The sequence below is a fragment of the Schistocerca americana genome, chromosome 7 (genome assembly GCF_021461395.2).
Source record: "Schistocerca americana isolate TAMUIC-IGC-003095 chromosome 7, iqSchAmer2.1, whole genome shotgun sequence".
Lineage (NCBI taxonomy): Eukaryota > Metazoa > Arthropoda > Insecta > Orthoptera > Acrididae > Schistocerca > Schistocerca americana.
Genome location: NC_060125.1, coordinates 276,856,879 through 276,928,967, shown reverse-complemented (window position 1 = coordinate 276,928,967; position 72,089 = coordinate 276,856,879). Strand labels below are relative to the sequence as shown.

General features: G+C 40.6%; 1 protein-coding gene across 1 annotated transcript; it reads right to left on the bottom strand.

The window, feature by feature from the left end:
* Positions 1-20,018: 20,018 nt before the first annotated feature.
* Positions 20,019-62,388, bottom strand: LOC124622279 (transaldolase). The gene is made up of 6 exons (XM_047147944.1): positions 62,206-62,388; positions 56,245-56,368; positions 35,066-35,173; positions 34,397-34,528; positions 32,145-32,518; positions 20,019-20,491 (listed from the first exon to the last, which is right to left on the bottom strand). Exons 1-6 carry the CDS (start codon positions 62,300-62,302, stop codon positions 20,319-20,321), a joined length of 1,008 nt encoding a protein of 335 aa, XP_047003900.1. The 5' UTR covers positions 62,303-62,388; the 3' UTR covers positions 20,019-20,318.
* Positions 62,389-72,089: the final 9,701 nt, after the last annotated feature.

Below are 72,089 nucleotides of genomic sequence, written 5' to 3'. Positions count from 1 at the left end.
AAGCCGGCACTTGTAAAAGTATAACAGAAGCAAAGATGTTCCATTAAACATGGACCTGCAAAAATGTGATGTGTGACATCACTGCAAAATGTGATTATGGACCACCACTGATTTCAGTATGAAATTTTTTCATAGCTAGTACGATACAGGGTGATCAGTTATTAATGCAATCACTTTTGCTGCATGTGGTCGACAGGCAAGCCTGGTTGTCATGACCACAGTTTGGGTGGCAGGAGGTCCACAGTAAACACATTGTCAGAAAAAAAATACCAACACCAAAAAATAATTAATGTAGAGTAAGGAAATTTCAGGATTACATTTGTCTAGGTAACATGTAAGTGATTAACATTGCAACATCACAGGTTAATTTAAGTGCAAGATAAGCCCTTTGAAAATGTGAAATTCTGGTATAGTAATAACATGTACAACCGCCAGAATGTTGAAAGCAATGGTATAAATGTGCATGTATTGTGTTATACAGGTGCTGGATGTCACTTTGTGGAATGGAATTGGATGTCTGTTGCACTTGGTTGGTCAATACAATGACAGTTAATGCTGGAGTTGTCCAATCATATGTAATTGATTGGAAACAGATCTGGTGATAGATGAGGCCAAAGCAACATATTGACACTCTGTAGAGTATGTTGGGTGACAATAGTGGTATGTGTGTGAGCAGTGTCTTGTTGGAAAACACCCCTTGGAATGCTGCTGATGAATGGCAACACAACAGGTCGAAACACCAGACTGACATACAAACTTGCAGTCAGGGTGTGTTGGATACGCATGAGAGTGGTCCTGCTGTCATATGAAATTGCACCCCAGATCAAAACTCCAGGTGTAGGTCCAGTGAGTCTAACACGGACAGGCTGGTTGCAGGCCATCAACTTGCCTCCTTCTAAGGAACACATTGCTGTCACTTGCATCGGGGAGATCCAGATTTCATCAGAAAATACAGCAGACCTCCACCATGCACTCCAATGAGCTATCGCTTGACACCACTGAAGTTTTAAATGGTGGTAGTTTGGGGTCACTGGAATGCATGCTACAGGGTGTCAACTTGCCTCCTTCTAATGAAGACATTGCTGTCACTTGCATTGGGGAGATCCAGATTTCATCAGAAAATACAGCAGACCTCCACCATGCACTCCAATGAGCTATCGCTTGACACCACCGAAGTTTTAAATGGTGGTAGTTTGGGGTCACTGGAATGCATGCTACAGGGTATCTGGCTCAATGGTGTCCTTCAAATACCCGATTTGTAAAAGTTATTTGTGTCATGTAGTGCCTACTGCTGCACATATTGTTTCTGTAGATGCAGTACTATGCGCCATAGCCATATGGCAAAGAGGCTGGTCTTCCCTCTTCACAGTGCCACATGGCCATCCAGAGCCTGGTCTTCTTGCGACCATACATTCTCTCGACCACTACTGCCAGCAGTCATGTACAGTGGCTGCAACCCTGCTGAGTCTTTCTGCAGTATTGCAGAAGGAGCATCCAGCCTCTCGTCACCTTATTACTCAATCTCGTTCAGACTCAGTGAGGTGTTGATAATGGGTCTTTGAAGCCTTAAGAGCATTCTTGATGAAAATCAATTTACCATGTCCAATTTCAAAAGTAACTAAGACCTCTTGGCCGTTACAGCATGTATTTAAAGCACACCTGATTTTCATTCCCATAGTGGCACTGCTAGCGCCATTCTTGTGCTACTGGTGCAAAGTATGAATAGACATCATCTTTTTGATCCAGGAACATGCCTACCAACTTTCATTTATGTCGCATAACTCCTTCCTGGAGTTCTGACATTTTAAGTCTGTTTGCATATAATACGGTTTTTTGTGTAAGTTATTTCTAACACACATAACATAAACAGCTAAAAAGAATAGTAAATTACTCACGTATATTAAACAAGGAGGTGCTGGAACTGCTTGCCATCAGTGTTGAGAAATGACAGCAATTTCTTGACGAACATTAGTTTTAAGTTCAGCTTAGTGTGTGGGTTTAATTTATACACTTTCTTTCTTAATGCTCTCCAGAGATAAAAATTGCAGAGGGTTAAATTGGGGGAATGAGGAGGCCATTATGTTGTTACTGATAACTTGAAACTCATCATGAATTTCTAGTAATGAGAACTTGATTCTATGTGCCATCACAAAGACTTCCGCGAAAGGTTGTGGAAGCACATACTCTCTCAGTTAATTGGTAAAATGTTTTCCATATACCTCTCACTGTTGTTTCCTGAAACAGCACCTAACAATGCACCACATTCCTATAATTTGATCATACAAGGGTGCCTCGTGTATTTTGTTAGGTTTTTCAGAGCTCCAGTAACAGTTATTTTGTGAATTAATGTATTGCCTAAGGTGGAACCATTATACATTCGAAAAAAAAGTAAGGTGAACGTCAATTTCTCCATCATGCATCCTGTTGAAAATCCAATCACAAAGCCACTACTTTTCTGCAGTGTCGCCCGGTTTAAATTCCTATACTATAGTTATTTTACAGCACTGTGACTTCAATACCTTTGTAGCCATCTGAACAGAGCCATAGGAATTTCCCATTTGCTGAGAACAATGTGGAACTGATTTTCTGGGAGACCTTTCCAGAATATGCTCAGTTTTATCCAGAGTTTACTGTACGTGGTTATATATGTTTCCCGTCAAGAACCCTTCCCATTTCTCAAAATTTGTTTATCAATCGATGAACCGTACCCCCATTAGGACATCAGGAAATTCTGGTTGAAATTGTTTCCTTGCTGCATTTGATAATTCTGTAGAATGTATGAATCATACATGGATACTCTTTGGAGAATAAAATAATTGTATTTCGTCATTTCACTTGCAACACTGCAATCAATTCACTGTATTCTGTCGCCTAACAAACCTGTCCTACCTTTCTATAAAACCAAAGGCCTCACAGCGGACAGAAAATGTACTCCCCGGCAGCAGAATATAAAACCTGCCAGGCAGCTGCAGTAACGATTGATCCCCCTGTACTTGAAAGGCAAACTTTTTGATTTAGTCTCCATCCCACTGGTCTCAAATTTCAACCATAATCTACCATACCTTACGCACTGCTTGAGGAATGTGTTACATTTATGGTGGAGCACCGACCAGTACAATTTGCTGCTCGTATAAGACTACATCCAAAGTGCCAGTATGGTTCAGGATGGACAAGTCAAGCACAGCCTGTACTTTGGCCCCCAAGGTCACCTAATATTAATCCCCTATCTGAAACCACCTCAAAAGAAAGCTCTCCCATTGGTACATTTGCTGAACTGGAGCAGTGAATTGTACAGTTTTGTCAAGATTTGTCTGATGCTTAGGGATGCTTGAAAGAATTCGCAACTTACTGCAGAGACAAGTGAAGTATTGGCTCCAAATGTGAGGGCAAACATGTGCAAGAAATCCTTCAACAAGCAGGAGTGTACAGTATACTGTAACATGTAATGTGCCGAGGTACAATTGTATTTTTTGTTAAGGTAGGCCTCAGGTGCAATTTGAACCCAGTTAGATGGGGACCTAATTAGAAAGCCTACATTTCAAATACATATATACTAACTAGAGCAATGGTTTATACTGAAGTCAGTGGTGGCTTGTAACTACACATTTACAGTTATCCCACATACATCTCATTCACAGACCCAAGTGTACTGAAAAATTTCTTGCACTATTACGTATACTTTTACTCATGTCAGTTTTTGCTACTAACTACAGGCACTACATTTTTTTTCTTTTTGCTCCAATCAGTTGCAAAATTAGAACCATAGTGAAAGTTCAATGAAGTTTTGCACAGTATCTTTATTATGCCTGTTGATCACATCAAGTTGTACTTTTCAGTTCTGAGTGCACAATGAGCACATAAAGACACCTAGAGCAACAGAGTTTCTCCCCAAGTACTGTCATTCAATTTTTTCAGGCTGGAAAGTTCCAAGTGATTTCATGCAGCCCACATAATGAAACTGACATGTGTGTCCTTCTTCATTACAATACTCAGCTGCACACTGCAGGTGCAACAAAGACACTCCTGAAGCTTTTCGATGGGAACACCCACCTTACAGCCTGCACTTTGCTACCTCTGATTTTCGTCTATTTGTCCACTTGAACTGCTGCCTATGAGGACAGTGTTTTGGCACAGACAGCGAGCTGCAGGCCAGTGTAGGAAATTTGCATAAAGCACAGCGGCTGCCTTTTATGATGGAAGTACTGAAAACAATTTACATACCCACCGATGGTATGTACATGTACAAAGTTACATTGACATCCACCTACATCTTCTGGGTGCTTCACATTTTTGTCAGGCACTGTAAAAAAATTTTTTAAAAAAACAACACCTGTTTCTGGAGTGAGATTAAAATTCCTGGGAAAAGATATCAATGATAAGATTTGGTGATGACATTGATATTCTCAGTGAAAGTGAAGAAGAATTACAGCACCTTTTAAATGGAATGAACAGTCTACTGAGCAAAGAATATGGATTGTGAGTAAACTAAAGAAAGGCTGAAGTAATAGAAGTAACAACAGTGAGATAACAGCAATCTTAATACTGAAATTGGAGACCATGTAGCAGACAAAGGAAAAGGATTCTCTTATCATCGAAACAAAATAAAGCATGATGGGTAAGCAAGATGTGTATATGACTTAGAGTAGTACAACCAAAGAGAGCATTCCTCACTAAAAAAAGATATGTCTATTAGTATCAAAGATAGCCCTTAACTTGTTTTCTGACAATATATCATATATCTGGAGCATAGCATTGTATAGAAGTGAATCATGGACTGTGAGAAAACTGGAAAAGAAGACAATCTAAGAGTGTGAGATGTGTTTTAAGAATAATGCTAAACATTGTCTGATATAATAGGCAGGGAGCTGTCTTTCCACACAGAATCAGGAAGGAAAGATAACTGATACATGAGGAAATAACTTCCACACTGCTAGAGGGAGCTATAAAGGGCAAAAACTGTACAGGGAGATAGAGATTGGAATATATCCAACAAAGAAATGCAGATGTTGCAAGAATATGCTACTCTGAGATGAAGAAGTTGACGCTGTAGGAAGCCAGGATGGGCCACATCAAAACAGTCAGATGATTGATGCCCAAAAAGGAAAAAACACGATGTGTTTTATGTAGATTACTGAAGTTCACATCAAGCCTTAGTCCATATAAAGCCAACTGACAAGCAACAATATCCACACTGTGACAGCTGCCACCCCTTCTTCATCAAACGTTCTCTTCCTAGAAATTCTTGAAAAACATATCTGCTCCACCATCAAATCCCTCAACATCTCCATCTATAATGACATCTTAGCTGTTTTCCTCCTGCAACTACCCCGCAAACCTTATTCGAAGACAGATCTACTGGGCATTATACCCCTCTCAACCTGATACAGCTCCTACTTGCATAACCTGATATGCATTACCTCTGTCACCCAGTACCACCCAGGCCCTTTACACCTAAAAATGTTATTGTGCCAAGGCTAAGACTTAGTCAAGTCAAGAACCGAAATGCGATTCTCTGTCCATTATATCCTCTTCACACCACCCACTGTCATTTTCTGTCATCCTGCTGATCTTGATAACATCCTTTCAAAACATATGACTTTCCTGGCCATTGTGCCTACCGAGGGGTTCCTACCCCAGTAATCATTCCCGCTGTGAAACCTACCCCTTCCACCCACCCACTGCCTCGTCGCTGGAAAACATTAAAATATAAAAGGCAGAGCAACTTGCAAAATAATAAAACCAACACTAAATTGGATAAGTGCATGAAAGGTCATAGAGCTAGTTGCCTTGGGGCTATACTAGTTTCCCTGAATTCCACAGATGGGAATTCGCCCTCCAACCCATTCTTGGATCCTAGCACCATCCTGGACTTTCCTTTCATTTATGTACACTACCTCTCTCCCTCCACCCTCCAATTTCTTTCCATTATTGTGTATGGACAGTTCAAAGAAAGAAGAAAATTTTTCAGTTGCAATAAATGTACCTCTAGATCCCAAGGAATAAGGAGGTCATGCCAGCTTTAGTGACCCAATATGTGAGATGAAACCCATGTCTATAGCAAATACAAAGCAATAAAAATAGCAAAACCAAGTAAACTTTAGTATATCCAACTCCAGATAAAGGAATTCTGTCCAAAGTGAGTGAAACTAGCTTTTGTCTGCCCGCCAAGCATGATAGTTCTCTGATGAGAGTGCATCATGCACACTATACCACATTTCGTACTGATGTTCATTAACTGGGGATACTCCTGCCACAAATCAAAGAAAGAATATTGCATGATGCCAGTGTGTTGTACCCAAATCACCCTATAAAAGAAATGATTTCCAATCCATTATTCAATTGATAGCTAGAGAAGTTGAAAGGAAGGCTCTGCAGACCTACATCACATTCGAAGGAAGACACTGTAAAAATGAACGGATACTGAACTCCTAATTCAAGATTAAAACTCAAACTATAGACAGACAATAAATGTAAAGTCTCCACCAACCTAGAATATCACTGAAAGGTACAAAACACACACACACACACACACACACACACACACACACACACTCAAATGCAACTCACACATGCTGACTGCAGTCTCAGGCAACTGAAACCACACTGCAAAGAGCAGCACCAGTGCATGACGGGAGTGGTGACTGGGTAGGGGTAAGTAGGAGACTGGAGTGGGGAGGTGGAGGGATAGTATGGTGCGGGTGCTGGACAATGAAATGCTGCAAGTTAGACTGAGGGCAGAGGAGTTGCGTGAGGGGGGAGGGGGGGGGGGGGAGTAGTGGAAAAGGAGAGGAATAAAAAGAGTGGATGTGGTGGTGGAATCACGGCTGTGTACTGCTGGAATGGGAACAGTGAAGAGGCTAGATGGGTGAGGACAGTGACTAATGAAGGTTGAGGCCAGGAGGGTTACGAGGAATGTAGGACGTATTACAGGGAAAGTTCCCATCTGTGGAATTCAGAAAAGCTGGTGTTGATGGGAAGGATCCATATGGCACAGGCATTGAAATGAATGATATCATGTTTGGCAGCAACAGGCTTGTTCCTCCCGTTTCTTGGAAACAGTTTGTCGGTGGACTTTCATGTGAACAGACAGCTTGTTGGTTGTCATGCCTACATTGCAACCGAATGTCATGCCTACATTGCAACCAAATTACATTCTCTGCCAGGGTGTCGATTACCTCTCGTCGTGCCCTCAAATGAGAAATGTCCTGCCCACTATCCTTCCCACCCCTCCCACAAACTGTCCACCAAACCTACACAATATACTCGTCCATCATTACACAACCCCTGCTCCCAATCCCTTACCTCATGGCTCATACCCCTGTAATAGACCTAGATGCAAGACCTGTTCCATACACCCTCCCACCACCACCTATCCCATCAAAGGCAGGACTACCTGTGAAACAAGTCATGTGGTCTACAAGCTAAGCTGCAACCAATGTGCTGCATTCTATATAGGCATGATGACCAACAAGCTGTCCATTCGCATGAATGACCACCGACAAACTGTGGCAAAGAAACATGTGGAACAACCCTGTTGCTGAACGCGCTGCCAAACGTGATATCATTCATTTCAATGACTGCTTCACAGCCTGCCCAATATGGATCCTTCCCACCAACACCAGCTTTTCTGAATTGTGCAGGTGGGAACTTTCCCTGCAATACATCCCAACCTTCATTACTCACTATCCTCACACATTGAGCCCCTTCCCTGTTCCCATTCCAGCAGTACACAGCTGTCATTCCACCACCACACTCATTCTTTTTATTTCTCTCCTTTTCCACCACTGCCCCCCCATCCCCACCTCTCCCCTGCCCTCAGTCTAACCTGCAGCACTTCACTGTCCAGCACCCCCACCATACTATCCCTCCCCCTCCCCACTCCAGCCTCCTCCTTACCTCCACCCAGTCACCACCCCCATCAGGCACTGGTGCTGCTGCTCGCAGTGTGGTTGTGGTTTCCATTGCCTGGGACTGCAGCCAGTGTGTGAGTTGCAATTGCATGTACATGCGCATGTCTGTCTATTATTGACGAAGTCCTTAACGGCTGAAAGCTATAATTGTGAGAGTCTTTTTGTTGTGCCTATCTGCAACTCAGTATCCCCACTATATGGTGAGTAGCAACTTTCCTTCTCATAATATTGTTACATTTCATCATGGATTTTCCACTGTTTGTATGGTTCAAAGTGATTGAAAAGTCATTCACATGAAAATAGAGGAACCTGTATACATAAATTGGAATGTAATTGCACACATTCTACCAGCCACAAGTATTACTGAAAACAAATGAAGAATCCAAAGTAATGGGTACACGTCGCATGATGTTCGTAATGTTCTGCAGTTCATTGCTTAACATGTCGTTTTCCCAAGAGCAGTGAGTTCTTGTTGCTGAGCATCATTTTGCAAGCATCATAAATGCATTTCCATGATAAATATACAGCTGCCACAGTGACAAACAACTTGACAGTAATGGGATTATTGTACGTTTCGAGGAATGTGGATAAGTTGCAGACAAGAAAAGAAGTGAGACCAGTCATTTTGACAAAAGCCAACTGGCTAACATAAGGAATGTGATGCAGTGCTCACATTCAAAAAGTTTGAGGAAATATTTATCCAATCTCAGATTTTTATGTAGTGCTTGCGAAGTGATTCAGAAGTTGAAATTTTGTGTGTACTATGTTTGTAGCATGCAGCAATTGAAGATGCTGGATAAAGACAGGCATCAAGTGTACTGCACATGGTTTCTGTCACTGATTGACACCTGTTGTGGCAGCACCATGATTTCCAGGAAATTTGAGACATAGTGTTCCAGTTACCCTGCTGAAGACATGCAGCTGATGACACAGTCAACAGGCAGAATGTGGCACACATTACGTAAACATGTAGCCGGGCTCTCATAACAAGCCATCGACGCAGCAATGCACCAACCAGTGCTGCATTCCTTCACCACTAGACAGGCAAATAAACAATCACCGAGGCATTATTTAAATGCAGTGTTTGAGTCACAAGGCAGAGGTTTCAACATCTGACTGTAACCAGTAGCTGCCATGCTCCCCAGCATTGTAGGCTTCATCGGCCAGTGCCAACCACTGCTGCAGGAGCCGTGACTCCCAGCTACCAGCTCAACGCTTAATAGCGTCAGCACCACTGATCTGTCACACTGCCACACAGACAATGCACCAAACTGCGGTGTCACTTCATTGTGGACCTGTCCACACTTGTGGAACACTGATGATGTGGGTCATCACCAGACCATAATATCAGCAGATGATGGCACACACCTGTCATTGCTGTAACTTGTCAGAGTCTGTCTTGCTGCAGCCATCTTCTCATACCAGCCTCCTTACCTCTTGCCAACCTATTGAATTCACAATGCCAAGGTGGGAGAGCCATCACCTTCCTGACCACTAGAAGAATGGTCTCTCCATCCCTCCATAGCAGTCACTGGACCCCTGACCTGCTACATTTGGGCACATTGCATAGGGCACATGCAATCATTCTTGCTGCACCACTAAACATCCATGGAATCACAGAAATGGATAATGTTTTCTTCACTGACAAGATGTGGTTTCAACATAACGGATATGTAAGTAGTCAAAACAAGAATATGTTCAACTGAAAATCCACGTTTGTCATGAAAACTCCTTGCACAGTCAGAAAATTGGAGCAGGGGGTGCCATTTCAAATTGTCGAATAGTGAATGGGAAGTATTTTCTTCAAAACTACTATGAACAATGTTGTGCACCCAAACATCCTCAAACAGTTTCTTGTGGTTCTTGACGCAAATGAATGTATTTGTTGGCTGCAGCTGGAGAGTGCCACTTGTCACACACCTAATGAAACAATTCATTTCTTAACCAGATATTTTGGTGACAAAGGATTATGGCCCCCTGATTCTCCCGATTTAACATCTGTAGACTGCTTTCTGTGAGGCCTACCTTAAAGGATGGGTCTCCAAAGAAGCAGTCCGCACACATTGGTGCAACTAAAGATTAGCATAGCAATGGAGATTAACATCAGCAATGTCAACATGTTCCACAAAGTGGCCTCAAACTTGGTAAAATTTGTTCATGCATGTGTTACTGAACAGGCCAACCATTCTGAGCATTTTTATAGACAATATGTGTGAGGTTTTCCAGGCGTACTGAATACTCTACAAGGTTTCAGGATTTCAGCTGGATCATGTTTTCTTGCCACAGTATTTTGGTTGGCAACCATCCAGCCATCTTCAGTTCCCGGTCCAGACCCTCACTTCAAGATGGATGGACTGCTGCCAGACAAAATATTGTGGCAAGAAGTCAACATGATCCAGCTGCAATCCCAAAACTTCATAGATTGTGTGTGAAGTTATGAAATAAAATACATATTATAAAAACATACTTGCTACATTGCTTCAATGTGCACGACTTTTCAGTGACCATGCAGTTAGCATTTTGCAGTAAATCGATGATAAGGACTTTAACTTCCAACCAGTGAGAAAAGCTTGCAGTCAGCCCATGTTTCTAAGAGAGATTCTCCAGTTACAGTTTGACTTAAGATGGCAAAGAAGTAGTTCCACTGAGTTGTCTGAGGATACATAGATATTTGTCATTACTTACCTGCATAAATCTATCACAACCAAGATCTGCAAAAAACAATCTCATTCTGTTGTTTCTTCTAATTACTCTCCCAAATAAGACCCTGCACTCCTGTGGTACTGGAGACTCTTCAACCCCTGCCAGCTCTGAAGACCTTGCTGAATTACACATCAGTCGAACCTAGCTACCTAACTTTACCTCATATTAAGATGCAGCTTAAACTTGGACTACAGTGATTTGTTTTCAAATTTATTCTTATATTTAATTTAGCCATGGGAACCCATTCGGGAGAAGTGAACAGAAGTGTGCCAGCAAGGGTTCCACACCCTTTCTTGTTTAATATTAACAAGAATGCTAAAGCACGTGGCAGCCAGCACTGCACACGGTGTACAGATTCCTCCAATATCATTTTTACTGGCCAGTACACTCTCTAGCTCTCTGTAACGCCCTACCTTCTTCATTGAAGTATTTCCTTCAGTTGGTGTTTGCAACAATAGGCTCTCTTACAAACGATGCTTAGGTGTACATTACAATACTGTATATCAGTTTTCTGTGTAATGCAGTTTATTTCCCCACCATCTGAGCTGTGCTTGCATGAGTGTAAAACGTATTGCTGGTTTTTCTTATATGGGCTGCTCTTAAAGTGTTTGCATTAAGCCCGAACCAGTGTGTCCAGACATACTTCATATTTAAATGGTGCTCAAATGTGAGATTAAAAGCCTGCAGAGATGAAGAAGTTAAAAAGATAATGAAAATACGACCTTGCAGAGATCTGCTAAATGCTCAGTAAAGATATGTACTAAAAGCAGTAACAAAAGTGAAATTGGAGAAAGCTCTGGCTATTTAAAAATTGAAAGTAGCCATTGTGAATTTGAAATGAGGGACCTCCTCCACGGTTCACGGTTAAAACACTGTATTTAAGAGTGGACCATAAGTGAAATCTAACTATAGCTATTCTTCTCATGTATTATAAGCACAAACCGATCCTCCTCCCTCCCCCCCCCCCCCCCCCCCCCCCCCCCCCGCCCCTGTCAATGCTGAATTCTTCCTGCGTCTTGCAGAGCGCTACTCTGTCTATTGAGTCGTAGGCCTTTTTAAAATCTGCAAAGTGACCACTGTGTTTCGGGTGTTTCTCATCTGGAGAATCAGTTTCAGATTTCAGATCTGCTCTATGCATGATCGTCCCTTGCGAAAACCAGCCTGGTATTCTCCTATTTGTGGGTCAGCTTGTTCTTCTAATCTATTCATGAGAACTTTTGATAGGATTTTATGTGACTGGTACGAGTGAGATACCCATGTAATTATTTGATTCAGTTTTGTCCCCTTTTTTGTGGAGTGGATGGATGAGTGCACATTTCCATTCAGAAGGGATCTGTTCTGTTTCCCAAATGTTTAATATGATTTTGTGAATTTTTCCTGTTAATCTTCCATCATTTAGTTTCCATAGTTCTGCAATAATTCCATCTTCTCCTAGGGCTCTATTTTTTTCAGTGTCTTGATAATTTCTACTTTTTTGTTGATGGTTGGCGGTTTAGCGTCAGGATTTGGTGTAGACATCTGGTAGTGAATATCCTCTGTAGGTCTTTCACAGAAGTTTGTTGAAATAGTCTGCTAGGATTTGGCAGTTATTCTTCGTGTTAGTTTCTAGTGAACCATCCGGTTTCTTGAAGCAAAAATTGGGTGGCTGGTATCCTGCAATACGTTCTTTAAACGTCTTATAAAAATCCCTGGTGTTGTTCTTCTTAAAGTCTTGTTCTATCTCATCTAGTCGCCATTTGTCATAATTTCTTTTTTCCCTCTGGATAATTTTCGATGTTTGTTTTCGGATTACTAGAAATTGTTGCCATTTTTCTGATGTTTTGTGACTATTGAAGTTTTTCCAGGTGTTGGCCCTTTCTTCTATTGCTTGGTCACATATTATATTCCAGCACCTGTGTTTTCTCCTTCTCAGGGGTTGACCCAATTTAATCGTGGATTTGAGGACGTCCACAAGTTCTGTCCAGTTTGTGGTGTTTGTCTGACTAAATTCCTGTATGATACTTTCCTTGTTGAGTTTTATGTATTTGGGTTCTGGTCTCAGCACTTTGTTTAGTTTTGGCTTTTTTCTGTTGGGTTGTAATCTGGTCTTTACCTGTAGAAGATGGTGGTCTGAGTCAAAAAATGCTCTTCTCGTTTTCACATTCAGAATTTCTGCTGTGTTACTCTTGGAGATGGCCACATGCTCTATCTGGAATTCACACAACATTGTGTTGGGCAACTTCCAAGTATACAATTATTATTATTATTGCTATTATTATTATTTTCTTTTCTCAGACGTTATCTCTGGTCAGAAATGGAAAGTGACGCGGACCTTGATCAAGTGTGACTTCCTTTTAACTGTACGGTATATGTTACATTGCATTTAGGAACTTTCGGGTAATTGAACATGTATCAATAATTACAGATTTCTGTAGCTGTATATATAAGTTTGGATGTAGTTGTAGTGCGTTGATGTACTGGTGGATATCGTGTGGTATGACTCCTGTAGTTGATAGTATAATTGGTATAATGTCAACTTTATCCTGATGCCACATGTCCTTGACTTCCTCAGCCAGTTGGATGTATTTTTCAATTTTTTCTCCTGTTTTCTTCTGTATATTTGTTGAACTGGGTATGGATATTTCGATTAGCTGTGTTAATTTCTTCTTTTTATTGGTGAGTATGATGTCAGGTTTGTTATGTGGTGTTGTTTTATCTGTTATAATGGTTCTGTTCCAGTATAATTTGTATTCATCATTCTCCAGTACATTCTGTGGTACGTACTTGTATGTGGGAACATGTTGTTTTATTAGTTTATGTTGTAAGGCAAGCTGTTGATGTATTATTTTTGCTACATTGTCATGTCTTCTGGGGTATTCTGTATTTGCTAGTATTGTACATCCGCTTGTGATGTGATCTACTGTTTCTTTTTCTTGTTTGCAAAGTCTGCATTTATCTGTTGTGATATTGGGATCTTTAACAATATGCTTGCTGTAATATCTGGTGTTTATTGTTTGATCCTGTACTGCAATCATGAATCCTTCCATCTCACTTTATATATTGCCTTTTCTTAGCCATGTGTTGGATGCGTCTTGATCGATGTGTGGCTGTGTTAGATGATACGGGTGCTTGCCATGTAGTGTTTTCTTTTTCCAATTTACTTTCTTCGTATCTGTTGATGTTATGTGATCTAAAGGGTTGTAGAAGTGGTTATGAAATTGCAGTGGTGTAGCCGATGTATTTACATGAGTGATTGCTTTGTGTATTTTGCTGGTTTCTGCTCGTTCTATAAAGAATTTTCTTAAATTGTCTACCTGTCCATAATGTAGGTTTTTTATGTCGATAAATCCCCTTCCTCCTTCCTTTCTGCTTAATGCGAATCTTTCTGTTGCTGAATGTATGTGATGTATTCTATATTTGTGGCATTGTGATCGTGTAAGTGTATTGAGTGCTTCTAGGTCTGTGTTACTCCATTTCACTACTCCAAATGAGTAGGTCAATATTGGTATAGCATAAGTATTTATAGCTTTTGTCTTGTTTCTTGCTGTCAATTCTAATTTCAGTATTTTTGTTAGTCTTTGTCTATATTTTTCTTTTAGTTCTTCTTTAATATTTGTATTACCTATTCCTATTTTTTGTCTGTATCCTAGATATTTATAGGCATCTGTTTTTTCCATCGCTTCTATGCAGTCGCTGTGGTTATCCAATATGTAATCTTCCTGTTTAGTGTGTTTTCCCTTGACTATGCTATTTTTCTTACATTTGTCTGTTCCAAAAGCCATATTTATATCATTGCTGAATACTTCTGTTATCTTTAGTAATTGGTTGAGTTGTTGATTTGTTGCTGCCAGTAGTTGTAGATCATCCATGTGTGATTTTGTATGAGTATGTTCCAGTAATATTGTATCCATAATTTGTATGATTTAGCATGTTGGATAGTGGGTTCAGAGCAAGGCAGAACCAGAAACGACTTAAGGGGCTCCGGAAAGGCTCAAAATCATGAAAAGTTCAATTTTTACTTTTTTGCGTTTTCTTAATCTGCAGACTATTACCTTTTAATAGATATATAATTTATTCAATTCCGAAGACTACAACTATTTTTAAATTTTTTTTGAAATATGTTCTACATGGGCGTGGCCCACTGTGGCGCTGTTAAACTGCTGTCAAATGGTGTTATTATTAACGTCCGTGTTCATCAGGTACATTTTAGTGATGTGAGATAAAGTATGTGTTGTGGCTAACCTGTGATGGTTCAATATATATCGATGGTGTGATTGTCGATTGTTTCATGTTTATTTACTCTGTCGTTATCTCGAAAATATTCGTAATTAATTCTGTTTCTTGAGTCTCTGTTTCGTTGAAGTATAATAAAGAGTAAAAGTAAAGTTATTAGAAATCCTCTGAAGGGTTTTAAGAAAAGGAGAAATGTTGGAAAGCCAAAGGTATGTGTTATTACTGTAAACAATAAAGACAATAACCAAGTGAGTGAACCTAACCTCTCAAGTACACCTGCCCATAGCAGTCAAAGTGGGAAAGAAAATACTTCACAGAAGAAGCTTGGTTCAATGAGTGAAAACTATGAATGTTTTATGGGCGAATCGGATGTGAATGAAATATTTGATATGTCGGTTCTCAAAGGAATTTTTTCAAACTGTGGAAGATGTATTCATTGTAGTGAAGTTGGTCTGGAACTCTCCATAATAAAGCACGTAGGACTTGCTAGTGAAATACAACTGAAATGTGATAAGTGTTCATACATGACCACCTTTTGGAACAGTGTTGCAGTAACTGCAACTGAAGAAAATGGTAGCAAAATCTACGAACACAACAACGAGCGATGCTTGCTTTAGACAAGGAACGCCTTCGGTCTGCAGACAGGGCTGTAAAGAGTCTAGAAATACAAGTAAGAGTAAACAGGAGGAGGAACAAGAGGAAGCTGGAGGAGGAGTTTGCAGAGGATGAAGATAATCCATCCTATGGACCTGGAATGCACTAAAAAGGTAATCCAATCTTTGTCGCTCGATTCCCAAAACTTTTATTTTCTCATACTAATTACATGTTTTCTAAGGATCTTCCAAACATATTTGTTTCAAACTTTCAGTAAATGTTACACAGTACCTTCTGCATAATTTAACACATCCTTTTTCCAAAAAACTATATATTTTTGAATATATAAATAAAAAAATTGCAAAAAAATGTTGTGAATTTTCATTACAATTGAAAAAAAATCATCTTTAATAACTGAACTAAAATTTTGTAAAATCCCTGTGTTAAGTTGTAGCCCATATTCCAATAAATAATCTGTAAGAAGTTCAACTTCCTACCTCAAATACTTTGTGAGGAAAGATGTAATTTATAAGCGTTATTTTAACATTGCAAGTATAGTGCGTTCCGGAGTCCCTTAATGAGTCTCCTTGGTATATTCCACGCTTAATCTGTATTGGTTGTGATGTGATATTATTTGAATTTGTTTGGATATTAAGTGTGGTTTTCCAATTTTTCATTACTATGTTTAGGAACTGTATCAATTTAGGATCTACTTTGTATATTTCCAATATTTGTAGTAACCATGAGTGGAGTACACTATCAAAAGCTTTTTGGTAATCAATGTATGCGTAGTGTAGCGACCTTTGTTTAGTTTTAGCTCGATATGTCACCTCTGCATCTATTATCAGTTGTTCTTTACATCCTCGTGCTCCTTTGCAACAGCCTTTTTGTTCTTCATTTATAATTTTGTTCTGTGTTGTATGTGTCATTAATTTCTGTGTAATGACTGAAGTTAATATTTTGTATATTGTTGGTAGGCATGTTATGGGGCGATATTTAGCTGGGTTTGCTGTGTCTGCTTTATCTTTAGGTTTCAGATAAGTTATTCCATGTGTAAGTGTATCAGGGAATGCGTACGGGTCTGCAATGTAACTGTTAAATAATTTATATCTAAAAACACAGATGATGTGACTTACCGAACGAAAGTGCTGGCAGATCGATACACACACAAACAAACACAAACATACACACAAAATTCTAGCTTTCGCAACAAACTGTTGCCTCATCAGGAAAGAGGGAAGGAGAGGGAAAGACGAAAGGATGTGGGTTTTAAGGGAGAGGGTAAGGAGTCATTCCAATCCCGGGAGCGGAAAGACTTACCTTATGGGGAAAAAAGGACAGGTATACACTCGCGCGCACACACACATATCCATCCGCACATACACAGACACAAGCAGACACTTCAAGGCATTTGTGGTATCATCTTGTATGTGTCTGTTTCTGCTTGTATCCACCGTGCATGCCTGTTATGTTGTACCGGGTTTGGCCACATGTTGCTCCAGAAGTGTTCCATGTCTGTTATGCTTGGTGGATTGTCTATTTTAATGTGTGTGTTATCTATTGTCTGGTAAAATTTCTTTTGGTTTGTGTTGAATGTTTGGTTTTGTTTCCTTCTATTTTCACTTTTTTTGTATCTTCTAAGTCGTTTGGCCAATGCTTGTAATTTCTGCTTCTTTTCATCTAATTGCTCTATCACTTCTTGTGAGATTTTACCTAACCTTTTTCGGTTTTTTTTCTGACATTTCATTTCTTATAAATTGTGTTAGCTGTCCGATGTCTTTTCTCAGTTTTTCTATTCTGATCTGTAGCTTGTGTTGCCATGCTGGTTTTGTGGGTTTCTTCTGTGTGTTGGTTGGTTCTCATCTCTGCCTAGTGTGTATATTTAGTGTAGTGAGTGCTCCTATATAAACCAGTAGTTGTAACTCTTCCATAGTTGTGTTTTCATTTATTTTGTTGTGTATGATTGTGTTGATAGTTTTTATTGTTGTTTCGACTTGTGGGTTATTTGGCAGTCTATGCAAGAATGGTCTAATGTCTGTGTTTGTGTCTTTGTATTCTATATATGTCAGCTGAAATTTTTCTTCTATATCTAACATGTGTGTTACTTCGAGTTCTATTTGTGCTTGTTCTGGTGGCTGTCTTAAGATTTCGTTTTCCTCTGATTGTTTAATTGATGTGTGTTGTTCTTTGTTTGTTTGCTCTGGGATGTTTGAGTCCATTACTGTATTTTCTTCTTCTTCTGATTGCACATTATTTTGTTCCAGTATTTGTTGTACTTGTTGTTTGATGTTTTCTAATTCTGACTGGGGTATCCTGTTATTTTTTATTATTACACGGATCTGATCAGCTAGTCGTTGTTCTGTTAAAAATTTTAATTCTGGGCATCTGGTAATAAATGTTGTGTATACTTGTGATCTGTATCCAGTTGTGTTGGTTCCTAGGTTTGTTGCTTGGTAATAACAGAACATGAGGTGCCAATTAACTTCATCTGACCATCTCATCCTCTGTCTTTATTTTCCTTCTAGGGTGGTTGCAGGAAGCATATCCTGCAAAACACCTCTATTTGGATTTGAATCATTTTCCAGTTGGCTAGCAGTGTCGTTACCATTGTGGGCGGGCATAGGGTTCAAGCGTCGTCCCCGACCATGACGGCGCTTGTCCGAGGCTTCTTTAGTTCTGTCCTGAACCAACTAATCACACTAACAGGGGGGTTAGCCCTATTAGTGGTTTGTTCTTTTCGTCGCCTTTTACGACTGGCAGAACATACCGGAGGCCTATTATTATTGGCTAAGTGCAGAGGTCACAGATGGTGCTAAGTCTAGAAGTTGCAAAAACATACGTTTGCAGTCACAAATTGAAGTACAAGTCCCAAATACCAAGAGTAAACATTGTTCAAGAGTAATATTTTCGCCACTGAATGATTCTGTCATGAATATAGCGGAACTGCAGAAGTCTTGGGTGAAAATAAAATGCATTTATGTTTTCTTTAGAGATTCTGCTGTTTGATGGTGACAAATAAATGAAACTGTTGCAATTCAGATGTGCTGCAATGACTCTGCATAAACTGTACCCAATTAGGTCTTCCAGATTTGAGTAATTGTTATCCATCGAACAGAATTTCTACAAATTTTGTAGGGACTATCCAGTCACATTTCAAAAGAGTAAGAAAAAAGAACAAAGGAATGAAGCTTCAAATCTGGTAAAAATATTTCAAAACTTAATTTTGTCTTACTCTAGAATTTCAAAGTAAGATTTTGGAAAATATTAACCTAGTTTCCAAACTACTGCAATCCCCTAACGCTGATGCAGAGAATGCCTTTCAACTTCTTTAAACAGCAAGAAACAACCAAATCACCTTAAGAAACAATTTTGAAGTTGTGGTAGAATAAGCGAAAGTACTAGTGAAAGTTTGGAGCAATGATCAAAAGCTGACCTCAAAACATATTGGTACCCATAAAGTGAACAAATTCTTTGATGAGCTTTCTGCAGATCACAGAATTGTAGGTACACTACGGTCTTTTCAAGTCAGTTTCAGGAGCTTCTGTTGGTATTTTAATCCAAAAATTACATTTTACCAGCATACTGGATGTTAACAGTTATTTTCCTTTCTTACATCCTGTTGATCTTTTTAAGTTAGAAAACAAAGATATTCAGGAAAAGAGCAGAAAGATTGGTCAGAAAGTACAAATCAGATTCTGCCATAAATCTTTCACGTGAATTCATTATCCCAGGTTGTGCTATGTACAAGGTTGCCTTTACCTACTCACTGCACTTAGCCAGAAATCTTTAAATATATTTAAAGTCTTCCATTTCCCTTTCTTACTACTTTGGTCATGTACTCACTCTGTTCAACAGTATATTGCTTCGAAGTATTATGGCTAGATATCTAAAAGAGTGACAGACTCCCGAAGTTTATTGCAATTTGGTGCTATCGGTTTCTTTCTATTTGTTATGGGCATGGTCTTGCACTTAACCTCCTGACATTCAGTATAGAAAACGAAAATATTAACCAAATGATTTAGCATTTCACTGTAAACCTCCAGAGATGGTTCTTTACTGTAAGTAACAGCAATGCTTATGAATACCCAGTGCTGACCTGTTTGAAATTCTTCACACGTATCGAGAGCATTCGTGACAATGTGTCCGATGTATTAAGACGATTACCGAGTTCAGCTGAATCCACTGTTTGCAAGACCGTGAGTGAAGCACGTAGTCATATACACACATTTGTGGTTTGTTTTCCCTCTAGTGGTTATGTCAGTCCTTTCAGAGAAGATCCTTTGTTCTCCTGTAATCTCTGTGAAAGTTCAGCAAGAGAATATGTTATGATTCTACAACAAATGGGTATTTGTCTCTAATTCCATACATCCTTTTGCCATTTTTATTGTATATAGTTGTGTTCTTTGTCTTTTGCAACCCTGTTGAACTACTCACTCCTTACGTAAATAGTTGATAAACTTGAGTAAACATTAACTATAAGCATTTAGTTACTGTCAAATTGTTCCCTGCATGTGTGCATAATTCCACGTATGTGCACATATGTAACAGAAAGAAAGGAAAAGAAATTAAGGAGGGGGAGGGGGAACAAAAAGAATTACGTGAGTGACCAGTGGTCCCGAACTTTGTATATATTTCTCATTAGAATTTGTTTTATAAACATGTAACACTGTAAAACATCACTCACAAAATAAATTTATCTAAAACTGTACTTCGTTATTAGGTTTTGTCAACAGCACCTTACTGGAATTATTTACATCCCCAGTGACAAGGTTCATTAAATGATAAATTACCAATGCCACATATTTAAAATCCTGTTACCCATTTACAATGAATAAGGAAAATTTTCCACCAGCTGTTAAAGTATCAAGGCCACTTAAAACACAAAATTCATTAAACACATCATTTTCCTTTAGCAGCCAAGTATTCAGTAAGCATCTTCTCAAGTTTCCTGGAATCCTCTGCAAATTTTCGGATGCCCTCTGACAGTTTTTCAGTGGCCATCTGGTCTTCATTCAACATCCAACGGAAGGCTGCTTCATTAAGGGTCACTTTATCAATATCCAACTTTCGTGCTGGAAATGAAAAAGATTTACATTTAAAAATAATCAAAATTCACTACAAATTCAGCATCGTTGTATATATTGAAAGGCAGACATCTTTGTATTTTAAGCTTCCTGAGGTCACTGCTAAAATTCTGCTGAGTATAATTTAGTTATCTTTAACACTAAGACTTACAAAAAGTGGATTTACACGTAGATGAGACCTGAGGGCACTAGAAATTTTCAGACTGATTATACTCCAGGGTGTATATGTGGACAAGGAAAAGAAATTCCCAGATTTCCCGGTTAAAAATACACTTTTTCCGTGTTAAGTGACAGTATACTCTTCCTCGGCACTGTAAAAGTCATGAATCCTTTGAATGTTTATGGTTTTATATACCGACGTAGAATTTCCCAGCACTTTAGAAAATGAAACTCAGGGGGAAAAACACGTTTTGGAAGACCTTTGATGTGCAGCAACATGTACGCCGCATATTTTCACATTACGAAGGTACAAATTTGAATTCCACCAAACAACGCATGTCACTTTCCGAAGCATTGAAATTGAGATTTTGATGTACTTTTGTAAGTGTCATAGCTCATTCACGTGATCTCGCCAGCTGATGACAGCAATACGACACGTGATGTAGTCAGCCAATAGCAAGATCATTCTTAAGTAGCGCGAATACACAAATAATAAAAGTTAATGGCTCAAATTAATATACATAGCATTCACATATAATATAGATCACGAAGATTAATAGGCTGGAATAGAAGGTAAGCTTCCACATATAGTGTTGATCTTTTTTGTGCGTGTTACACTTTAAGAGACATCACACAAATGTGCCAGTAAAATTTTTAATAATGACGCAAATGTCTCATCTTCTGTGTTCGAAATTCTTCTAAATGGTCGTCCTCAAAGAGTTGATTTTTACATGAGAGTCAAACGCTTTGCGATTTAAGAAATTCATCTTACATTCTCGCACGTAGTTCATGTTGCGTAAAAGGAAACCTGCGATGAATGTAACGCTTTTCAAATCACCATTCGCAATATTTTCCTCGACCTGTTAGAAATGGGTCCGTTTCAGTAGTTGCAAGAGAGCTCCAGAAAACTGGCATCACTGCACTTGCGCAGCTAGGATGACGAAGGAAGCCCATATGTTCGTACATGTAAAACATTAAAAGATCTTACATCATGTCATAAAAGAAACAAGACATCAAATGATTCTTCAAGAGCGTCGGGATTTCGCTAACCATACTCAAATGCGCAATTCGGCTTAAAATACACATCCGTATGTAAATTTTCTTGGAGTACCAGTACTCATATTTGGTTCTTTATTATAGCATAATGCCAGACGTGCACTTGAAATGCAGCGAACAGTTGAAACTAGCCAATAGTGTGAAATTAAACACTTCGTTTCAAATAAATTGACTGCCTCAGTAGAAAGGATTAATAAAAGCCAAATCTCTTTAGCAAACCGGCAAAAATAACTTAATTTTTCTGTAAGGCAATTAATGCTTGACTATCACAGGTGGAAATAAAATCTGAAACTATTAACACATTTTAGCCTGCCGTAATTATGCGAACGTATTTTAATTCATTTGATAGCTCCCAGCCACAAAAATCCATGTTATCATTTAACGTGAGAGCAATAAATGAAGAGGAAACAACAAAAAATTACTCAACACAGGTCATGTGGAGACGACCCACCTCCCCACCACAACTGACTGCTTTGTGCATCAGCCCAGGATCTACGATATTTCTGAACAGGGGCAATATTTAGTAGTGGCACCCAGCCACACTTGCATAACCAGAAGCGGGAGAAGGTGCTACTCGTACGCGACTCAACTGCGCATGCGCAAGAGCCCGCTCGCAACTGCTCAAACGAATCTAATTTAAACAGGTGTCACGCCACGCTCATTGGAGGCAATTCGTTGTTATAAAGCATTGCATAGTGTTCCTAAAGCCTTTGACACACTTTATTGTTGGCAGACGCTTGTATGAGCACTGTTTTGTCGATGTATACGGCACATTTCCTTTGCAACTTAAGCTTTTTTCAAGGACGCACAAATACCTAGTAACATAAAACATTTGTTCCTTTTTAGTACTGAAAACTCAGAAATAAAAAAACCCTGTCCCGGAATTTTTCTGACAAACGGCATGTAATAGTACAGCAGATTTTGGAATTAGATTCTACATTCCAAGGCAAGGGGCACATGCGGGTTCTGACAACAATTTACTGGTTGTGAACTGCAACTGGTAGAAACTGCAAAAAGATAGGAAATTAAGGTGACATAATCTTGGTTAAAAAAAAAAAAGTTATTTAGAATTTCAAAGGGAGCATTAGGCAAGAATTGGATGAAACAGGGTAGCATTGAGAGACGAAATAATGAAGGCAGCAATCTATCACATAGGAAAGAAGAAAAGGCTCAGTAGATACACCTAATTCAACTGACAAAAGGAGAAAATACAAAAATGCAGCAAATGATGCATACAACATGAAATACAAGCATATTAAAAACGATATTGGCAGGAAGTGCAAAACTGATAAACAAGTGATAGTAACACAAATGGAAGTCCATAGAAGCATGTATTAGAGGAAACATAGATGTTACCTACAGGAAAATGAGAAAGGCAGTTGGAGAAAATAGAAGCAACTGTATGAATTTCAAGAGCTTCAACGGGAAACCAGTACTAAGAGAAGAAGGGAAAGCTGGAAGGTGGAAGGCATACTCACAGACAGAACACAAGGAAAATGAACTTTAAGGAAATATTACAGAAAGAGGCGAAGGAAAACATGACGATGAGATGGGAAATACGAAATTGCAAGAAGAATTTGCCAAAGCCTTGAAATACGATAAGTCCAAAGGTGGCCATAGGAATAGGCGACATTCCATAAGAACAACAAATACCCTTGGGAGAGCCACCCATGACAAGATTCTTCATCTGGTGTTCACGATGTACGAGACAGATGAAATAACCTCAAACTTCATAAAGAATGTAATGATGTCAGTTCTAAAGAAAGCAGGTGCTGAAAGGTGTGAATATTAAATAACTATCATTGTAATAAGTCATGGTTGGAAAATACAGGGATGAATTATTTACAGAAGAATGGGGAAACTGGTGAAACCAACCTTAGGGAAGACAAGTTTGTTTCTGAAAACATTTAGGAAACACGAGAAAATAGATTTCCAACTTAGTGTCTACACACTACATTTGTAGTGCTCCTGTCCACTATACTCATTACTCGCGGCAATCAATCTACCGATTCCTGTACGAGTTTGAGCAATGTGAGTGCATTCGCACTGAAGATCATTGGCCAATAGGCCTTACATATATGCAAATACCATCTTCATATATATCAGTAAGGCATGAAGACGGTGTGTGTGTATGTGTGTGTGTGTGTAATCCCTGCAGTCGCACTATCCTTTGTGTCCTCGATGGCTCAGTTGGACAGAGCGTCTGCCGTGTAAGCAGGAGATCGTGGTTCGAGTCCCAGTGAGGGCACACATTTTCAACTGTCCCCGTTGATATTTATCAATAAGCAGCTAATGGTCTAGATTTCATTGTAATTTATATTTATAGCATTTGCACACATACAGATACCTTTTGAGAATGTTGACTTGAATACACTCTTCAAAATATTAAAAGAGGCAGGCATAAAATGCAGGGAGAAAAAGGTTATTTACAACTTGTACAGGTCTCAGACAGCAAGTATATGAGCTGAAGCCTATGAACGGGAAGCAGTGGTTAAGAAGTGAGTGAGACAATGTTAGTCTGCACACTGAGCAAGCTGTAAAGGAAACCAGACAAAAATTTGGATAAGTTGGTTGGTTGGTTGGTTGTTTGAGGTTAAAGGGACCAAACAGCAAGGTCATCAGTCCCTTGTTTCAAATAGACTCCATTCTGCTAACGGGGCATCTCAGTATAGTCAGAAAAATAAAACGGATAAAGGGGAAACGTAAAAGGGCAGTCACGTTGTCATTAGTAAAAACAAATGAGGGAAGTAGGCAAGATAACGAACCCAACACTATGCTGAAGCAGCATAGGCAAGACCACCTGTGACTTAAAAGGTACAACTGCTATAATGCAGAAAGTACGTATGGGAATAGAAAAACTAACCAAGCCTTAAAAAGAAGGGGTAAAAACAGTAAAAGGGAAAGAAAAGAGGATTCCGGTCAGGGAGGTGAATCGGGAATCTCTGAACACTGCCTACAGTGGGAGACACCCAAACACTCACCGCCCTGCCCCAACACCAGAGGGAGATTAAAAACTTTAAAACTGAGAATAAAAACCACTCTCCCGGAGGAAACCTAGAACCAGAGAGACCATCCGGGAATCGTCAGCCAACATCAAAGGTAAAGTGTGGGGGAGTCTGTACTTAGCACGCAGAGCCAAAAGAAGGGGGCATTCAACCAAAATGTGGGCCACTGACTGGAAGGCTCCACAACCACATAGCGGGGGTGGCTCATCACGCAAAAGGAAGCCATGGGTCAGCCTGGTATGGCCAATGCGGAGACGACACAGTGTGGTCGAGTCCTTGCGGGAGAGGCTAAAGGAAGAACGCCATGGGCCTGGATTCACCTTAATGGCACGAAGTTTATTAGACAGTGGAGTAGCCTCCCAAGAATTGGCCCATGACTGTGCAAAGTAAGATTTGATGTGAAGCCGTAAATCCGCTGCAGGAGGGGTTACAGAAAACGGGGGGTAAGTAACTGCTCCCCCAGCCAAACGATCAGCGAGCTCATTACCCGGGATACCCACATGGCCCGGGACCCATAGGAAGTCAATGGAACAAGCAGCACGGTGAAGATCAGCGAGATGGTCATGGATGGCAGAGACCAAGGGATGGTGCGAAAAACACCGGTCAATAGCAAGAAGGCCACTCATCGAGTCCGTACATAACAAAACGCGGTTGTGTTGGGATTGTTTAATAAAGGTAAGGGCCCGGGAAATTGCCATCAATTCCGCAGTAAACACCCCACATGAGGGTGGCAGTAGATGATTTTCCGTTCCAACAAAGGACGTGAAGGCATACCCAACATGATCAGCAGATTTAGAGCCATCAGTGTAAAAAACAACAGCATCCCGAAACTCCCATAAAATTTGGCGGAAAAAGGAACGGAACACCACCGGGGGGATGGAATCTTTCGGACCGCGGCGGAGATCCATCCGAATTCGAGGCCGAGGAACTAACCAAGGAGGGGTGGAGGGGAGGGAGCGAGGAAGACAGGACAAAGAAGGAAGCCGAAAATCACGGTTAAGAGACGCAAGGCGCAGCCCAACCGGTAAACCCGCCCGAGGGCGGGAGTCAGGCGGGCGACGTCCATGGTCTGGGAATAGGATAGAATAGGAAGGATGAGCGGGAGAAGAACGGATAGTAAGGGCATAAGACACCAGAAGCTGGGACCGCCGAACAGAAAGGGGGGGGATCCCAGCTTCAACCAGGAGACTATCAACAGGGCTAGTAGGGAAGGCACCGGTGGCCAAACGGATACCACGATGGTGGACTGGATCCAGCACGTGCAGCGTGGAAGGAGCAGCTGAACCATAAACTTGACAACCATAGTCCAAACGTGACAGAACTAGAGCACGATAAAGACGGAGGAGGAGGGAACGGTCCGCACCCCAGGAGGAGTGGGCAAGGAAGCGAAGGACATTGAGTTTACGGAAACAACCTACCTTCAGGAGTCTGATATGGGGCAGCCAAGTGAGCTTGTTGTCGAAAAGAAGACCTAGGAAACGAAACTGTGGAACCACAGGCAATCTTTGTGCAGCGAGATAGAGCTCTGGATCAGGGTGGACCGTAGTACGGCGACAGAAGTGGACCACCCGCGATTTTAAAGGAGAGAATTGAAACCCGTGTGAGAGGGTCCATGCAGAGGCACGCCGTATAGCCACCTGGAGCTGCCGTTCTGCAGATGGCATCGAGGAGGAACTAACCCAAATGCAGAAATCATCCACATACAGGGCAGGGGCAACCAAGGGACCGACAGAGGCCACAAGTCCATCGATAGCAATGAGGAAAAGAAGGACACTCAAGACAGAACCCTGTGGGATGCCCGTCTCCTGGGTCCGTGGAGAACTAAAAGCAGTACCAACTCGAACTCTGAATGACCGATGGATCAGGAACTGGCGGATAAAAATCGGGAGTGGGCCCCGAAGACCCCACTGATTAAGGGTTAGTAAGATGTGATGGCGCCAGGCCGTGTCATAGGCCTTGCGAAGGTCAAAAAACACTGCAACCAAATGGCGGCGCTGGGAAAAAGCCTGCCGAACTGCGGATTCCAAGCGAAGCAAATGATCGATTGAAGATCGTCCCTCTCGAAAGCCACACTGGTAAGGGGACAATAGATCCCGAGATTCGAGGACCCAAGTGAGCCGACGGGCTACCAGCCGTTCAAGTAACTTACAACCAACATTGGTCAAACTAATTGGCCGATAGCTGTCAACAGATAGGGGGTTCTGACCAGGCTTAAGGACAGGAACCACAATGCTATCCCTCCACTGAGAAGGGAAGTCACCCTGGAGCCAGATACGGTTAAACACCCGAAGAAGATGGTGCCGTTGTGGAGCACTGAGATGTTGAAGCAGCTGGTTATGAATGGAATCTGGGCCAGGGGCCGTATCATGAGAAGAAGATAGAGCAGAAAGAAATTCCCATTCAGTGAAAGGTTCGTTGTAAGATTCTGACTCACAAGTGGTGAAACATAAGGTGACAGCTTCAGCCTGCTGTTTTTGATGAAGGAAAGCAGCTGGATAGGAGGCCGACGCTGATGCCACTGCAAAATGGGTCGCAAGATGTTCTGCGAGAACTAATGGGTTCGTACAAATGCCATCTGGGAGGTGAAGGCCTGGGAGGGTGGACTGCCGATGGCAACCTTGGAGAGAGCGAAGTGTAGCCCATACCGGTGACAGAGGGACAGTGGAACCAAGGGAAGAAACGAATCGTTCCCAACATATCCGCTTGCTCTGTTTGATTAAATAACGGGCTTTAGCGCGAAGGCGCTTAAAGGTAGAAAGGCTGGCTACAGATGGGTGCCTCTTAAACTGTTGCAAAGCTCGACGGCGATCACGGATGGCAATGGCAATGGCAATGGCCGTACTCCACCACGGGACTTGCCGACGACGAAATTGTCCAGAGGAGCGCGGGACAGCAAGGTTAGCAGCGCGAACAATTGCGTCAGACACGTCACGTAGGACGTCATCAATACAACCCGACAAAGAGGGAGAAAACTCGACCTGTGCAGTATATAGAGGCCAATCGGCGCGGTGGAAAGACCAACGAGGTAACCTGTCCATCGGGGAGCGGGAAGGGAGCGTGATAATCAACGGGAAATGGTCACTATCACAAAGGTCGTCGTGTGGCGACCAGTGTAATGAAGGGAGGAGAGAGGGAGAAGAAAGAGAAAGATCAATGGCAGAAAAGGTACCATGACCAGCACTGAAATGAGTAGGGGAGCCATCATTAAGAAGGCACAGGTCGTGGTCTGCAATAAATTGGTCTATAAGAAGACCTCGTCTAGATGGAAAGGCACTGCCCCACAAAGGATGATGAGCATTAAAATCCCCAAGGAGGAGGAAGGGAGGAGGAAGTTGCTGAAGAAGGGTGGTTAAGGCAGCAGGTGTAAGAGTCCTGTCAGGAGGGAGATAAAGATTGCATACTGTGACTGCAGAGTCTAAGTGGACCCTAACAGCAACCGCTTCCAATGTAGTTTGGAGAGGAATCCACGTGCTAGCAATGTCTGTACGGACCAACGTACAAACGCCACCAGAAGCCCGCAAGGGTCCGACCCGATTTCGACAGAAAACACGGAACCCACGGAGGGTCGGTGAGTGAGCATCAGTAAAATGAGATTCCTGGAGAACCACACAAGCTGCTGAGTAGGACGAAAGAAGGGATTTCAATTCCGGAAGGTGACGATAGTAGCCATTACAATTCCATTGGAGAACCACAGAACGATGGTTTAAATGAGGGCTGAACACGCTAAATCCAGTCATACCGCCGGGTCCCCACCCGTCACCGACAAGGAGGGGGCGACATCCATAAACGACAGGTCAGAATCCGGTTGTGAAGCCGGGGAAGGGACCTCCGGTGACACCAGAGGCTCTTTGTCCCGGGACTTATGTTTCTTCTTCTTTTCAGGCTGAGATCGAGGAGGGCTGTGTGGCATAATGGAGCCAGCTGCAGCAAGATCAGGAACAGAAAGAGACCGGGCGACCTGGGGGCCGATAGACCGCGGCTCTCGCGGTCGCCGCGCTGCAGCAGACCTTTGACCTGGAAGGTGCCGGGAAGGGGCATCCCGGGAGAGGCGCCCTTGACCGGCAGACGCCGAAGGAGTGGGACACTTCTCCGGCTGGGGAGGGGGAGCGGCGCCCAGAGGAGAAGGTGTGGGAGCCGCAGGGGAGGGGGGAAGGAGAGTGGTCCGGGATGGGGGTAAGGAAGGGGGAGGAAGGGATGAAGAGGTAACCAAGGCGTAACTAGATGTCATGGACACAGGGTGCAATCGTGCATATTTCTTACGGGCCTCTGTGTAGCTTAAACGATCAAGAGACTTATACTCCTGTATCTTTTTTTCTTTCTTATAGACTGGGCAATCTGCTGAACGTGGAGAATGACTACCATGACAATTTACACATACAGGAGGGGGAACACAGGGACTCCCCTCATGGAGTGGATGTCCACAGTCACCACAGAGAGGGTCCTGGGTACAGCGAGAAGACATGTGGCCAAAACGCAAGCACTTAAAACACCGCATAGGAGGTGGGATGTACGGCTTCACATCACAGCGATAGACCATAATCTTAACTTTCTCAGGAAGGGTATCCCCTTCAAAGGCCAGGATAAAGGCACCAGTATCAATACGATTATCTTTAGGACCCTTCTGAACACGCCGAACAAAGTGAACACCCCGACGTCCGAGATTGTCCCGAAGTTCCTCATCAGTTTGAAGGATGAGGTCTCTGTGAAAAATCACACCTTGTACCATATTTAGAGACTGGTGAGGGGTAATGGACACGGGAATTGTGCCAAGATGGGTACAGGCACGAAGGGCCGCAGATTGGGCAGCCGAAGCAGTTTTTATCAGTAACGAACCCGACCGCATCTTGCTCAGGGAGTCCACTTCGCCGAACTTGTCTTCAATGTGTTCCACAAAGAATAAAGGTTTGACACTGGTGAAAGTATCTCCATCAGTCCTGGTGCAAACTAGATAACGGGGGAAAGGTTTGGCCCCTAGACGACGGGCCTGACCCTCCTCCCAGGGGGTAGCCACGGAAGGGAAGGCCGAAGGGGCAAGAGAAGCAGCACTTGAGGAATCAGTACCACGCAGAGAGACGGCCGCAGAAGAGCGGCCAGAGTTTTGGACCCGTATGCGTTTCATCTGCATAGCGTCCGCCCTGATACCACCCACTCCGATCAGGGGCTCTCCTCACGGGCGCCACCCAGCCACAGCAAGGGCCGTCTGGCACGGCGGCCATTGCCGGGAGTTCCGATGCTCCAGGATGACGAGCAACCACTCCAAGGCATGCATGAGGAGGTCACAGCTCAGGTATCAGAAGTGTGATCCCTGTGTGTTCAGGGGGCTCAACCAAAAGGGTACATAGCGACCCCACCACACGGGCTGGCTACCGTGCTGGCTATGCACCCTAGCATCAGACAACGACGTAAAAGAAAAGGTGGAATGTACTAGTAGGGCACACGTCGGAGACACTAGGTAAGGTGCTCTTCCCCAAATGGCTCACACTACGGAAGAGAAATTTTGGAATGGAGGTCAAACCCCAGAGGGGGACCAAGGAATGCCAAAAGGAGGAGATGATTACGCAACAAAGCCGGAGTGTAAAACCAACAGAACCAGGAGGATAGCGGGGGCCAACATAAGCAAGGACACCAATAGAGGGAGAGGAGAGGGCGAGGGGAAAGGGGTGTGGAGGGGAAAGGAGGGGAAGGGAAAGGAAATGCAGCCCGGGAGAGAAAGAAGGCTGCAATGGCTCGGGGCCCCGTGCTCGCCACGCACGTATCCACGAAAGAGTTGTGGACCCCCTGGGGGGAATTTGGATAAGGAACTAAAGTTCAAGCAAAAGAAATAAAAACTTTGGCAGAATTATAATGTCCTTGGCAAAGATGAGAGACAGCAAAAGACTTGAAAGAGCCTTTGAACAGAACTGACAGTGTCTTGAAACGAAGATATATGATGAACATCAACGAAAGAAACCAAAACAATGGTAATGGAGTGTAATCTAACTGAAGCAGACGAAATTGAGGGAATTATGTCACGAAATGAGACACTGCAAGTACTAGATAGTTTTGCTGTTTGGCAATTGAAATAGCTGATGATGGCTGAAGTACAGAGAATCTAAAATGCAGACTGGCAATAGCAAAGAAAGCATTTCTGAGGAAGAGAAATTTGATAACATTGAATCAAATTAAAGTGTTAGGAAATCTCTTTTGAAGGTATTTGTGTTGAGCTTTTCTTAAATGGAAGGGAAGCGCCAATGAAAAGCAGTTCAGGCAAGAATAGAATGGAAGGTTTTAGGATGTGTTGCTACAGGAGATTGATGAAGATTAGCTGGATAGATTCTGTATCTAATGGGAGGTACTGAATTGAATTGGGAGAAGAGAGATCTGTGATAAAATTTCTGTAAAAGAGGGGAGCAGCTGATAGGTCGTAGTCCGAGACATTTAGTAGCGCAGGGAAGTATGGATGTAAAAGGTAGAGGGAGACCCCAAGTCCTAAGCAGGCTCAGATGGCTGTAGGTTGCAGCAGTTATTCACAGCGGAAAAGATTTGCACAGGATAAGAGTAGCATGGAGAGTTGCATCAAAAACAACAGCAAAGATCTTATTGGTAAAATCGTATTCAAGGTTCAAGTCCTTGTCTAGTACAGAGTTTTATTTGTCTGGAAGTTCCAACACACTAGCACACATGTGTTTAACGGCACCATAACATTACTGTTCTTATTCCAATTGTCTTTCCCGTAACCAAGGGAAATGGGTGCTTTCCTAATGGACAACCTATTACTTCCGTTTTCTCCAATACCTTCCCCAGACGGATCAAGGAACCAATGGTTCTGCAAGTGATTGTGACTTTATGCCTGTCTACTACCAGTATGTAATGTGAAAACTAGGATGCCCCCTAAGTTGAAAAATGTTTATGGTTTGGCAAATGCAGAATGGGGAAAATAAATGTTGGCTGTGGAAAATTGTAGCACGAAGTACAGCTTCAGGACAGCGCTGTTTTCACATGCTAACTGTGCTATTTCTACATTATTACCTGCAGAATAAAACTCAGCACCACACAGTTCATTGGGCCTGATAATGGAACTCCACTGCTACGTTACAAAAGCTCTCAATTTTAAAAACAAAGTTATTAACAAACACACATAAAGACTCAAAACGCCATCAAATATTCTGCCACCTCCTTTAGAGAATCATAATTTTATTGCCAGTTAATCAGTGCACAACAAACAGCTTCTAATAGAACTTTCCAAACACTTTTTGTCATGCACAAATGCTGAAGCGTTTGGCTCATAACTTACTCTACTGCTCTCCTAAGACTCACTAAAGAGAAAACTTGTTGTTGGTGGGGGAGTTTTTTACCTGCCTTTTCATTAATAATATTGAAGCATTTAGGTAACATGCACTGAACATTGAAGTACTGTATTTGAAACTGTGTGCTTTACTCACCGGATTTCTCCGTCAGCATCTCGTGGACCTCATCTGCGTTAGAATCAAGTTCCTGTAGAAGTTTGGGGCTAATTGTCAGCAAGTCACAGCCAGCAAGAGCTTTCACCTCACCAATATTTCTGAAGGATGCACCCATCACTACAGTTTGGTAACCAAATTTCTTATAGTAGTTATAAATCTTTGTGACTGATTGCACACCAGGATCTTCCTCTGGTTCATATTGCTTCTGTGATGTATTTGCCACATACCAGTCAAGAATACGGCCAACAAAAGGAGATATTAGGGTAACGCCAGCCTCAGCACAGGCAACAGCTTGGCAAAATGAAAACAACAGTGTAAGATTGCAGTGAATGCCGTGTTTTTCTTCTAGTTCCCTAAAAGTCAAAAAAAGTTAATATTTCGTAAACTATATGTGCATACATTAAATAGCTGCAAGATTCAAATTATAAAGCAAAACTTATTAATGAGACAGTCATAATATATTTTCACAGAAAGCTCAAATATTTGAGTCTCAAGAATAACGAGCAGTACTCAAGAACTGGTTGAATAAGGATTTTGTAGGTTGTTTCCTTTAGAGCTTCTCCAAACAAGTCCAAATCCACCCACCCATTTTTCTAACAACTTTCTATGGTCATTCTACATTACATCTCAACAATTGGTATTTTGGCCTATTTATACACAGTAATAAGTTTACTGAAGTTGAGGATCAACAGCGAGTCTTCTCCATAGGTATGTTTTGCAAGCTTTTTTAACTTATTTACTGCATTATACTGTAACTCCACCCAACACCTCACTGAAATAGTATCAATAAACAGAACCAACCCCCCCCCCCTCTCATTCTACTACTCCCAACCAGTTCTTCTCATCTTTCAGATGAATGTCTGCTAAAACAGTTGTGGGAAATTTAATCTTACAAGTGGTTTTTGATGGAGAGCTGAAAAGGGACAGTCAACAATTATTTTCACAAAGTAAAATAATTGAATTTGTGTATTAATACTTTATATTCTTTCCACATACACTGACATGCCAAAGAAACTGATATAGGCAGGCATATTAAAATAAACACATATGTAAACAGCCAGATATGGCACTGCGGTCGCCAATGCCTATATCAGACAAGTGCCTGGCGCAATTGTTATATTGGTTACTGCTACTACAATGGCAGGTTATCAAGATATGAGCGTGTTTGAACATGGTGTTCTAGTTGGCGCACAAGCGATGTAGCGATGAACTGGGGATTTTCTCATATGACTATTTCACGAGTGTACCGTGAGTATTGGTTATCTGGTAAAATATTAAATCTCAGACATAGCAGCAGCCGGAAAAATACCCTGCAAGAACGGGGCAAACGGCGACTGAAGAGAAATGTTCAATGGGACAGAAGTGCAACCCTTCCGCAAATTGCTGCATATTTCAATGCTGGGAAACCAACAAGTGTCAGTGTGCAAAACATTCAACAAAACATCATCAATATGGGCTTTCGGAGCTAAAGGCCCACTTGTGTTCCCTTAATGACTACAGAATACATGACACAAAGCTTTCCGCCTCACCTGGGTCTGTCAACACCGACATTGGACTGTTGATGACCGGAAACATGTTGCCTAGTCGAACGAGTCTCATTTCAAATTGTATTGAGCGAGCGGATGGGCATGTAGTGGTGTGGAGACAACCTCATGCCTCCATGGACCCTGCATGTCAGCAGGGGACTATTCAAGCTGGTGGAGGTTCTGTAATGGTGTGGGGCATGTGCAGTTGGATTGATATGGGACTCCTGATACGTCTAGATATGATTGACAGGTGACACATACTTAAGCATTGTGCCTGTTCACCTGCACCCATTCATGTCCATTGTGCATTCCGACGGACTTGGGCAATTCCAGCAGGACAATGCGGCACCCCATACATCCAGAATCGCTACAGAGTGGCTCCAGGAGCTATTCTCTTTGCTTTTAAACACTTCTGCTGGCCACTAAAAACTATTATTGAGCATATTTGGGATGCCTTGCAATGTGCTGTCCAGAAGAGATATCCAGCCCCTCGTACTCTTACGAATTTATGGACAGCCCTGCAGGATTCATAGTGTCAATTCCCTCCAGCACCACTTCAGACACTAGGTCGAGTCCAAGTCACCATCGTGTTGCAGCACATCTCCGTGCTCGTGAAATCCCTACACGATATTAGTCTAGTTTCTTTGGCTCTTCAGTGTGTGTGTAAAGGAGTCATAAAAAGAATTTTCTAGTAGCCATTCTTACTTTGCTGCTTGTATGCCTTCCCATGTGGATGCTAGTTTAATAAGAATGCGATCCTTTTTTATACCTTCTTCCTCATACAGTTCAATGAGTCGCCTTGCTTTTTTTATGCTTGCTTCCTTGTCGAAAGACAACCTGAAATTTAACAAATGTTTCATTAAGAATTACATGTGTAGTCATAACGTATTAAGTGCCTACATCCCTCTTTTATTTGGTTATAGAATTATTAAACCAACAATATATGGATCTCTCACATTCACCCGATTGTAAGGTGAGTACAGACTTTTGTCTAATCACAACTAAATCAAGAAGAAATTGCATTAAATATTTTGTAGGTTACATGTTGTGAACTCTATATCAAACAAATTGTTTTTAATAATGTTTTTTGTACGACTGTCACCGGGAATTTACTATACTGACATTTTCATTTTACACACTAACATAAAAATGTTATGAGGGCATATGGGAATAAAATTGTTTTTGGAAACAGCTTCAATGATTCAGTGACACTATTTTCTCATTACATTTAAAGACTGTAGTTGATTGAGCATTACAATATTAAGTTTTAACAAATTTTAGGGAAGCACTCAAACACAAGAGCTAAATTTCATAAGATCACAGTAAAAATATGGCAAAAATAATTTGAACAACATATGTTGAAATGACTATTACCTTGCATCTACTTCCGTGGAAACACGTCCTGGTATGATCTTCAAAATCTCTGCACCAAATAGTACAAATAATTTGTCCACTGCTGCTTCAACTTGATCTTTTACTGACCTGAAATATCAAGCATAAATTAAACCTGTGACAGACCTACTGAAATTTTACACATGTCACCATGTCTGGAGGAGGAAAACAAAAAAGCATAACACAATTTAGGATTACACTGATTACAAATATCTAGGGCATTGGTGACTTCAACATGAATGTGGTACCCACATTATCCTACATCCAACAAAATAAATGGATCTCAGTAAAACAAAATAAAAGGAAAAATTTTAAGTACCACTCAAAGCTTTTTGTAATTTCTTCTGCTCCCCGACAACCCACTAATTGTCGCCCAGCAGAGAAATTTGAAAGACAAAATATGCTGTCATCTTGCCTCAACTGAAATCACAACTATTTCATGTAGTCAAACCACGTATTCATCCCACCAGGAGACAACAGTGACCACAGGTGGGTGTCACAATTGTTCGCAGCAGTTATCGAACAGTGGATCACATAGAATGTTCAGCTGTAGTGACACATCTAGTGCACTGCTTGGAGATCAAACACCGTGTCCAGCATTCTCAGCCACATCAATAGTAACTCTCAACAATGTTTGGCACAATAGGCCATCAGCCAGGAACAATTTCCAAATCACTAATTAATTCAAACTTCTGAAGCATGTTCTTCAGTCCTGGTGCGGAAAGAGGAACCACTCCATATTATCTTAATGCAATGATACTTGGTAAGAGAAGGAGTACTGTTGCTTTTGTTTCGATAAAACAGCTTTATAAGTACAGTAAGGAATGGAAGCTGCAAGTGAGATGGTATGAGCAAGACTCAGTATCAGGGGGTGGATCCTATCACCCACTCAATTCACCTCCTGATGTAACCGCAAACTTTAGAGTAAATCTCAGTTCACTTGTACGTAAGTTCCCCAATCATACCGTAATCACTGGTAGAGACTTCAATAATCCAACAAGTAATTGGGAAAAATGACTGTTTTATTAGCAGTGGGTGTGATAAGACATCCTGTGAAACATTACTAAGTGCCTTCTCTGAAGACCACCTAGAACAGATAGGAACCCCACTCATGGCGGACATTTATTGGATCTAATGGCAATGGAAAGACCTGACCTCTTTTGAGAATGTCCACATTGAAACTGGTATCATTGGGCAAGACACAGTTATGAGAACAATGATTGACCAAAGTACAAGGGACAACAAAAACATGCAGAAAGATACATACATTCAATAAATATAATGAAAAATCAGTACTGTCATATTTCAATGAGAAACTTGAAACTTCAAGCACAGGGCAGGAGCATATAGAGGAACTATGGCCCAAGCTTAAAAGAATATTTGTGGCACCAAAGTTATTGTCCAGTCCCTAGTAAATGAGACAGGAACAAACTGGGGGTAGCAAAGCAAAAGCTGAAATTCTTAACTCCGTTTTCAAATGTTCCTTTACAAAGGAAAACCCAGGGGAACTGACCCAATTTAATCCTCGTATCACTGAAAACATGGCTGAAATAAGCATTAGTGGCAGTGGTGTTGAGCAACAAATTAAATCGTTAAAATTGAACAAAGCTCCAAGGCCCATTAGAATCTTGTCAGATTCTTACTGAATTTGCACCCGAGTTAACCCCTCTTCTAACTGTAATCTGTCATAGATTCCGTCAACAAAACATTGTGCCCAGTTCTTGGAAAACAGCACACCTCACACCTGTCTACGGAACGTGTAATAGAAGGGATCTACAAAACTACTGTTCAATATCATTGTCATTAATTAGTTGTAGAGTCTTAGAACATATTCTGAGATCACCCCAGTGAAATGTGTTGGGACCCTTCCTATTCACGTTGTATATTAATAACCTTACAGACAATTTAATAGTAAAAAAAAAAAAAAAAAAAAGAAGCTTTTTGCAGATGATGCAGTTATCTATAATTAAGTACCATCTGAAAGAAGGTGCATACATATTCAGTCAAATCTTGATAAGGCTTGAAAGTGGTGCAAAGACTGGTAACTTGTTCACAATGTTCAGAAATATAAAACTGTGCACTTCACAAAATGAAAACAAATGTATATTCAACAACAGTATCAATGAGTCACTGTTGGAACTGGCCAACACATGCAAATACCTGTGTGTAACACTTTGTAGGGATAAGCAATGGAATGATCACATAGGCTCAGTCGTTGGTAAAGTAGGTGGTAGACTTTGGTTTCTTGGTAGAATACTGGGGAAGTGCAATAAGTCTACAAAGGAGATTTGCTTACAAATCACTCGTGCAACCCATCTTAGAATATTGGTCAAGTGTCTGGGATCTGAACCAGATAGGACTAATAGGGGATATTTATTCTATATATAGAGAAGGGCAGCATGAATGGTCACAGGTTTGTTCAATCCACGAGAGCGTGTCACAGAGATACTGGAGGAACTGAACTGGTACTCACTTGAAGACAGATGTAAACTATCCCAAGAAAGTCTATTAATAAAGTTTCAATGACGACCCTGGGAATATACTACAATCCCCTACGTATTGCTCATGTTGGGATCATGAGGGTAAGATTAGAATAATTACTACAGGGACAGAGGCATTGAAACAATCATTCTTCCCACACTCCATACGTGAATGAAACAGGAAGAAAACCTAATAACTGGTGCAATGGGATGTACTGTCTACCATGCTTCTTCCGCTAGTTAGCAGAGTATAGACATAGCTGTTGAGGTCACACTGAACCAGTACGAGCATCTAATGGTAAAGCACAACCCCAACACTAGTAATGACACAAATCCTGCAGCAAAAAGCCTGGTCATCATTCTTATACAGTTGGGTACCCACACGATAAATAGTTTTTTGCCAACACTGGCTCTAGTAGCGAAAGTTTAATTATGGCCATCCTGCATGTATCAACAATCTGACATGTACCAATGTGTTCACTCAGGCAGCAGCAACAATTTCAAACCCACTGCAGGACTTGAGGAGTCACTCTTCTCATTCCTACATAGCCCCTATTCTCCCACTACTCACTTTCTACTGTAGTAGTTAAATCTCTCATTATTTAGTTTTTCCATCTCTCACCCGAGTCACCTGCTTAATCTCTCTCTCTCTCTCTCTCTCTCTCTCTCTCTCTCTCTCTCTCTCTCTCTGCACTTGTAATGTCAGCATGGGTACCAGCACCCAGCGCTATTCCTGTCAGCTGTGGTTCATTCTCATTTCTGATGAGAGTCTTACTCACTGACTTCTTGATACAAACTCTTTATAGCCTACCTAACTATTTGTAACAGCTTGTTCTTCTGTTACTGTTACTGCTACTGCTGATTTCCTAGGTTTCTTTCCATTTCACTTCACAGACTCTTGCTATCACTAGATTGAGTATTTTCTTTCCCCTACTCGTTTTCTAGCTTCCCCCTATTACACTCAAAACTTCTTGGACAATCTATGCCCATGGATTCCGACCTCCTAAAGATAAAATCGAATCTATACTCTAGTATTCCCGTCTCAGTTCAGGAGCCACATCATTTTCTCAACATCATTAATTTTTATGATAGATTTGTACACAGTCAACACTAACACACGCAGTCTACACTAATAACAGCTCCATTGAATGAGCTTCTGAAGGGAGCACCGAAGCAGGACACAAGGGTGCAATGTACAAACAAAACAGATACTGCTTACCGAACTGTCAAAACAGCAATAGCAGAGGCTACACAATTAGCTCAACCAATATGACAGGCACCACTTGCACTCTTGGTAGATGCCTCAGCTTCCACTATTGGTGCTGTACTTCAGCAACACGTTGAACTTAGTTGGCAGCCACTCACATTCTTTTGTCGCAAGCTGTCACTGTCACAGCAATGCTGGGCAACTTACGATATAGAGTTTTACACTGCACATGCTGCAGTTACGAAGTTTTAACACTCATTTGAAGGTTAATACTTTACCATACACATAGACCATAAACTGCTGACATATGATTTCAATATGGACCCAGAGAAAGTATCATCAAGACTACTTCAATATTTGAACTGAATCAGTTAGACTCACTTAGCCCAAGTGCGAGGAAAGCTGAATGTACCAGCAGACACACTCCTGTGTTGAAGCTATAACCCCTGCATTTGATTACATTGTCCTTGTTCCGTTCCAGCAGCATGATGATTAACTACACATATTACTGGGTCACCCAACAGGATTAAAGTTACAATGTGTGACTATACCAGCAACAAATGTCTTCTTGTACTGTGACATGTCTGAAGCCAAAGTAAGATTGTTCGCACCTCACCAGTTTCAGTCACAGGCAATTGCATCAGTGCATAATTTGGCTTATCCCGGGTCCGAGGCATGATGAAATTAGTCAGAGTTTCATCTGGCCAGGAAGGCATTTCGACAGACATCTATCAGACACTGCATAGTGGGTCAGAAAAATAAGATCACCTGACACATCAAGGCACCATTAGGCACATTTCTACCACCAAGCCAGTGCTTAGAGGGCATGCACACAAACATTTTGGGGCTTCTTCTGGAGTCAGAAGACTACAGCAAAGAGACAGTAGCATAAACATTTTTCCACATACGAATTGCCTGGTTTGGCATACTAATACACAATATAACAAATCAAGGATGCCAATGTGAGGCGTACTCATTCAAAGTAGTATGGCCGAATTGTTGGGCACTAAGCACATTCGCTTTACTGCTTATCACCCAGCAGCAATCAGAATTTTAGGACAACTGCATTACCAACTCAAAGCAGTTTTCGTGTCACGTTACACAAAATTAGATGGAGACGTCACTCACCATGCTTCCTGGTCTCCGTACATCATTTAACAGCAACCTGAAGGCTACAGCAGCTGAACTAGCATATGGACAAACACTGTGCCTGTGCCTACCAGAGTAGTTAATGCTTTATGTGATGGGTGATACAGTCGATACATCAGAGTCTGTCACCAAATTATTATCGCACATCTGACAATTCTGATCAATGACACAGAACAAATTTGACAGCATAGTTTCACATTCGGAGGCCTCTCTGGCTGCAATCATATATTCAAACAAAAAGACATAGTGCACAAGCCACTGTGAATTCTACATGAAGGGACTTATACAGCACTTATACACATCAGGCAAGTGCCTACCACGATATCCACTGACAGATGCAAACCTCCTTCCACGATACACAAGGTGCGATGAAGACAGCTGGCCATTCTATCACTGAAGATAAAGATGCAGTACCTAATCATGTCCAACATGATGCCAACAAGATAAAACACTTGAGGGAAGGGTTATGGGTGATGTAAGGTATCACGACATGACAACAAGCATAGTGGAAGTGTATGCAAATATTCCACTACACTCATAATTCTGTGCGTCATTCTTCGACTCTTGATTTAGTTTTAGTTTTCTATGCTCCATGTTTTAGAGAACACAACATACTCATACGTGGGAGTATTAATGTAATATATGTGGAAATAAATGATTGTCAACAGATATCCACGTATTTTCATTTACTTAACACTGTTCTCAGCATTTTATACGTAACTACGCAGTGGCCTGTAAACAGAATAGGCCATGCCAGATCAGTTGTCTGGCCCCAGATACTTAATGCTACCTGTGTGAAGCTGGGCCAGGTTGCTACTCTTACCTAGGAAACTCAAACAACCAATCCAGCATGAAGTACAATCTTTAGAAATACATGAACATTTTCAAGCACACCATTCATTAAAAGTGCTTGCTTTTTTAGACACTACAATACATCATCATTATAGATGCCTTTCTTCGTACCAAGCCGTTATAAGCTAAGAGGGCTCATTTCTTTTTACAGTGTGAATATAGTATGAGGGATGTTGCACGGACGAAGAAGTAGTGGAAACTACTTCAACCTATTAACTGTTCCATCATGGCAATGATCATGTCAGGTTGCATTATCATCCAACAAAAAATGTATCTGATATGAGGTGCATAATTAATACAGACAAGGAAGCATTAATTAGAAGAACATTCACCTACACTGCCTCAAACCCATGGTCCTTACAGAATGTGCCACAAACTTTGATATCTAACTGACCAATTCATCCATAGCTAGATATGACATTTCTTGGCAAGATGAAGTCTTAAAGTGGTTAAAAAAAGCATTGAAATTAGTATACTGTATGTGCTTAAATTATTAAAGACCATAAAAATGATACATAAAGACCTTACCAGGCTGATAGGCAATGCTTCGACAGGTTGAACTCTTCCCACATGTTTCTGCAGTAGCTGTGCTGCATGTTTTTACAAATCTGGTGTTACTCATACTTCTTACTTGGTACCATTACTTGTGTTAGACCCCATTTCTTTTCATCTTTCTCCCTGAGAAATGTGTGTTCTTTAGAGTTCATTACTATTCAACCAACTGTTCCACTATTTTTCTTAATTGTTTTTAGTTTATGTAAAGCCAATACCGTTGCTATGAAAGCAATGGTCTCTACTAGTTTTCCATACGGCTGTGGGTAGTAACATTTTGAGTCCCACATCACATTTTACACACGTACCCCACAAGCCACCCTACAGTGTGTACCGCTACCACTAATTTCCTTTCCTGTTTCACTAGCAAAGAGGGCGAGGGAAAAATGAGTGTGTTTGTCCCTCTGTATAAGCCACAATTTCTCTTATCTTTATGGTCCTTATGCAAAATGAACATCGGCAGAAGTAAGTTCATTCTGCACTTCACTTCAAATGTTCAGGTGCCGGTTCTCCAAATTTTCTCAACAGTGTTTCGCGAAAAGGTCTTCCATCCAGAGATTCCCTTTTGCATTCTTTTATACACAGTCTCCTTTACAGACAAGTTACACTTTCCTACAATTCTCCCAATACACTGAAGTCTACGATTTGGCTTACCTACAACCGTCCTTTTGTGCTTGTTCCATTTTGTATCACTTTGAAACATTATTCCTAGATACAGAATTGATGCAACTATGTCAAGCAGCACAATGCTAATGCTGCATCCTGACTTTATAGTATTGTTTTTCCTACTCACCTGTGTTAAATTATTCTACAATTACAGAAACCTGGCGTTCTCACACCAAATAGAAATTCTGTCCAAATCATCATGTACCCTCCTACAGTTACTCAACGGCGACACTTTCCAATACGCTACAGCTTCATCAGCAAACAATCACAGATTGCCGCTCACCCTATCAGTCAGGTTCTTTATGTATGTAGAGAACAAGTGTGGTGCCATCACACTTCCCTTGGGCACTCCCAACAGCACCCTTTTCTCTGATGAACATTCACTGTCAAGGACAACATACTGGGTTCGGTTACTTAGTAATCTTCTAGTCTCTCTGAGCTGGGACCTTATTCCATATGACAGTACCTTCATTAACTGTCTGCAGTCGACATCATTTTAAACACTTCTCATAAATTTGTATATTGAATTTGCCTGCTGCCCTTCATGAACAGTTCACAGGGTATTGTGTGAGAAAAGGGCAAGCTGAACTTCACAAGGGTGATATTTTCTGAATCCATGCTGATTTGTGGACAGAAGCTCTTCCCAGTCACAAGGACACTTATTACATTTGAACTGAGAACATGTTCAAGAATTCTGCAGCAACTTGATGTTAAGGATATTGGTCTGTAATTTTGCAGGTGTGTTCTTTTACCTTTCTTTTATACAGGAGTCACCAGCACTTTTTTTTCCAGTCACTTGGGACTTTTGCACTGGATGAGAGATTCACAGTAAATGCAGGTTAAGTACAGGGCCAATGTCTGTGAAACTGAATTGGGATACCGTGCGGACCTGTAAGAATTTATCTGTTTCCAACTTTCAGTTGCTTCTCTACATTAGGCATGGTTATTGCTGTGGCCTCCATGCAGATTCTATGTAATGGTCAAATGATCAAATGTCCATTCCTCTTGTGTGAATGATTCCTTGAATGCAAACTTTAAAACTTCAGCTTTGCTTTTGCTAGCTTCTGGTGCCACACCAGACTGTATCAACGAGCAACTGGATAGAAGCCTTTGACCTGCTTCACAATTTTACATAGGGGCAGAATTTTCTCAGGTTGACAGCAATATCTTCTGCTTAGGTTATGACAGAAGTAGTTGTATGCTTCGCACATTTATGTTTGTACAGACAAGTATTTCTATCAACTTTTGGCGATTGTCATTTGCATGCTCTCTTTCAGTTTGAGACTACAACAGTCTCTGCTTCAGTATTTTGATAATTTTGTTACTGAGCTACAGAGGGTCTTTTCAGCCCTTAATCATTTACTCAGCACATTCTTCTCCAACACACATTGTACAACCAATTTACAATTTGCCAAAAATTTCTTTGCATCCATAATGCTGTAACTAAATGATGTCCATTCATTGTCCAAGTGGTTTGCTGATAACTGCTTATCTGCACTATCTAGCAAAAAATCTCCTAGCCTTCTTGATGGACTTATTAACTATAGTAACCATTGTCACTATGATGACATTGTGATCATATCCCTGTCTCTAAAACAACACTGTTGATAAGATAAGGCCTGTCTGTAGCCAGAAGATCTAAAATATTTCTATTGCAGGTGGGTGATCTAACTAGCTGCTCAGGACAGTTTTCAGAAAACAGTGTTCAAAAACTACTTCATAACACTGCATGTCTGCAGCAATTGCACTGAATCCATAGATGTCCCAGTCTATGCTCTGAACATAAATCTCATCTCCAACCAATACTGTATAATCTGGTTATTTCCACGATACCAAGTGGTATTCTAAAATTGTCACTGCTTAATTATTGAATCCCCCCCAAGTCATCTGATTAAGTCTAGTTCACCTAGACCTGTTAAGGCCAATTCAAACTGAGTGTCATATCACGGTGTATTCACACCGTCTATCATGTCATGGCACACAAGTGAATTGTAACATGATCTCAACTCGCATGGCTGTCTTCAACTTTTTTAAACGCAGGAACTGGGATCTTTGCAAAATGTTTTCAACTGATTTTGTGCAAATACACAATGTGGTAGCTTATACAGTATATAAGGATGCTGGAGTGCAGACTTGTAAGGTAATGACATTTTTTGGACTCAAATGTTTTGCAGCTTACGGGGTTATCTTGTATATTAGTGCACGAAGACTGAAGTGCAAAACGACATAAAAAAAAACAACTGAGTGTGGGTCCGAAAAATGTACAGAAGTAGCGTTACACATACATTGTACAAGGAGCTTGAGGATAAGGAATCTGTATTTTATATTTTAAGAGGTGGAAGCATCAGTTTCTTTCATTTGTTATGTTAAATTGCACCCACAATTACTAAAAGGAACAGTGTTATAAGCTGCAATCATACTCCGTAAATAACTGATTTGAGGTTAAGTTCAGTTGCTAGTCCAGTGCAAGTTTTTGTGCAAAGGTCACATCTCTCTCAATACCATCCCCATTCAAGATTTATAGGTTTCCTTTATATCTTTTATTTGCCTTTCAATAGTCTGAATACCTTATTTGTATTGGGGTTAGCTAGTGAAACTACATAACTATTGGTCACTCACTGATGCTTACAAAGCTGTTTCAAACACAATCCAGAAGGATACTTAACAATAAATAAGCCTGGCACAAACACACATTTAAGACAAACAACTTGCTGTGTCTGAAGGTATCAGTCCACTTCTTTATGGAGCACAGTGTTAAAATAAATTCCAACTACTAATCAATCCGATGCTACCTACACTGCTTTTCTCACTTCACAAGTTGCAGCCACATTGCAGTCCATTTCATTGTAAAATATGAAATAAGGAACCAGTATGTATAAACGTCCACTTTCTACATGTAGTAGAGGGCAAGTAATTTAGTATGCTCATACCGTACAATTCAGACTGCTACACACTGCTATACACTGCTTCAATTAATCTTTCAACATTTAATATAAATTTTAAGAAAATAATAATGAAATGAAACTATAACAAATAATGAGCAACAAACAACTGATATCAATCACGAAAAGCGTGATGAAACTGACTATGGAGATCTGCATATGGCCATGTATCGGGAGGAAATGACCTTGGGGTTCACGTGATGAATGGGTGGATGACATCAACTGTCAAAACTTTCTTCCCAAGAAACCTTGATGGAGACCTGACAAGATGGCCAATGTGGATGGCACTATTTGAAATGCATTGGAGGAAGTTTTGATGGGATGGGACGTGACGTTATGGACAGTGATATCTGGCCTTCACAAGTGTCCAGATAAATTCCGTCACACTCAATTTCAGCCTCATTTTTTGCACTGCAATGAACACTACCCTCCTGTGGTTTCCAATCTGTGTGTTTTGATACACATTTCATGTCTCACTCAATATTTCAGAGCTTTCTACTTCTGGTTTCAGCCAGCACCGAGTTCCAAGAATAATCTGAGCATGATAACTTTCCCAGATGGCAGCAAATTCAGCGACTTTGTTACAAATACTTCGACAGTTTTTAAAAAAAAAAAAAAAAAAAAAAAAAAAAAAAAAAAAAAAAAAAAAAAACACCATGGACACTCACAGGCACTCAGCCACCCAAGTCGGTACTTCCTTGGCATAGTGCAACCCTGACCTATCAAGGTGAGTCTTACAATTTTGCAAGTCACAATGGAGAGGTCCAGAAATCTGCAGCCAAGACCATCACAGACTCAACAGACACTGAATGAGGCCCTCCACTCCAAATTGAAGGACCCCCAATCAATTCTGGCTATTACAGTGCAAACTGTGAGCTCCACTTGCACACTGGGTGCAAGACCAGTCAGCCACCTTTACGAACTCAGGACGGCCTCAGAAACCAAGCCGCAGACATCATTTGGTGCCGACCTACGCCACAACTTGCAGAGGACTGCACCCTGTACCCTTGATCACGGGCCCGTTCCACATCTCTGACGAGGCTGCCAGAAGGCATGCCGAGTGCACACTGGACTTCTTTCCAGTCCCGCACACTATTTCTCTAAGGGCCTCCAGCACACAAACCATTGGAGATCCTGATAACTAGCAGTCCCCTGTCCCTGTGTGCTTGCATCTTGAGCAATGTAAACATACTACAACCGACCACTCACACTGCGCCCCCCCCCCCCCCCCTGCTCTTGATCAAAAAGATATGACCAGTTCCAGCTCCCTTATAACATAACTGCTCTTCCACAGCCACTGTGTAAATTAATTGAAGTGAGGGAGAAGTTAGTGTAGTTTGTTTACTGAAACTGGTAAACATAGAACATGTTATTTTCATACATGCATTTTCTTGAGATGATTCTGAACTATTGATTCTGAATCCTTGGAAAACAGTATGGCCTGCCTTTTTGTTATTTCACTGCTGAAGTTTATGAAGTCGTCAACACCTTTAAATTCTTTGAAAGGTTAGCAAAAATTTCTGGTTGTTTGGATATAGATGATAGTGGTGTATCTACATGTTTGTAGAATGCCAGTGATGCTGGTTACAACATCACGACTGATGTCTACTTTTGTACCACCACCTGCTGTACTACTAGGAATGACAATGACTGCACAGTGGACAATAAAAATGGTGTTTCGGGGAATGAAATTATGCATCTTGCAGAGGCAATGGCACACATGGGAAAACTGATCTTTATTTAGAACATAAACTGCAAACAAGTCCAACCAGACTGATGTGGGTGAAACATCTATGCGACTTAGCCATCTTAAATGCCACATGAATTTGAATCAATATACACTTACACAATATTTCAGTAAATAAACTTGAATAGTCTGCAATACTGGAGTTTAAGTGGGAAAAATAGTGTTTCTTGTGAGTGCCAAAATAAAATATTTGTATATTGTGGTGATAATTAACAATCTTTGCATTTTGTAGAGTACTTGCCTGTTATCCAGATTTTTGGTAGTTTGAATTATATCCAGTCCCACCCATTTATTGTGCAGTGTGTACAGATCATTGTGCTCAGACTGTGACATGTCATGTCATGTCATGTCATGTCATATATCTGAATATTTGCATTTGATTCTGGTTGGATGTGGTGTTTGGTTTGCACATGCTGTGGTGTGGGGACTGGGTGAGCACACATCAGATGGGGTGGGGGGCCTTTAGGCATTGACAGTCCCGCACTTGCTTTTTTTTTTTTCGGAATCTGAATACCCTGAAATGGGGTATCAGTTCTGCCCGGTAGCGAACACAAAGAGTATATTTATATTGTTCAAGTTTGTATGTATTCAGTGCAAACTATTATGTATCTACATACTCTATAATGTGGTATGTCATGTTAAAGAGGAAGCAAAGATGATTCTGTTGATATGCAGGTACACTCTGCGTACAATGTGTGCAGAAAGACAACATCAAGCAGAGTTGTTTAATTAAGATCCAGTAAGTAATTAATAATAGTTTACAATTTTTATCACACAAAACCGTTGTACACATATACCTGTCAGGTGACAATTGTTGCAGGAGTAAGAGCCACTTACCTATCAGAGTAGTGGGGATGGAAAAGAAGTGTAGCCCCAGACACATGAATTCCCATACTTTATTCATTCAATACATGAGAATGAGAGCACTATGATTTGCAACAAACTTCACATACAATTTCAATCCTTTACAAAATTCTCACTAGCGACCCCTACAAAATGATGAAAGGAAATATGTTGATCACTTACTACTTCTCTGATGTTCATGCAGTAAAAGTACAGCATGAGGCATGATGTTATAATTTATTACTTCTTTACAATTAACTGTGTTTGGGACACATTTTACAGATAGTATGCATATATAAGGTGAGTCACCAACTATTGTCACCTAGAATAGGTGCGAAAGTATGATAGGTGCTGAAAAGTTTGTGGGACAAATGTTGCATGGGACAACGGGGGCCATAATACAACGTTGACTTTTTGTTGCTCGGTGGGGTCACGTCAGAGATATGAAGGTCAACTTTGTTTTCTTCTTCTTTTTTTTTTTTTTTTTTTTTTTTTTAATGGGATGCTATAGTTTGGTACTTATTTTCTGATAGCAGCTACGAGGACAAATTCAATGATGTGTAACAGTAAGGTCTTTCTACACCTCCATCTACGTGGATACTCTGCAAATCACATTTAAGTGCCTGGCAGAGGGTTCATCAAACCACCTTCACAATTCTCTATTATTTCAATCTCGTATAGTGCTCAGAAAGAATGAACACCTATATCTTTCCAAACAAGCTCCGATTTCCCTCATTTCATCTTGGTGATTGTTCCTCCCTATGCAAGTCGGTGTCAACAAAATATTTTCGCATTCGGAGGAGAAAGTTGGTGATTGGAATTTTGTGAGAAGATTCCTCACTTTTCGTTATTTAAGGTCAACTGCCACTTTTTGCACCATTCCGATATTTCTTCTAAATCATTTTGCAGTTTGTTTTGATCTTCTGATGATTTTATTAGTTGATAAATGACAGCATCATCTGCAAACAACTGAAGACGGCTGCTCAGATTGTCTCCCAAATTGTTTATATAGATAAGGAACAGCAAAGGGCCTATAACACTACCTTGGGGAACGCCAGAAATCGCTTCTGTTTTACCCTATGACTTTCCGTCAATTACAACGAACTGTGACCTCTTTGACAGGAAATCACAGATCCAGTCACATAACTGAGACGATATTTCATAAGCATGCAATTTCACTACGAGCCGCTTGTGTGGTACAGTGTCAAAAGCCTTCTGGAAATCAAGAAATACGGAATCGATCTGAAATCCCTTGTCAATAGCAGTCAGCACTTCATGTGAATTAAGAGCTAGTTGTGTTTCACAGGAACGATGTTTTCTAAACCCATGTTGACTGTGTGTCAATAGACCGATTTCTTCGAGGTAATTCATAATGTTCGAACACAATATATGTTCCAAAATCCTGCTGCATATCGACATTAACAATATGGGCCTGTAATTTAGTGGATTACTCCTACTACCTTTCTTGAATCTTGGTGTCACCTGTGCAACTTTCCAGTCTTTGGGTACGGATCTTTCGTTGAGCGAATGGTTGTATATGATTGTTAAGTATGGAGCTAATGCATCAGCATACACCGAAAGGAACCTAATTGGTATACAGTCTGGACCAGAAGACTTGCTGTTATGAAATGATTTAAGTTGCTCCACTACTCCGAGGATATTTTCTTCTACGTTACTCGTGATGGCAGCTGTTCTCGATTCGAATTCTGAAATATTTACTTCGTCTTCTTTTGTGAAGGCATTTTGGAAGGTTGTGTTTAGTAACTCTGCTTTAGCAGCACTGTCTTAGATGGTATCTCCATTGCTATCGTGCAGAGAAGGCATTGATTGTTTCTTGTCGCTAACATACTTCACATATGACCAGAATCTCTTTGGATTTTCTGCCAGGTTTCGAGGCAAAGTTTCGTTGTGGAAACTGTTATAAGCATCTCATATTGAAGTCCGCGCTAAATTTCGAGTTTCTGTGAAAGAGTGCCAGTCTTGGGGATTTTGTGTCTGTTTAAATTTGGTACGTTTGTTTCGTTGTTTCTGCAACAGTGTTCTAACCTGTTTTGTATAATGAGGAGGATCAGCTCCGTTGTTTGTTAATTTATTTGGTATAAATCTCTCAATTGCTGCAGATACTATTTCTTTGAATTTAAGCCACATCTGGTCTACACTTATATTATTAATTTGGAATGAGTGGAGATTGTCTCTTAGGAAGGCGTCAAGTGAATTTTTATCTGCTTTTTTTGAATAGGTATATTTTTCGCGGATTTGGGGATTACAATATTCAATCTTGCTACGACAGCCATGTGTTCACTAATCCCTGAATCGGTTTTGATGCTCGTTATTAACTCAGGATTATTTGTTTTTGAAGGTCAACGAAGGTCAAAAAGGTGGCATGAATGTCCATTTACAGAAGGTGTTCAAAGTTATGACCACTGGGATCAGTGCAGAGCTGCAATCTTCTTATCATGGATTCAGTGGTATTCTTTATCATATCAGCACTTATCAAATCACATGCTCTGGCAATTCTCTGTTGTATATTGTGCAAATAGTAAATATTCGCCAAATACAGCGTATCCATCTAACGTGCCATTGACATCTTAACACCATTCGAAAGTTTCGCAATATAACACTAATAGGAACGGTAAGACTAGTATCGTTGAATCAAGCGAATGTGAATGTGAATGATGTATTCCTTCGAAGAACAAGTCGATATGCTTCTCATTTGCCAACAAAATTCAGTGAGATACTTACAAGCTGAAAGATATCATCAACGTACTCACCTTACACATCATATATTTAAATATATGTAGGATAAATTGAGAACAACTGGATCTTAAACGCACCGTAAACATATCCAGCGAAGGAAAGTTACTAATGAGGGAATGGAAATTGGTAGTCTTGGCAATGTGATTCAAGATCCTGGTGTTAGTTTGCATCAAATCGCAAGGGAATCTGGCACAAGTCAGAGTATTGTTGTTCGTGTTCTGCATTACCATAAATATCATCCTTACCATATCAATCTCCACCAAGAATTAACTGGTACAGATTGCATGCGTCGCATAGAATTCTGCCGATGGGCTCTACTTCGGATTCAGAGGGATGACATTTGATTTTAGTTACTAATGAGGCTACATTCACGAACCATGGAAATACTAATCTGCAGAACGTGCATTATTGGGCAACCAAAAATCTATGCTGGCTGCAGCAAATTGCACACCAAACACTGGTCAGTGAATGCATGATGTGGGATTCTGGAGGACAGAATTATAGGCCCCTATTTCATTTAAGGAAATTTTAATGGTACGAAGTACACCACATTCCTGCAAGAAACATTAGGTCTGTTATTGGAAGAAATACCTTTAGGAACAAGGAACAGAATGTAGTGTCAACACGATGGGTGTCCGACAAGCTTTTGCTGATTGTCTCTGCAACTCATTTCTAGCAATTCCCAAATCGGATTGGATGCAAAGGGTATGTGTCGGGGCCAGCTCACTCGCTAGACTTGGTGCCTCTGGATTTTTTTTTGTGGGGATTCGTAGAAAACATTGTTTATAAAGAAGTTCTAACTACACCTGAAGGTATGCCAGAGAGAATTGTCAGAGCATGTGCTTCGATAAGTGCCAATGTGATAAGGAATACCACTCAATTCCTCATAAGAAGACTGCAAAACTGCCTTCATACCAATGGTCATCACATCGAACACTTTCTGTAAATGGACGTTCATGCCACCTTTGTGACTTTCGTTGACCTTCAAGACCTTACTGTTACACATAATTGGATTTGACTTGATAGCCGCTATTGGAAAATAAGTACCAAACTATAGTATCCCATTTAAAAAAAAAAACAAAGTTCACCTTCATATCTCTGACGCAACCACACCTAGCAACAAAACACCAAGTCATATTATAACCCCCGTCGTCCCATGCAACATTTGTCCCATAAACTTTTCAGCTTTTATCATAGTTTCATAGTAATTCGTGGTGGCAATAGTTAGTGACTCACCCTGTATACCACTGAATGCAAGTGCATAATTGTACCATTTTATGATGCTTATAAGATATGTCATAAACAGTGAGACATATGAAGACCTGCCACATCACCCACGACATTTAAATTCTTACTTTGTTGCTACTAACTCCATCCGCAACATTCCGCAGACGGTATCCACATATGCAGATGATTATGATGTCCCACACTCCAAGGAGCGTAGGGGGACGATGCGGGCCCCGCTGCGTTTCTCAACTAGTTGTTTATAAATGTGCATACCGGTAGTTTTGCCAGCAATTAAAAACAGATTACAGCTACATTAATCATGATTGTGGCAGTGGAAAGAGCAAGTAATTTCTTGTACGACAGAAGTGTCATACATTTCTACCCTAAGTAGTGAAGGCACAGACCTTGTGAAACATCATGGAGTACTGTTGCAAATTTTAGCAACTGTTTATAATTAATTTATGGGTGAACTACTGCACACAGAATTAAGCATGACAAATCAATTCTGTTTAGATTTTTGGAGTGCATCTAATAGCCCATTCAGATGAAAAATCACTGACAACACCTTTAACAGAGACAGTGAACAACAGCTCAGGCAGCATCAAATTCAGCAACCGCAAATCTGAAGGTGAATCCACCACAGAGTCAACATAGACCAATTATGCGAACAGCAGTTATGTCACAGCTGGCAGCCAGAGTATATAAGGATGTAACCATAACCCATTGCCAGTTATTCCATTTGACAGTAGCCAAGGACTGCTTGGTCAAAAGCTCTTTGCTTTTTAACCACTTGACGCAACCGGAAGCCTAAGCACATTTTATTCAATGTCACCACCACAACACTATTTTTGGAATATTTTATACTATTTATTTTTATGTGTGTCTGAAGATGTGGATAGTTGCTTCACAAGCCTGCAAAAAGCAAAATCCTGTAGATGCAATCACATCTGCTTCCTCAATAACATTTTATGCAACTGTAGGTTCTGTGTCCTGTGACACAAAATGGAGTGTCTCTTTGCTTTAAGGGAATGCTCTCTTCTACACTGTCAAAAAATATTTAGTGTAATTAACATCCTGTATCACTACTTCCCCACCCCACAGGTTTCTAGTTATCTAAGTTCCTGTTTTACTTCCTCCCTGTATGCTATTCAATTCAACTAGTCTTTTAAGCCATTTGACATCTAACAGAATTACAGCATCCTTCTTGGCTCTCTCTCTTTTTTTTTTTTTTTTTTTTTTCAGAATCTCTCATCAAACGTATTTAGGCAACCCTATGAAATGTGGAAATTATCATCAAATGTCACAAGAAGTGGACCCCACCAGCATAAAAGATGGCCGAGAGTAATGTGTTTTATGCAGAGAAACTGTAACAGTAGAATGGATCAGTCAGGAGAGCTCAACGAGTTCAAACAAGGACTAACTGGACCTCACCTGAGTAACATATCTATTAGAATCAGTTCAACCTTCTAAAGCTGCCTAAGTTGACTGTTGGTAATGTGACTGAAGTGGAAACTAAAAAGGAATGAAAACAATTAATGAAAACATGACAGACCTCATGTACCAACAGACGCAGACCAACAAGCATTGTGGAGGGTGGTTGTACAAAATCACATGAAATATGCAAAAGGAATCATTTGTTACTTCCAAATTTCCACCATAAGTTCTGCTAACACAAGGACTGTGCAGGGAGTTAAAATAAAAGGGTGCGGCCAATGGTTGAGCAGGTCCTTATGAATCACACTATTCCCTATGGCAATCCAATGGAAGTGTTTGGCTTCGGTGAATAGCTGGAGAAGGTTGCCTATCATCAGTATGGGGGCATTTTTCATGGTTATGGTGTGGCCGCTTCTTATGCTCCAGGAAATGCTAAATGTGGAAGGATATTAACATATTTTACAGCACTGTGTACTGCTTACAGTAGACGAACAGTTTGAGGACAATGGTTGTGTGAGCATGACAATGAACTGTGTCATAATGCAACATCTGTGAGGCACTGATTTGTGGACAATAACATTCCTGAAATGGATTGTCCAGCCTCGAGTCCTGACCTGTAGCCAATGGAACACCATCAGCATAAGTTAGAACATCAGCTTCACTCGACATCCCAATATCAAACATCACTATCTTCCCTGATTTTGGCCCTGAGAAGAATGGGCTGCCATTTCTCCAGAGACATTCAGGCACTTTACTGAAAGTGACCCCGGCAGAGTTAAAGCCATCATAAATGTGAAGGGTGGATACACCCCATACTGATGCCAGTCATAGATGCACAGATACTTTCGACTGAATAGTGTAGGCTACAACTGTCTCATCTTCACAATTAGAGCCTCACTTTTATCACCCTCCACTCTTCTAACTTTTGTCTTGTTTTCGTACAAATTACAGATAACCTTTTATCCCTGTGTTGTATCATGGCAATTTCTAGATTCTAAAGAGTATATCCTAGTCAGAAATGTTGTTTTCTGTATCTAAAAATGCTGTTAAGATAAGTTCATCTTTTCTCAATATATTTCCTAAGGAAAACCATATGGGCGGTACTGCTTTGGCTTTTCCAACAATTTTCCAAAAGCCAAATCGATCTTCTGCTAGGTCAGGTTCAACCAGTTTTTTCTCCAATTCCTCTAAATATTTTGTCAGTATTTTGCAACAATGACTTATTAAACTGGTGTTTTAGTAGTATTCAAACTTGTCAGCACCTGATTTCTTTGAAAGTGGAATCATTTCATACTTCTTTACATCAAGGATCTTCATTTGTCTCATATCCCGTATACCTGATGGAACACTTGTTTTTGTTGGTTCTTGTTAGGATCTATCATTTTCTACTCTTCTTCCACAATATTGCCTCTAAACCTGCAACACATCATGGGAAACAACTTTTGTTAGAGACAAAATTATTGCCTGCACTTCCTGGCAATGCTAGGTGCCCTATTGCACTGGTTATGCCCCTAAGAGGCAGCAGGGTGTAGACACTCCACAGCACTTGTATGCCTTTTGTTTTGCCCATAATTTCAACATGAAAGGGGATAAACCCAGCCAACTGAAGTAACAGATTTACTTCTGAACCATCTTTATTCACTTAAACACATCACTTACCATTTCTTTATTGAAAATCACTATAAAGTTACTGGGGAAGGTAGTATGCAGCACACCTACTTAGCAGACTGTGGTAGTTCAGTGAAATCTCAACATCCCAGGACCAGCAAATACCAAAGGGTAACTATCAGCATCACAGGGAAGCATAAAAAAAAAAGGGGGGGGGGGCAGAGTGGGGAATCTCTGTTCATACAGCTGCTTTCCCCCCCCCCCCCCCCTCCAAAAGCTTCCAAATGTCCTACATCTCCTATTCATAGTCAATCATGTTTACACATATCCGCAGTTCTACCCCTGCCTGCCCTGTTTTGCAATTTTGGTCCTTCCACTTATTTGATTTCCTGAATGTACGTATTTCTCTTTTCATTAATTAAATTCATTATTTCAGTTGCGTTCTGTTCATTGTAGGGCATGAGTGACCCGACCTTCCTCTTCAGTCTTCATCAACCTTTGCCTCTCTCTGCCCCGACAAAGAAGCTGTGGGTTTCAAAATTTAAGCTAGTATTACCACTTTCGTGTATGTCAGTAATACTAAATGTTTTGAATCTTTAAGATAAGTACTAGGCAGCTATTTTGTCTATTTATAAATTCAGTATCGAATGTGCTGTTATTCTTACCAGGACTTGTCATTTTGTCAAGTTTTTTCTCTGCTGCTTTCACTACATTGCTCAAAGCTCCCCACTTTACTGTATTTCTTTTGCTGACCATATTTACTAGATTATGAGAGAAGCTTTTTCCCCAAAGACATCACTCGGGGAATACTTTCAGGGTCCAGACTACAACGAATTTTGCATGACACTGTGAACCAGTGAATATTTCAATCTACTTTGCATTAAAATAGATGACTGTACAGTCTCTACACTGGACATTGAACATATTTACTTTCTAAAATATAACATTTAAGTTTGTGACTGAGTACAAACATACACAAAAAAGTTATTTTGCAAATTTTATTTGTGCATATTTATGAAACCAATTATTTGTTTAGGTCCCCCCCCCCCTACCTCTAGGCATGGTGTGAATGGTTTGTTTAAATGTTTAATTTAATTCAATTCCAGAGCTACCATTCTTAAATTAAATGTGGTAAATATTTCAAGTAATTGGCCGATAACATTAATAACTTAAACAGCCAGTGTAAGTAACAGAATTATTAGCATATAGACGTAAAATACTGTACACTTAACACCTGAATTTTCAGCAGCCAGCAAATTACAAGTGATGGTTGAAAATGATAACCATGTAGTTCGCAAAATTAATATGGTCTCTGAGGCCTGGAAATGTGGATTATTTAAAGTTCTGTGGAACTACTTATATATATTTAGCACAATGAAGAATTTAGAACACAAATCTAAATATTCTAATAATAGCAACAAAAAAGGAAAAGCAGGTCTCAATTGTTTCATACATGTAGATCTGCAAGGATATTACGACATTATGATCATAATCCTCAACAGCACGAGCACGTTTGAATCACGTGTAGATTATTTCTCTCCTTTCTCATATTAGTAATGCTGTCACCCTGAATGCTCACACTCAGGAGATTTGAAGCCTGATTACTACATCTGAGGTCAAACAGTCAGTCTTTCACATTCTTATCTCTAGGTCATGCTATCATTATGCAACATTGCTTGCAAGGTCAAATAGCTTACCCGCCAGCCTTCTTTCCATATTCCACTGCCTTTTCTATTAGGTGCTTATACTGTGGCATGTTGGCCGCCGAAAGCATCAAAGAGGGATTTGTTGTAGCATCTGTTGGTTTATACTGCTTCATGGCTGTAAATGAGATTTACTGAATAATACCATCAATTAGCATTAAATTTACATCATAATAAGTGTTTGGAAAACTACAAAATAGAAATAATAAATCAAAATACTTAAAACAAGAAATTTATGTGAGGAAGCAGAGAAAGGGACACTAAATAACACGAGTACCAGGAAAGGATCCAGGGGTTTGAAATCTGGACCACAAACACTAACACCAAAAGGAATTTCATTTTCTTAACTTATAGTAGCAAGAAAATGAACATCAATAACAAATAATAGCATGACAATAGTTGTTTCCACCATGTCGAGTAGACTTGCACCAATGCAAACAAAAAAGCTAAGTCATCCTTCTCTTGTCAACCTGAAAATATATACATGCACAATAACTATCTTAGATTTTATCCAAACCTGTGATAAATAAACCACAATCCTGTCAACTATAAAAGCACTGCAGCAGGCAATGGCAGAAAATATAGCCATTAAAGGAAAATTGTGATGAATACTTACTGAAGCTCCTTCCTGTGTAACTAGGACATATTGTTTTCTTTGTTAACTTATACTTATGTCCAAACAACAAACTGCCTGGTTATTGGTTTAATTGCAGATTATTTTTTCTTCATAAAATGCATATGCACCACAAGCATTATTAATGTTGCAAAACTTTGATTATCCGAGTGTCTCCAAGTGCAGTTACATTTTCACAAAATTGCACATCAGTGTTGTAAAAGACATCCAATGACTAATCTACCACATAATACATATACAAATGCAGAGACATCTAGAAATTACCATACAATACTTTCCACCTCCAGATGCACCTGGCTGTTTAGCACGTTACTTTCCTGTAAAGGTCAAATTTGTAGCAAGGTCCACTCTGGCACTTTTCATCTAAATATTCTCACAAAATCAGAAGAAGAGGCTGGAAAGGAACAAAGAAAAACTGCTCATCTTACATTAAGCTTGGTTAGCAAAGCTTTTACATACTCTCTCTATAACTTCCGCAGCATAAGTAACTTAGTAATCCAATACTTGGAAATTCAGTCCCTCTTCCCCCCCCCCCCCCCCTTTCACAAATTCAACTAACTTCTGCACCTACATCAAACCTCTGAAGCGCACAGAGGGCACTTACCATTACACATCAAATTACAGGTTCTATCCATTCCATTGCTGTATGGAGCATGGGAAGAACGAGTGCTTATACTTTGATTAAAATAGCTTAGTGACTGAAGTTTCACCAAGTGGAAGGGACCACCCATTTCTCTTTTGTAAGTACCACCTGCACACTGTTGTCTATCTCAAAGCTACATGTAAATTTTTGTTGAGTGGGGCTGGTTGCATGTCAGCACCACTGCCCCCCTACCACTGCAATATGTCCATCACACAGTTATTTGATTCAGGTTGTATAAACATCTGTGCTTGCTGTAATTAGACCTAGACTAATCTTGCCCTTATTGGAATGGTTAATAGGGGGATATACTATATTAGTTAATGCCTCACTCAGTTCTGGTTCCCTATATTTTGAAGTAGGTTGATAGTTTTTGCCCACCTGCCAGTCGATTCATTTTGGCATTTCCATGAAAGATAAAGGTCAGAAACACTAAATGAAGCCTCTTTTTCACCTGTTTGGATGTGCTATTCTTCAGTTAATATGTACACATAGACATACAACTTGCAGTAGAAAAGGAGCCAGGAATGTAGCTCTTCCTGAAAGAGTAACTCTCGACTTGTATGACAATGTTGGCAAATGGTATATTCCTGTAGCAACTGGAAGTGAAATCTCAATCTACAATGGAGTTTATCGTCCTGACAGAAAAAAAGTGTATCAACACTGAAGTACGATCACTTCAGATTTCTACACAGTGAAACTGTGCCTCTACACCAAAGATACACAGAACATAGCCTACATACACCATTCATTCTTGTAATTATTTTTGATTAAAATTACTACTCATTTAAATAAATGGCCTCAAGGCAAAATTCAACTTTGTGGGGACATTACATTTTTTTAAAGTGTAAATTTAATTTATCCAACCCATATGAAGTCAGACAATTTCGTCCAGGGGACACACACACACACACACACACACACACACACACACACACACACACACACACACACACACACCACCATGTGGATTCAATCCGGGGCCGGTGCGCCTACCCAAGTCCACGAAGCAGCGCATTAGCGCTCTTGGCTAACCTAAATTGGATAAATAGTATTTCTACAAAAATACATTTGTGTAACTGTATTTGCTAAATAGAAAGAATATTTGTGAAACATACAATGAGTATTTGTGAAATAAATGTCAATGTTTTTAACATTTTTTTTTTTTTTTTTCAGCCGTTACCCAAGTCCAAGCGAGGGGTTTGCGGCTCGTGGTACCATCATGTCCGTACACCCCTGCTCTACATTGACCAAAATGCTTAACTCTATCACCACCCATTTCTTACATTCCAAGTCATTACAGATGTGATTTTGTTCCTTGATGGATTAGGTCACTACCTCAGCAGCTTAGCAAAAATAATGTTATGGCTAATGAACATCCTATGTTCATAACAGATAGATTAATCTCTTGCTAGAAGAAGGTGCAACATAATGTTGCCTGCAAATAGGAAAAGGCAGTACAACAAACAGATAAACTTATGCAAAAGACAAAGGAATCATTTAAATGCAAATTAGATGAAAAGAAATGAAAACAACAAAGAGTGACATTGCCTCAGTGATAATTGAGCGCTGGGTAACATAAGAGGTGTTAAAGTTCTGGGCTTCTTCACCACCAGTAAATTAACTTAGGTAGGGCACGTTGTACATAGGTATATAGTACAGCACCTACTGAGGAGCCTAAAAAACCATTTGAACAGAGCAGTAGTTACTAACAATAATGTCGTATTTCATAGTTGCACGAGCTATGGAGCCATTCTGCAGGAGACAGTTGCATGCTGTCATTAAGGAAGAAAGTAGTGAGCATCATTACACCTACTTAAAAAAAGTCATTGTAAACCCATCTTTGTGCTAATTTCCTCCATTCAAAAGAAACTGAAGGCATCAAATTCACCATCACAGCATTCTGAATAAAGATAGTATAAACAGGTTAATATGTTTAATGACCAAAACAAGATAGGTTGTTGATGGTGGCCATGAAAACACTAAGCCTACAAACAGAATACTCTTTGTACATAACTGATTATTTTCCACCACCCCCTCCCCCTGCCTCAATTTACAGATGTAGAACAATGCCTGCACGACTTGCAAGTCAATGTCATTACAGCAGTAACAACACTGATACCTTACTTTCTTACTTTACATGTTGTTATTATGTTTATTTTATTGCTGTATTATTATTGTAGTTTAATGTAATCCTGACAGTGCATCCAGAAGTGTTACATTAAAAATGTAGCAATGGTAACAAGTTGTGAGAATCCAGTGCAGTATCTCTTCCGCACTAAATATCAGCCAGGAGTGCCTCACAAACAGGGCACTAGCAAGTGAGGCACTATTAAGTGAGGCACTAGCAAACAACATCTTTAAGGTGGCAGGGTACCGACTGCAAGGAGGCTGAAGAGGAGATTAGTATTGACAGCAAGGTCACTAGACACCAAGCACAACCTCAAATTTTGGAGGGATGGAGAGCGAAAGAAGCCTTTCCCTTTTGAAGAAACAATCCCCGAATTTGCCTGAAGCGACTTAGGGGAAGTCATGGAAAACCTGTATCAGGATGACTGGCCATGGGTACAGACTGCAAGGAGCAAGTACCTTGATTAGTACCCCAGTCTTGCTTACGATTCTGATCTGTCAGAAGGTGCAGGTTCAGGAAGTAAAGACCAGACGTTCACTCTTAGATTAATAGTGGAAAAGTGTTATAAGTACAGTATGATGGTGCATCAGCTGTGTGTGGATTTTAAAGCATCTTACGACAGTGTCAACAGGAAGAGTCTTTTTTTTTTTTTTTAAGGCATTACAGGAGCTAGGGATACCAGTAAAGCTAATGAGATTCATGAATATGACCCTAAGCAACATCAACTGCAAAACAGAAGCTAATGGCAACATTTTCCTGATATTTCAAGGACTTAAGCAAGGAGATTCTGTATTACCAGCTTTATTTAACTTGGCTCTGGGAGCTGTCGTGCAAAAATTACCAAGCAAAACAGGTAGTACTATTTACAACAGGAAAACTCTGAACATGGCATTTTCTGATGACAGCCATGCTTAGGAGAAACAGCAGAGAATATCAGCTGGAAAATCATATAGTTTTGGAATGCAAAGTGGCTGTCCTTGGTCATAAGAAAGGAAAACATAAGTTGCTAAAGGAATCTCATTAAATAACACTAAAGAAAGAGAAAAATCATAGTTGTTTATAGTGTTATTAGTTACATAAGGGAGGGGGAGGGGGATATAATGCACAAGGTAAAAAGGCTCAATTTATTCCGTTAGAAATATTGTTTGGTGTGTTTGTATGTAGGCCTATATATTTTTCATAGCAAATACATGTCAATATTGTTAAATTTTATTTTATTTCTCACATGCAAAATACACACACACACACACACACACACACACACACACACACACACACACACACACTTTCTCTCTCTCTCTCTCTCTCTCTCTCTCTCTCTCTCTACCACACAAAACTGATCAAGAAAGTATGTTATGAAGTTTGCTTTGACAATTAATAAACTTTATCACTGTTAGTTCCTCAATTTTTGTATCACAGATAGTAATTCAAGGCACTTGAATGATTAAACCAGTTTAAGTGTGTTGGAGCAATGGGTAAAGATAAAAGCAAGAACAGCTGCAGGTAACAGGTACTATTACAGCTCCCTTAACAAGTAGCTATCTTCCAGCATTTCAAGACAGCTGAAGATGACAGTTTATGAAGATTATAAAACCAACTATTAAGTATGGGTCCAAAATGTGGACAGTAACAACAGGTCAGAAATGCCTTGGAAACATGGTAACAGAAAGTACTGTGCAAGACATATATGGGTAGTATACGAAAATGGTACTTGGAGAATTAGGACCCATGCAGAACTATATGAATTCTACACAAATCCATCAATCACCACAGATGTAATGGCACAAAGGCAGCAATGGTTTGGACTTGTGCAGAGACTGGAGTGCTGAAGAAGGTGCTAACTGTAACACCAGAGGGTAACCACTCAATGGAGAGACCAAAACTGTGCTGGCTGGATGATGTAGAAACAGAACTGAGACAGCTAGAAGAAAGGAGAAGGGTGACTGAGTCGAGAGAGTGCTGGAGGAGACAGAAGGTTGACGAGGCCAGTGCCCATCTTGGGCTGTAGCATCAGAAAAGAAGGATGGCTGGCTCACTCACTCAAACATACGAGTTTGTCAAATTATGAATGTTTACGATATAGTAGGTATATGTTGGAACTTCTTGAGTAATTTCAATAACTGATTTCTCGAATTTCTTCCGAAAAATTTAGAATGAGGATTGTTTGTGACATTGATTGGCGACTAGAGCCGAACACAAGTAATTCATTGAACATCGGAAAGTATCCCTCAAAATATCCGAGGTGTGGCGTTCGATCCAATTCCCGTATCGCGCAATATATCACTTCACGCAACCTAGTTATAAAATGTACTTTCACTGGCGCGCCCAGGTATTTCGAAAGACAGCATGACCGCAGGAACCTGCTGGCGCCCTCAGGGCATTAGTGTACTTTTCCTTCTGCTACAAACGAAAAAAAATGTTGTAAATTTCTTCATAGTCTAAAATGTAGAAAAGTTTTCAGTATCACTTAAGTGTTCGCTCAACGCAAAAGAACAGAGTCATTCAAAGTGCATTTGAATAACATGACATGCAGTATTGCAACTGAATTACCTTCAAAATCACCAGTGTCAGCAACCACAGTTGTATATTTCTTCAGCTGTGCCAGTGAACTTGCCATCTTCGCTTTCTTTGCTTGCGGTTCTGACATTTTCCCCAAATACCGGCACTTAAATATTACGAACTTCTCACCAACGCCACCTCGGTGGATAGCAACAAGTAGGGGAACGGCAAGGTAGTGGGGATATCATAAATCATGACAGCGATAACGCCCCTGCGAGCTATCGATATTCGAAACAATATAAGACGTTTGGTATCCAGTAAATACAAAGACTTGTTAATTATTACTAACTCTTTTCACGCTTCTATGATGTATCGTACAAAAGATCCATCCAACAGAGTGTATTGCACCCAGATTCTATTTGCACAGTTTCTCCAGACACTGTTAATTAACTAGCTCGATTTGAAGATCGATTCACACTTGAGAGAATAAAGTGGAAACTTAAAATATTTCACAATGCATTTCAGACGGCGGTATTACAGGCCGTCAACGATGTCGGACGTCAACGTCAAAATTTCTCACAGTAATCTCTAGGGAGTGTCTCCCGACAGTACGCACTTGGCTGTTTTGACGTTTGGCTGCCGGAAGTCAAGTGACTTGGCTGCGAGGACGGTTTTCATGCAGTTGCAACCGTGAAGACAGAAGGAATTAGTTAAGCTTGAAGTAATTTCTATCTTATGTTTTAGTCCTTCATGTTCAATAAACAGAATAGTATAAAAGTTCCGCAGTAGGCCCATATTGAAATTTACGTAATTGATATATGTGCGTACAGATACGCCGAAATATTCAGTCGATTAGTGTCGGTTTTTTTTCTGTGGATCTTAGTTGTTGTAACGAAATGTGCGTTAAATATGGAAAATAAATGTGGTTAAAAACTTAACACAAGGCTATACTGCTCGTAAGTTTGCTACCTCGGTTTATTTCGCATTCACATGTAGGGGGACCAAACCGAGGAATATGAAGTATTTTTAATATTTTGGACGACGAAAAGCGGCTTTTAAGTAGCCATAGTATAGTTCCAGCCCTGTTGAGAACCTGCATAAGGAATGCTGTATGGTGAAAAAAGATCATGGCTACACCTGAACAGTCATTAGCTTCCAGCAAAACAAAAAAAACTTCCGTAAACATTACAACTTGACAGCTGAAAAGCTTGAAAGTGTTTACTCTGAGCTTAGATATAACGTAATGGATAATGCTACATGGCCCAAAAATGCTGTGATCTATCGTTCTATCGTTTTTTTATTCCAGTGAAATAATCTTTTCTGTGACAAACAGAAAGAAGAATTAAATGTAAACGGATCGCATACTGCTCAGAAAGTTACTCCCATAATCGCAAGCAGTGCCTGTGTCTTAGAACTAAGTGTGATATCACTCTTTATAGAAGTGAAGCCAATTTTACTGTGTCTGTGTAAACATTGGTTATCAGCACAATAAACATCAACATGAATGGCGTCTCCGAACAGGATGCCTCGTCACGTGAGACCAACTTCCGGTCAGTAAACGTCAAAACAGCCAAGTGCGTACTAGCCAGTAAAAGACCTGAAAAAAGGGTGGGTGGCGCGTTGACGTAGAATAACAGCATCGTTAACGAAAGGACTCATAGAATAGAATTTTCGTAGCATATCAACACAAACCTGTTTCAAATGGCGGCATTCACACAGGTCGTCAACGGATGAGCAGGTCACGTAACGTCACGTCAAGGTTTCTCGGTAAGAAAGTTTTGACAGCGGCGTCATCTGTTAACATCGGATGTTAACCGATGCTAGCCACATTCGAATTATTACACACATCATAACAAGTTTTGCATCAGCCCAGTTCCCAGAACTCCTGAACGTAGAAGTTGACGGGATATTGTATCACAGACACAGTCCGTTTGACTGTTCACTGTTCAGAGGGTCACTAAACCCGCCCAAAGATGTAAACAACCATGCATGAGCAACGCCTATTAGACGGAGAGGGTCCGACAACCGATCAGTCCCCGTCATTCCACCAAGTAGGAGGTACACGGCTCGTGTTGTCTGTAGTTCAACCATGCCTAGACGGTCAATACCGCGGTTCGATCGCATCCGCATTGTTACTTTGTGCCAGGAAGGGCTCTCAACAAGGGAAGTGTCCAGGCGTCTCGGAATGAACAAAGCGATGTTGTTCGGATATGGAGGAGATACTGGGAGACAGGAACTGTCAGTGACAAGCCTCGCTCATGCCGCCCAAGAGCTACTACTGCAGTGGATGGCCGCTACCTAAGGATTATCACTCGGAGGAACCCATCACGTTGAATAAGGCTTTTCATGCAACTACAGGACGTCGTGTTACGACTCAAACTGTGCGTAATAGGCTGCATGATGTGCAACTTCACACCCAACGTCCATGGTGAGGTCCATCTTTGCAACCACGACACCATGCAGCGCAGTACAGATGGGCACCACAACATGCCGAAATGACTGCTCAGGATTGGCAACACGTTCTCTTCACAGATGAGCGTCGCATATGCCTTCAACAAGACAATCATCAGAGACATGTTTGGAGGTAACCATGTCAGGCTGAACGCCGTAGACACACTGTCCAGCGAGTGCAGCAAGGTGGATGTTCCCTGCTGTTTTGTGGTGGCATTATGTGGGACCGACGTACGCCGCTGGTGGTCACGGAAGGCGCCGTAACGGCTGTACGATACATGAATGCCATCCTCCGACCAATGGTGCAACCATATCGGCAACATATTGGCGAGGCATTCGTCTTCATGACCGTAAATTCGCGCCTCCATCGTGAACATCTTGTGAATGACTTCCTTCAGGATAACGACATCGCTCGACTAGAGTGGCCTGCATGTTCTCCAGACATGAACTCTATCAAACATGCTTGGGATAGATTGAAAAAGGCTGTTTATGGACGATATAACCCACCAACCATTCTGAGGGATCTATGTCGAATCGCCATTGAGGAGTGGGACAATTTGGACCAACAGTGCCATGATGAACTTGTGGATAGTAGGCCACAACGAATACTGGCATACATCAGTGCATGAGGTCGTGCTGCTGAGTATTAAAGGTACAGGTGCTTACAGCAATTTGGACCACCATTCTCTGAGGATCTCGGTATGTGGTGGTACAACATGCAATGTGTGATTTTCATGAGCAATAAAAAGGGCGGAAATGATGTTTATGTTGATCTCTACTCCAATTTTCTGTATAGGTTCCGGAACTCTCGGAACTGAGGTGATGCAAAACTTTTTTTGATGTATGTATTTACGCCCTGTATTCCTGCTAAACTGCAAATGTTCCATGGGGAATTAGATATTTTTCTCATTGAGTGTTCTGAAACAAGCAGAATCAGATATCTCAATACGAAAAATTATTTAGATTATGTAATAACAGATTAGAGCTGACGCCCTTCCAAACTTTACAGAAGCTCTCCTGTGAACCTTGAAGGTAGGAGACGTGATACTGGCAGAAGTAAAGCTGTGAGGACCGGGCATGAGTCATGCTTCGGTAGCTCAGATGATAGAGCACTTGCCCGTGAAAGGCAAAGGTCCCGAGTTCGAGTCTCGGTCGGGCACACAGTTTTAATCTGCCAGGAAGTTTCATATCAGCGCACACTCCGCTGCAGAGTGAAAATCTCAATCTGGAAACATCCCCCAGGCTGTGGCTAAGCCATGTCTCCGCAGTATCCTTTCTTTCAGGAGTGCTAGTTCTGCAAGGTTCGCAGGAGAGCTTCTGTAAAGTTTGGAAGGTAGGAGACGAGATACTGGCAGAAGTAAAGCTGTGAGGACCAGGCGTGAGTCGTGCTTTGGTAGCTCAGGTGATAGAGCACTTGCCCGCAAAAGGCAAAGGTCCCGAGTTCGAGTCTCAGTCGGGCACACAGTTTTAATCTGCCAGGAAGTTTCATATCAGTGCACACTCCGCTGCAGAGTGAAAATCTCATTCTGGACTTTTATGTAGTTCGCAGCGCTGATTTCAAAAATGCAATCCATTTTTTTTATATCACGTCAGGTTTTCTCACAAAAAAAGGGAGTATTTTTGGCTATAACAACAAAATTTAAGCAATTTGTCACATTTTTCCAAGGTTATAAAATTTTATTTTATTCATAAATCATGTTCTAAACTACATTTCCAGTACACTTCCATTTCTCTTTCAGCTCATAAGTCCTTATAATAACACTTTCACTTTCTGTCGAAGCTTCTTTTATTGCTTTTCCGGCTGTTGACCCTTTTCAGGATCATCTCTTTTTATCATCCAGCAGTAGTCCACCATCATGTTGATGTTCCATCTTCCTTGATATCTTCTTTCCATTTCTTCTTGGTGGAATCATTCGCCCTGCTCTTCACTTACATCACCAAGGTTTGCAGGGAAGTAGTCAAGATGTGAGTGGAGAAAAAGTACTTTAATGCTCATGTTACAGCCTAGTTTCTTAAATTTTTCGAGCATGTCTGCAATGATTGTCTTGTAGTTTGGATCTCTTTTATTTCCTAGGAAACCAGAAACAACTAATTAAAGAGTTGTCCATGCTGCCTTTTCTCTTGTTTCCATTTTGTCAACAAAGTTGGGATCTGTCATTAGTTTTCTAATGTCTGGTCCGACAAAGATTCATTCCTTTAGCTTTGTGTTAGATAAACCAGGAAACTGTTCACAAAGATATCTGAAACACTCCCCATCTTTTGGCAATGCCTTAATAAATTGTTTCATCAGCTCCAAGTTAATGTGAAGTGGTGAAAGTAACAGTTTTTGGGATCCACCAGGCTTTTCCTCTCAACATTTTTAATCCCTACCTGTAAGGTTTTTCTCAAGGGCCAAGCTTTTTTATGTCATGTTGCTTTCTGTCGCTACTGTCCCAAGCAGCATTTAAATCACTTTTAAAACACCACATAGTGTCCATTTGTGGCCTGAATAGTAGAGTTTGCTTAAAACCAGTTCAAGGTTTTTGTAACATTCTTTTAAGTGAACAGAGTGTCCAACTGGTATAGAATCATAGTTATTGCCATTGTGTAGAAGTACTGTTTTAAGGCTTCTTTTTGAAGAATCAATAAAAAGTCGCTACACATCACGAGCATATTCTATTTTGAAATGTGCCATAAGTCCAAGAATATCACTGCAAAACACCAGGTCACCTTCTTGAGAGAAGAAAGATACAAACTCCTTTTCCCACGTTCGATACCAAGAAAAGGATGTACCTGGAGCCAACTTACGTTTATCTTTCAATCCAGATCCTAAAACTTCTGCCAATTCTTTAGAAAAGTGTAGGTCTCTAACTAAATCGTTCAGTTCAGATTGTGAGAATGGAATGGGATCAGCTGTGCCAGCATCGAAGTAATCTCTGTCTTCTTCACTATCACCTTGCTCAGCCAATGGCTCATGATCATCTATATCATCCAAAGAATCTGGAGGAGAGGGTATTGGTACTTCAGATCCATGAGGAACGTTAGGGTAAAAAATATCCTTTTTGTTTTCAAATTTAAACCTTGTACATTGCAAGAACAAAAATAGCAGTCATCACTATGATTTTTGGGCTCCCTCCAAACCGTTGGTATTCCAAAACGTAAGGACTGCTTTTTAAGTTGAAACCATTGCCTCAGTTCTTCAACACACACTGAACAAACTTTGTGGGGGACCAAGGCTTATCTTGATCGCTAAACTTTAAACCAAAATAGGCGAAATATACTTTTTCAACAAAATCGGAAATGTTTCTTTGTTGATTTTTAATGGTATAGTTACCACATATGTAGCAGAAGCAATTTGGTGAGTTTATACATCCTCTGGTAGTCATTGTCCATAAAACAACTTCACAACACAAGAAAACAGTCACTACTTTAAAGCAGTAGTAAGAATAACACATGAACAGCACATAGTGAACAGGTACTGTGAATGGAAAGACAATAGCAGAAGGTCACTGCTTGGTGATGGCAGAGGAAGGGGCTGCACGACAGACAGGCACTGACAGGAAAATACTGCTGGTTTCTCCTAATTACTCTTTATTTTACCTATATCTAGTATAAAATGGCTAAATAAGAGTTTATGGAGATCCTAAAAACCAAAATTCAAACGCACTAGAGCGCCAAAATATCGAAAAAAGCTAGAACTAGACAAGCAGTTAGTGAAATAACTGTATGTGGTGGAATTTTTCACTATTTTTCCCGAAATCAGAGTTGAAAAACACTATAAAAATCACTTAATAGGCTTGAAAGAATTTTTATGTCGCAGACCTGTGTAATTAATGAGAAATGCTCTGTGGTGGGGTTGGGTAGAGTGGTGGGGATGTATAATATTGTCATAACGTGTTACTCTTGTCCGTCCCACCAAAATGAATTTCCCCTGCTCTTAATTTATGCTGTTTCTATTGAGTTTAACACATTTGCTTAAACCTGTCGCATGTAAGGTATCGCTCAATTTGTGTACTGTTTCCACTACATCTTTGGAGTCCAAGCTTTGTTTCTGCATTGCTATCCTGCCAAGAAATACACCGGTTGTGGAAACAACTGCTGCAAGGACTGGGGCTTGACAATATTGTAGATAACATTTGGAAACCCTGTGATGGTCGAGATACTTCCTGGAGTGACACAGAATTGTCATACTAAATTCACTTGATTTGGTCGCGGCATTTCAATTAAATATTCGGAAAGATATTCACTTATGGTGAGTCATATGTCAGTCGTAGGTATCTGCTACAGGACGATCATTCCACATAGGAACTACAGCTAATTCATCTTCATTGCGATTTATCTGCTTTAGCCATCACTACGAGAGTGCACTGAATGGTGCAGTCAGTCCATAAGTGGATGGGAACGTCATACCGCAGTGAAGTCAAATTTGCTTTTGTTCTAGGTTCCAGTCTCACAGGAGACAAATGTTTTACCTCCTATGTGAGAGAGTTACTACCACTTGTCTTCCTGAATGTGGCAAATAATTCACATTAAAATGATCCTTCTTTGATAACACTTACCCATACAATGTACAGATCTTCGAGCTTCCTGCCTTCACCCTTCTATTATATCCGAAATCGCCACAGACTTGTGCGCCAATCTCCTTTTTCAGGTGAATTTTTCCCCGCAGTTGTAGATTACGTACTTACAATTCCTCACATCACATGCTGCATGAATACTGGTTATAACGTTGTTGGTCTGTATAGTGCACATATAGTTAATAGAAAATATTTTACCCTGAAAATAAATCTACAATATTGAATATCCTTAAGATCGCCAATATGAGTGCAGAAACGTGCACTGTAGACCATAGATCAAGGCACGATCCGTCGCGATCACCTGGAACATACGCTGGCTAGTGTCAGATGGGCATAGGCCGGTGGAGCAGACAATGTTGTGGTCATGAGAGGCAGCCACGAGCTCTTCACAGAAACGTTTATTCAAGGTTTTGATTTTACTGGCGGTTTAGAAAATGAATTGAATCATTTCTAAGTTTCCAACAGATTGATATTGTTAGCAGGCCGACGAATTTTTGTTTACTAAATTGTGGAAGAATTGGGTTAAATAACTCGGCTTCTTTTGCCCTGTGCAACGTTTACCATGAATGGATAGTGCAGCAGAGTAGTTCCTGTCGAAACTCCACATCCTATAGTCTTGGTAATTTGTGAAGATGGTTGTTATGGAGTTTTATTCCAGTGATTACAAAATGAAGTTGAATGTATACACTCCATAGCTCAGGCAGCTGGTTAGTTGCGATTCGATCAAACAAGAAACGAATATACAGAACAGACTGTTATCCACTCCAAGGAATCAGTAAGTCAAAATTTTCATCCAGTGTGGCCTACTTGTGCTACGACAAAACCATGACCCAGCCATATTATCATTTCAGTAGTCATGGGGGCCTGATGCTAGGTTTGTATGCGTAGTGACTGGGTTCGATTCCCATTTCAAGAGGCGAATTTTAATAGGCATTAGTAGTTCCTATTTACTCCTGGTTACGCCAAACAAAGAACACACGATTCCACCATAGTTCAAAATGCACATTAAAAATGATGTGCCTGTCCTACTGACTACAGGTCAGGTTTGGGCCATGAGATAGGCGTCAAAGTGGTAGCTTGTAGAAACTCTGTTACCAGCAACCTTTATTACCCTAGTATTTTTATTTTAGTTAAAGAACCAAACAGCGTTTAAGGTTATGGGGGACTTATTCTACCTTTTATTTCAGCCTGAGATGTAAATATATATTGCTTTTGGATTGGGTTTCGAACTTGGGTCTCCCCTTTCATGGGGTTTTATCACTTAGTGGCGACATAGCTCCATCAATTAGTTGTTTGTTCAAGATTCCAAACTCCTCAAGGTCACCATCTAAGGTGTATGTCAGTGCTCAAATCCTTGTTTGACACAAAAATGTTCATGATATCCCTTCAAGAGTTAGCATGTGCACACCTAATTGTTGGTAGCAAATTATTTTCAGTTTCAATGCCTCTTCATTCATTGTCAATAACGATGTGTGATAGTTTCGATTCCTAGAGGGACACAGATCTTTCCTTCACATCATTTCAAGCTCAAACATGCCACTCCTAGCTACTTGTAAAAAATAATTCGGTAGTAAAAGTGTCTTCATGTATAGTCAATACTGATACGTGTGGTGTTTGGTTCCCGGTCATCACTGTCCTCTTCATCTCGTCAGTTTTAGTTCAAACATGCGCACATCTCGCTACTGGTGAATCATCATCGTCATCATTGGGTTGTCTGCCTTGTGGCAGGTTTTGACTGCATAGCCTTCCATGCTTCTCTGTCTTCTACGTTCCTCTTCATTCTTTGGAAAACTCCTTGTGGCCTGCTGACATCATCCAGCATCTGGAACCTTCTTCTGTCCTTCCCTCTCTTTCCCGGCACGAAACATTGAATTGCCTCTACTAGAAGGCAATCTCTTCTTAGATTGTGGCATATCCAGCTTAGTTTCCTGTTCTTCACCATCAGCAGCATCCTCTGTTCTTCTCCAACTTTCCTCAGTACTTCTTCATTTCTGACTTTATCAGTCTAGCTGATCTTCTCCATTTTACGCCATATCCACACTTCACAAGCTTCAATTCTCTTCTCGTTCTACTTTCTCAAAGTCCATGTTCCTGCTCCATACGAGGCCACGCTCCATATTAAGCAATTAACCGGTCACTTCCTTAATACCTTGTTTAAACAACTAGTTTGGAGTCTTCTCTGCTTTTGAAATGCCTCTTTCGCCGAAGCCATTCTCACTTTGATATCTTGTTGGCAATCCATGTATTCTTCAATCTAACTTCCCAAACACTTGAATGCATTTGCCTGCTGTATGATTTCTGATCCCAACTTAATTTTCACTTTTCTTTTCTTTAGACCTATGGCTATGCTATGGTTTTCTTTTTATTAATTTTCATACCACAGGCTGCACAGGCTTTATTTGGGTCATTTGGCATTTGATTTTCTGCGAGGATCGCCATCTCATCTGCAGGTCTTATACATTCAATTTTCCACCCACCGATCCTGACGCTTTTTGTCCCACCCAAACAATTTTCCAGTACTTCCTCTAGATAGATGATAAAGAGGATCGGCGAGAGACAACAGCCCTGTCTAAAACCTCTCGCAATCTTGCTGTCTTCAAAGATCCTTCCACTTTACTCCTTTCTTTTTTAAGAAATCTGATAGCTTATCCCACTGCACTCTATCGAAGGCTTTTCGAGGTCTATGAAGATAGCATACATTTCTTTGCTCCTTTCTATGTATCTTTCGCCAATGGTTCTTAGAAGTCCAATGGCATCTCGTGTTCCCTTACCCCTCATGAAACCAGATTGTTCTTCACAAGTGTTTCTTCCAGCGTTCAATATAGCCTCCTATTCAGAATTCGAAGAACTTCTTTTGCTGCCTGCGACATTAGGCTGATTGTCTTGTGGTCTTCACACTTTTTGGGCTTATTTGTCTTTCAGATTGAT

Bases quoted from the DNA above. Each gene is read 5' to 3' on its own strand.
- LOC124622279 (XM_047147944.1), bottom strand. From the start codon at position 62,302: ATGTCAGAACCGCAAGCAAAGAAAGCGAAGATGGCAAGTTCACTGGCA. The intron at 56,369-62,205 runs GTAATTCAGTTG...TCTCATTTACAG, and splicing joins TGACACTGGTGATTTTGAAG to CCATGAAGCAGTATAAACCA. The intron at 32,519-34,396 runs GTAAGAATGGCT...TTTGACTTTTAG, and splicing joins GAAGGCATACAAGCAGCAAA to GGAACTAGAAGAAAAACACG.